General features: G+C 37.4%; 1 protein-coding gene across 8 annotated transcripts; it reads left to right on the top strand.

Annotated features, from left to right (window-relative positions):
• The first annotated feature begins 13,859 nt into the window (after positions 1–13,859).
• On the top strand, positions 13,860–67,278 carry LOC131035277 (uncharacterized). Of its 8 annotated transcripts, none has more exons than XR_009103940.2 (3): positions 13,860–16,410; positions 37,276–37,528; positions 66,318–67,278. XR_009103940.2 is itself a non-coding variant. In XM_057966951.2 (2 exons), exon 2 carries the CDS (start codon positions 14,669–14,671, stop codon positions 16,037–16,039), a length of 1,371 nt encoding a protein of 456 aa, XP_057822934.2. In that variant the 5' UTR covers positions 13,860–14,121; positions 14,589–14,668; the 3' UTR covers positions 16,040–16,666. The 8 variants fall into 8 exon arrangements, 2 of the variants coding, with proteins under 2 accessions (XP_057822934.2, XP_057822933.2); XR_009103943.2 differs by lacking the exon at positions 66,318–67,278 and having other exon boundaries at positions 37,279–37,346; positions 37,478–37,535; XR_009103941.2 differs by lacking the exon at positions 66,318–67,278 and having other exon boundaries at positions 37,276–37,346; positions 37,478–37,535.
• Positions 67,279–72,089: the final 4,811 nt, after the last annotated feature.

The raw sequence follows: 72,089 nt of genomic DNA, 5'->3' as shown, positions 1-72,089 counted from the left end.
TTCTGATCCATATTCCAATTATCATGCCACAGGTCTTGGTACCTACTGCATTTTTTACGAAGGTCAGGCTATCCAAAACTAGTTAAAGACCCCTTAACCCAAGAAGATTTGTCCTCTGCACTCTGGACCTTGCACTTTGATGGTGCAAGATGCAAAGTAGGCTCAGGCACTGGGATTTGCCTTACTTCACCTTCGAGTGAATAGATTCTGATGTCTTTTTGCTTGAAGTTTGCTTGTTCCAATAATGAAGCAAAATATGAAGGGTTGATTCAAGGCTTGAGCTTGGCAGAAAGGTTGGGTATAAAGCAGTTGGAAGTTTTGGGTGACTTTGAACTGATAGTACATCAAGTTTGAGGGATATCCAATGCCAAACATGTTTGTATGAGGTCCTACCACCATAAAATGTGGTATCTAATCGAAATATTTAATGCTTTCAACATCCAAAGGATTCCTCAAAAGACAAATGCATCCGTTGATCAGATGGCCACTATTGGATCATAATTCAACCCCGTTGTGGACTTGCTTGTCACTCCCCAAGCGATCAGTGCTATTGTTCAACCAACTATTCCTGATAATGATACCCACTGGCAAGTTTTTGAAAGCGATGAGCAAATCGCTTTGTTCATCCAAAATTTTGGAGAATTTGCTGACCAATTGTAGCCTAAAGTAAAGCAAGCATACGAGGATCAGATCATTCAACTGAAATCTAATAAGCTCCTGAATGGATTGATCACTCTAGAAAATTTATTCGATCATGATGATGCTAAGAATGACAAACGAAAGCTCACGACTGATAAGGGTGACTATGCTAAGATGTCATTAGGAAATGGGAGAATACTCAAGGTTAGGATGGAGGTTCCCCCAGAAGACAGAGGGAGATTAGCCCGATACTGTGATGAATATATGGGTGTGCTAGCATGGTCTTATGAAGATTTGAAAGGCTACAATTCTAGCATCATTCAACACACTATTGAGCTTGACAATGGTGCCAAGTCGATCCGACAAAAGCAGAGACCTATCAATCCCAAGATCGAGTCCCTCATGGCACAGGAATTGAGAAAGCTAATAGAATCCAAAATCGTCTATCCCATCAAGCACAATACCTAGGTGTCTAATTTGGTACCAGTCAGGAAGAAAAATGGAGATATCCGGCTTTGTGTAGACTTTCAAGATCTAAACCAAGCATCTCTAAAGGACCATTATTCGTTGCCACCAATGGAATAGTTGTTAAGCATAGTGGTAGGGTTAGAGATGTTCTCGATGTTGGATGGTTTCTCAGGCTACAACCAAGTGTTGGTAAAGCCGGAGTATCAACATAAGACAACCTTCACCACCAAATGGGGGACATTTGCTTACCGAAAGATGCCTTTTTGGTTGTCAAACGTCGGTGCCACCTTTTAGAGAGCAATGGATTTGGCTTTCAGGGAGCTCATTAATCAAATCATCCTCATATATTTGGATGACTTGATTGTGTTTTCAAAACACAAAGAGGATCACTTTGATCACCTTGAACTGGTTTTCTAGAAGTGCTTAGAATTCAACATCTCATTAAACCCGAAGAAATGCATCTTTAGGGTTCCACAAGGGAAATTGTTGGGGCATGTAGTGTCAAAAGACGGAGTCTCCATCGACCTTGATCGATTGAAAGCGATAAAGGAGCTTCCTCTTCCCATCAATAAAAAAGGCATTCAGTCTTTCCTGGGCAAGGTTAACTTTGTTAGCCTCTTTATCTCAGACTTTGTTGGGATGGTAAGGCCCATCACGTTAATGCTTAAAAAAGAAACACATTTTAAGTGGACTCCCAAAGCTAAAGAGGCTTTTGAGAAGATCAAAGATGCCATTTCTTCATCTCCCGTGCTCTCCAACCCAAATATGTCGAAAGACTTTATAATGTATGTTTTCTCTAGTGATTTCAACATTGTTGTGGTTCTCACCCAAAAGGATGTAGATAAAAAAGGTGAGCACCCCATAACTTTCCATTCAAAAACTCTAAAGGAATATGAGGCCAAGTACAATTTTGTAGAAAAGAAAGCCTTAGCCATTATCAAAGGACTTAAAAAGTTTAGACATTTTATTGCTTGTAATAAAACTACCGTGTATGTCGCTCACCCCTCAGTCAAGGAGTATATAATGGAAGGCAACATTACGGAGAAAAGGGCGAACTGGATTACCAAAATCATAGAGTATGACATTGATGTCAGGCCCACGAAGGTAATCCGCGGCAAAGGTTTGCGCAAGTATATAGCCCAGGAGTTTGAATCCCGAGAAGCTGAGGTTGATAAAGAGGAAGTTGTAATGTTTACCTCCAATTCATCTGAGGCATGTTGGCTGGAAGCTCGGAAGCATTTTATGAGGACTGGTGTTTTTCCAGAAGGTCTTCCTCCTGAAAAGAGGAGATTCTACAAGGTGCAGAACAGTGGTTTCTGTCTGGTCAAGGGGGTGCTGTTTAAAAGAAATTTTAATAGAGTTTTGCTCCACTGCGTGGACCAAGACCAAGCCACTAGGATTCTAAATGAGTTCCATCATGGTCTATCTAAAGGCCACTATTCAGCGTAGACCACCATCATTAAAATCACTCACGCTGGGTATTTTTGGCCCTCCATGTTTAAAAATGTGCACACTCTGGTAAGAGAGTGCAAAGAATGTTAGTACTACATCGGTAGGACTATAAAAGCGACCATGCCACTCAGGCCTATAATGGTAGAAGAGCCCTTCGCTCGGTGGGGCCTTGATTTCATCGAGATGATCAACCCCCCGAGTTCAGCCAGACACAAGTGGATCTTGATTGCGACTGACTACTTCACCCGATGGTCTGAGGCTGTCCCCCTAAGAAATTCATCATAAGTTGAAATATTAACGCTTCTAGAAGACTTGGTGTGCTGATATGGCCTACCTAAGACTATAATCTTGGATAATGTGCGAGCATTCATAGGCTCCCGGGTCACCCAGTTCGCTCTTGACAGAGGAATCTACCTGAAGACCTCCTCTAACTATTACCCTTAAGGGAATGGTCTAGTAACAAGAATCTCATAAGGATGATCAAGATGATGAGCTCTGAGCATAAAAGAGAGTGGCATCACCACTTAAAGAGTGCATTATGGGCAGACTGGATAACACCGAAACAAGTCCTTAAAAATTCCCCATATAAGTTGGTCTACAACAAAGACGCATTGTTCCATGTGTCTTTGGAGATCCCCGCCTTATAATTGCTCAAATCAATCAAGGTGGCCGAAAATGGTCCCATGGAAGTAAAACTGGCAGAAATTATGGAACTAGACGAATAAAGGGAAGCGATATTTTCATCCCTTCAAAACCATCAACAAACAGTCAAAAGGTGGTTTGATAAGAAGAAAAGTTCTGACCCAGGTTTCAAACAAGGTGACCTCATTTTGAAGTACAATGAGAGGGAAACCAAACTAGGTCATCATGCCAAACTTGATGGTTTTTGGGAGGGACCCTTTCACATTATAAATTGCAAAAGTTTCAATGCCTTTGACCTCAAAGATATGCAGGGAGTTTCCCTTGGGATCCTAGTTAACGGGTTCCATCTCAAGCCTTTTCATGAGTGGATTCTTCTTCCTTATGTGTACATAATGTAAATATATTTTCTTGTGTGCTTTATTTATTTATTTTTTCCTCATGCATTCCCGAAGCAAATTTAAAATCATAAGATACGCCATAATTAAGTGAAAAAAAAGAAAATCATTATATTATGAGCATTTTTACAATTCGTCAGTAGGCCTTTGGCCTAATTTTTGACAAAAAGAAGCAAGGTGAAGTTTTCAAAGACATGTTGCCATTTCCTCAAGGATCCTCTTCGTCTTCATCATCCTCCATTTGGAAATCAGAGTCTCCAGCATCATCTGCAGCATCCTCTCCCTCTGACCACTCATGGTTGGAGATGTCACCAAGCTCCTCAGCTATGGACACAACAACCAGGTTGGGTTGGATGTCTGGCGTCAGGACCCGTGGGAATATGTAATCCTTGAAGTCAATGTACCATTCGGTTGCCTCCAGAATAGGAAGTATTAGGTGAATCTCGAGGAGAAACTTTGCAATGAGCTCAACGCGAAAGCGATGAGAGGACAACGACATGGTTCTCAGACTGCCAACAAGCGGGTGCCAAGTTACCTCCTCACCATAAGTAATGAGATGCCTCAAATCCAACGCTAGAGGTAGGCCTCTGAAAGGGACGTGGTATGCCACGACATCTTCCAGACTCCCCAGATAATCCTGGGAGAAGAGTGCTTTGGTGAGCTCCAAGGTCAGAAGCCCAGTCATCCCATAATCTAGTAGTGAGGCCATGAAATGTGAATAGATATATGTGTTTAAACGGTAGTTGTCCACGTCGTCTATGAAGTCTTCACCGAGCACCCATTTGATGGTAGCGATGATCAAGGGATTTTTTCATCTTGTCGTCATTTTTCGAGGAAACCAATTTGAGCCTTACTATTGACGAGCCTAACGGGGGTATCTATTTCCTCAAGAAGCTCCATCGTTGAAGTTGATACTGTGTAAAGGAATGTTTGAAAAGACATATTTATAATGAATTCTCGCTCCAGGTGACAATTGATGAAAAAGGCCAGGGCTCCCGATTTCTGACGCATCTGTCATTCCTCATCAATTCGTACAAGTAGGTGAAGTCAAATTCAGTGTTGGCAAATGTCCTGCCTGGTTCCTCGAAGAAAGAGGCGATGTCCTCAGATGACACGCGTATGTAGTGGTACATCGCGTTTAAACCATAATCTCCGCATAACTGTTTTAACTTGTGCGAGCACTGTTGGCCATTGATATTCTTCATTAAGGGGGAGATCCATCCGGACAAGCAAATCGCCTCAAGTGGCTCTGATTAACGACAAACTAAGTAGGTTTCCTCTTGGGAAAGATGGATGACGACGCTCGTCCTCCTCAAAGATTAATTGCGACTGGAAAATGAATTGACATACGTACAAATGGGCACTCGTCATTAAATGCCTTCTTTTGCGGAGATCTAGGAATGTAGTGCATTAAAGGAGAAAGATCACCAAATATCCATTTTATCGCTCATTTGCAACCCAAAGCGCCCAGAAAACTTTTGAAGAGTTGAAGCAAAAAGGGTCTCTTGCAAAAAATGGAAGCGACAACAACTCCCTCTGGTTCTAACCAAGAAAGGTTATGGGTGGACGTCTTCGGTGAACTCTCTTATTCTTCTCACATCATTCCGCCCAATCCAGAATATCTGAGGACCAAGGCAAGGTCTAAGTTAGCCACCCATAACATATCTGCAGTAATAGACTCTCTTGAGAGTGTGGTTGAGCTTGAGCTACATAAATAGCCCAAGAACCTTAGGGAGGCTGCATGCAGCATAATGATTCATCACAGAGTGAACCCGCAATCTACGACAACAAATTTTTGGAATAGTGGTGCCCCTTAATTTATGGTTCCCATGGTTGCTCACTGTCCAGAGTTCATGGCTACATGTGCCAATCTGTTTGATCCCATATCTTGTTTAGTTAGCATCTCCTTCCTAAGAATGGTAATATTCCCAGAGGCTATAAGGGACATGATGTGTTATCCCGTTTTCAAAGGGACGGAGGTGTTCTTCAAAGCTGTCATGGAGGAATTTTGGAACAGTAGGAGAGATGTTGTCTCTTTCTGTCATGATGATCTCAATCGAAGTTCATCAACTGGACTCCCAAGACTCCCCTTGTCTTATAGTGACTTGAGACAAGACGACCTTAAGGATATCTCATCCACTCTTGCATGGTTGTGTGGTCATGACAATGACCGAGAGATCACTGCTGCAATGATGGGCTTCCTGTTTAAATGCTGGAAGCAGAAGGGATTGTTTCATTTTGACTTCTCTATCCTCATGGCCAGAGAAATGGTCAAGCAGCGAACTGAGTTTCATCAATTTCAGCATTTCAAATCCGTCTCACTCCTTGTCCACCTGTTTCTGTATCAAAATGAGTGTTTCTTTAGCCAATACATGCAATTGGCTATCTGTGATGAGTCAGGGAGCAAGATGTCAGTGTCAGACTAGACATCCATTCTATTGGCTTCCTATGACGCCTACCAATTTTTTGATTATTTCCTAGATCTCGTCCTTAGAGACCTTGATTCAATCCCCGATGAACCATGTGCCCGTTTCTCCCAAGTTCAAATGAATTGGATTTGCAGTGAGCGCCCTCCTTGCGACTGGTTCTTAGGTAGTGATTTTTCTTTTATTTGAGTGCATGGTTTCTTGGAGGATCCCTTCCGCCTACCTATCTATGTCATCGAAAGGACCCTCGCCCTTGAGATTGCATGATAGTTAGTGAGAATCGAAAGGGCAATAGGAGCAGGGAAGCATGACATTTCGATTTCAGAGGATCACACAACTATCGGCCCCATCACTCTGGTCCGGAGAAACATTGCAGAAAATGTCCTGACATCTAAGTTGGTGCAACTTGGCTTAGTAGTGATTGATGAGATATGGAGTTATGAACCATATGGGTGCCTTTCTAGAAGAAATAATGCAATAAAACACGAACCACGAAGCTCATGAGAAGGGCACACTAACCCATAGGTGGATGACTCAAATCTCTATGCAGGTCTCAATGATTTTCTCGTGCTAAAACAACCTCCGTGGTTGATCTTCTACTCTGTCATGCAAAAATACAACCCCGCAAAACCCATTCCCCGGACCATGCTGGAAGCCATGACATTAGATTCTTGGCCAAGGAAAAAGAGGGAGGATTTTTGGGTATATCGGCAAGAAGTGAGTCAGCCCAGGGCTAACATTAGGAATGCTCCTTTGGATGAGCATTTTGAGCTTGAATGGCGCCAATACAACAAATCTGATGAAGAGACTGGTGATAGCTCCCCACGTGGATACTCGTCCCCTGAGGTGGCCCAACGATAGGACATAGAGGTTATAAGTATTGAAGAGAAGGACAATGAGCCTCATATTATTCTTCCTCTTGTCGATTCTTCTCGAAGACCCCTTTCCCAAGCGGGTAAGAGACAAGCTGAGAAGCAAGCGCTAGACTCCCCTTCCAGAAAGAAGCAATATATGTGTTCTACTAAGAAGGGTTTGTCTTCCCAAGCACCCAAGGTTCCCTTAGTTCCTCAGTGGTCGATGAATTCCACGGTTCAGGTACACCCTTCTTTTCCGTTTCCCTTTACTCAAGTTGTTTCTTCTACTGCTACCCATTTTGTCTCTATGCATACCTAGATTCCCACTGCCCTCACCTTAGCGCCCGCCTGGGCACTGGTTGACACTCAAGAAGCATTTTTGCAGGTCTCTATTTCCTTCCCAGCCCCTGAGTTTATTCCTACAGCTTTAACCTCGCAGATGTCTGAAGCAACCATCGTCTCAAGTAGGCTTGGTTTTGGAGAGTCCACTTCTCCCCCAAATGTTGGAGCAACATCCGTTGATCCATTTTCTTTAGGAGCTTCTCCCTTTGTCCCATTGTTTTCCCCAACCATGCTTGCACGCCCTATTTAGACCTCATTTGGTGGCCCTATTTCTTAATTCCCCTTTGCAATCCCTCCTGGTGTAGCATTTGCAAGCCAAGCTATTGCCAACCCGGATGATTATCAGCACCAGGTTACCTATTCCAAGACTGCCTGTATCAACAAGATTGGTAAAAGAAAGGAAAAAGATGGTGCCAGGCCAGCCTATTCGCACTTGCAGACACATTTCAACGAGGAGAAGGATAGTCTTTTCTTTGCAACCATGTTCCCTAAGGTTGACAAGCCAGAAGTCTAAATGAGGCCCAACGATTACACCTCACATGCTATCGGGGTCAACCTCCTGAATGCTATGACATCTGACAAAATCAAAATGATGGAAGAAACTTCGAAGGTCGTGTTTGCAGATTTCATCAAGAAGAGTGGCATCTGGAGAAAATGCAAGCAGAAAATGCAAACCTCTGAGAGTCTCTAGCCCAATAGAGAAAAGAAGATAAAGCCTAGAATGTTGAAATCAACCGCTTGCAGGGATTGTTGACACAGGCTAACTCTAAAAAAGGGAAGTTGCAATCTACCCTTAACAATGTAAGTTCTCAGTTGAAAGGCCAAGAGGCAACAATAAACGTGGCTTTGAAATAATTGCAGGAGAGAGACCAAGAAATTCAACAACTAAAGGCATCTTCCATAGATTCCACTCAAATGCATGCACAACTACGTGAGGAGATCAGCCTAAAAGAAGAGTACGCTCGACAGCTGAGTGACACACAGGTCATGCTTTCAGAAGAGAAAGAAAATTTTGAAATAGAGTTGCATGGAAAAGAGAGTAGTCTGGAGCAAGCTGAGAGGAAATTCCTGGAAATGAAAAATTTGTTGTGTCAAGAGTGAGATCATATGTCGCATCTCCAACAAACTGTGCAATATGGAAGTGCCAAAATCCTCGCTCTAGAGAGCCAAGTGGTCATTGAGCAAGACAAGTGCAGGGAGCTGCAACATGAAGTAACGACAAAGGATGAGGAAGTCTCACGGTTGTTAAGTATTCCTCCCCCCTGTGGAGGTTTCTCAAGACTTTTCTCCGATTTTGGTGGAGTTATATGTTTCCCATTGGGAAAGAGTTAAGCAGTACAACCCTTCACTGCAACCTGTGCTGAGATTTCTCAGAGAAGCGCAATCCCTCTGTGCCAAGGTCGGTGCCCTCATTAACAACTCTATGCTTGTTATTGGTCCTAAGCTCCCCATAGCCCAGGACTTAATCCAGATGTTTTATGCGACTTGAGATGAAGAGTTGAGGGAAAAAAGGATTGCAGATCGCAGAAAATTGATCAGGAAGACTAATGTCTTCATCAACCAGCATAGAATGATTATGCAGGTATCGACAACGCTTGAGCCCTTACAAATTTTAGTTCCGGACATCAAGCAGCGCATAGAAAGGTTTGTTTCATTGGGCCTGCCTTCCCCTTTTCCTATGGATGGTACTGTGTTAGGAATTGAGCAAGTGTTAAGCCTGGTTGAGCAGTTGCAACAAGATAGGACCTTCCTACAATGCCTAAACAATCATATTTCAGCAGAGGAGGTCGAGCATATTTTGCATCCTCTGGCCCAACTCTATGCTCTCTTAAAACTAGTTCATGATGAACCAACGAGCTTGCCATTTTATGAGATAATTTGTTTGGATCAACACTACCAAAATTTGGAAGCGCAAGTGTTGCCCCTCGAGGATGATTGGTTTCCATTGCAGTAGGTCTTCGATCTGCTCTGCCCTGATCTGACATGAAGTCTAGTCTCCAAACCAACAATTTTGGGTTCTAGTATTCCGCAGACAGAATTCCCCATTTTAGTAACCAATAAATGTTAACATTATTTTGAAGTCGTCCATAGGCGACATTTTGATTGAGTGACGCCCTTCCTTTCTAATTTTCCTGCTATGCTCCTCATACAAAACATGTAAGCTAGGTGTCGTCTTGGCGTTGCGTCTAATCGCTCGCTTTTCTCATTCAAAGTTTGGAGGAACTTGAAGTTGTCGTGTGGCTCTGGTTTTTATGACATGACACTCCTCTCGACCCCACCGCCCATCATGTAAAGGTAAAGACACTCAGTGTCTCTGCGTTGTGCAATTAGATGGTCTCTCAACACCCATTTTTTGTTCTCCCCCGAGCTGCCGCATGTCATCCATGATAGTTCATGAATTAGAACGCAATTTGGATCACAATTTTCTTGTTGGGCAGGTGCAGGGGTGACCACGACATAGTGGAAATAACAACTTCAGGGGTGATTTTGCTGGGTATGACCTCGCGGTGTTTTTCCTCATTCGGAGGGTGCAGACTTTTGGAGAGTTTTTAAAAAACTTTGGCTCATTAAGAAGCCTTTATGTTAATGAAATTTGGTGAAGGATAATTGTGTCAAATTGTGCTTGTGGCCTTTGTGATGATTTTATTTGAAGCTTAATATATTATCTTCTGTGCTATTTTCTAATCTATTAACTTCTATGATGTTTACTATGAGACTCTGCAGATTAAACTATGTCATGAGACTTGTTATCTGTTAGATGAATGATTAAATTTCATTTTATGTTAAATGAGTTCTTGTTGAGTTACTCTCTCAAATGTTTTTGGGCATGTAGATTATTGAATGTGCTTTAAAATTGCATACCTCTAAGTTTTATATGCTATTAATACTATTCTGAAATGCTCTGGCGTATCGCCTAAGTAGCATAGATCATTTGCTTTAAAGTTTCCTCTTTCCCGTTTTCTCCCCCAACTATATGAAGAGCCGACTTCTCAAACTTGGAGGTCATTCAATGATTTTCGCGCAATCGTTCCCCCATCACTGAATTTCCCATAAGATTGTTCAAGTTTAAGGTAATTAAGAGTCAACAAGATGTTTAAAGGTAAGTTGTGAATTAGGGCAAAATAGGTCATAATTGAAGCAAAATATCATAAATAGTTGTCTACAGATATCTCACAGAGCTACCAAATTGGATTTGGGCAAAAGAAGATGCCTGGAACTTATTTTCAAAAGTTTGACTTGAATTTTCAAGATCGGGCAATATCAATTCACCATGGTCCTCTGAATTTCCCACCATTGAAAGCTAAACCTATTTGTCATTATCAATTCTATCGGATTTCCCAAGTACAACTCCACTCTTGTTTCTTACACATAGAAAGAAAGGAAAATATGTTGGGAATAACGGTTTTCCTTAGGTAAAACCTGGATTTTATTAACCATGAAATTGAATTAATAAATGTACTGGAAGATTGTAGTAAAGTACTTTCCTTTTGAGGCAAAGGATGGATATGAAATTTAAATGCTTGAAACCACAATGTTTACCTTGATGATTTTTTTTTTGCCTTCACACAAATCTTTTAGGTTTTCATGTAAAATGTCTTCATAAAATATTGATCATGGATGTCATCTTGAATGCTTGAACTTGACTTCAATTTTGCTCCAATGCTTGATTGCTTGCTCAATTGAATTTTCTAAAGTGTATTCGAGATCTTGAATGAGATTAGGTTTTAAATGAGAGGGGTAGACCTCCTTTTATACTTGTTAACCCAAAAATTAAATTGAATTTCTAGAGTAGGCCACACAAGATCTAGATTCCCACTCAAATGATATGACCATCGTGGGGCCCCAAAATGGGCAATCAAGGCTCAACTTTGGAGGGAAGATTATGAAGGTGGTGAAAACGCAAGTTTGATAGTTGGTGTGAGTAGAATCAATGCTTCAATTAGGCCTTGGAATCCAAAATACCAAAGTGAGGTCTAGGTGAGGACAAATTTGTAAGCGAGTACAATTTAGGACACTACAAATGTATTTAGATGGATGAAGATGCTAACATGCAACACCATTCCTTAACTTAGTTATATATGATCATTTCAACAAATTGTTTAATTAATTATATCAGGCGATGAGTTGAATTTCATTAGGATTACTCCTCCATTGTATCATTGGGAGGTCTATATAAAGAAGGTGATTATTATTATAAGAAAACATGGAGTATGATATTGTATTTGGGATCTCTTAGAGATATAATGTGGAGTGACTTCTTTCATAAGGAATATTATATTATTTTACCCTACCTCAATATATTTATTCTATTTTTGCCCATATTGGATATTAGAACATCTTGGCTCAAAAACATATCTTGTGTTATGTGATATCTCTATCAATATTAATATTGTTTCCATTATTATATATGTGGATCTTCTCAAGTGGTATCAAAGTTATAATTTAGACAAAGGTAGACAAAATCCTAATTTTTTATGATTTACCTATATTTAACTAAAGGCCACATTTTTTCTTTTACATTTCTTTTATTAATGTTGAAGGATCATATAAGGAAGCCACAATACAAAAATCATTCTTTTATAAGAAATATTGAAAGAGTTATGAAACTTTTATGTTTTTTCATAAATTTACTTTCTAGGCTACAAATCATTTTTATTTTTTTTTATTTTATATTTTTAGAAAGTTTGTCAAGATTCATGAGGTGACTATTAATTTTATTTTTTAATTTGAGGTTGACTATATCCAACAAGATTTGGTAGACTGCTAATCCAGGCAAAGGATTTTTTAAAGAAACTTTAATTTCAATGTAGGTTCCTTGTTTTGATGGAAGTGGCGATGTATTAGAATGGTGGTACAAATATAAAATATATTATGATAAAAGTATATAATGGAAAGTACATTTTTGGTTATCTTTAAGAAATGAAGCTAAACAATGGTTTGCACTATTATTTAAGGATATTTGTTCATTGGATGGATAAGAAAAAGAAATATAAGGAGAAGAAGAAGGACAAGGAGAAGGTGGTGGAGAAGAAGAATAAAGAGAAGAAGAAGAGGAGAAAGAAGGGCAATAATTAAAAATATCTTGTCATGCATTATTACTACTTGAAAAAATTCAAAAAGGGTTGTCTCCTTAAGCTGATTCTCATCAGGCAATTCAATTAAGCCTAGGCACAATCTACCACCCTCCAATTCTTCCTTGAAGACACACCAAAAGATTAGAGAAATGAAATCATACATTCATCACCAAGAGCTATCCTTTAGCCCCAAGGAGATTAAGGCAAAGGAGCAAAACACAATGAAGAGGCAAGTGGACCAACACAAAATTCTAACACAAATATAGAAGGAAGGCATGCACATGTTTGACCTAAAATTAATTTTCTCCACACACATGAAGAAGCTAAGAACAAGGACAATCCCAAAGTACCTCATTAAATGAAAGTATTTTATAATTGAAGTCAACTCATTAGAAGATGGAGATTTTTTTTCATTTGTATTAGAAGATGAAGATTTTATATAGAAGCATCCATAATTAATTAGTGTCGAGGACAATAATTTTGTAGAAAGGGGGAATGTTGTGTCCTTAATCCAATAACGTGTTTTAGGTTATGAGTAGTCAGACTGTGACTACCTTAACTCTTAAATAAGTTATACAATCATTATTATAATCATATATAGGTATTTAAGTCATCTCGGGGGTTATCCCTAGCTAGGAGCTAAATAAAAATCAGGTGTTATATGAGATTAGTGGCTAGTTATTATCATCATGTTGAGTATTATGTTCCTAGTAAAGACAATTGGAAGTATCCCCTTTGAAATGACTTATTATCAAGTATTTGCAACATATTTCCTATCATATTTTTCTATTGTGCAAGCTATTTTATTACAAGTGGTATCAAAGGAGTCAAGAATGAGAGACATGTTACAACAACCTTTAAGTTGTAATAGATTGTGAAAACCTCTTTTTTGGCTTTGGGTTAATCCCACAACTACAATTTTGATATTTGATAATGTGTGTTTTTTAATTTTTTGTGCAATTTTAAACTTGGAAGATGTAACCCCAAACCTATTTTTTTATTTCTTCAAAATTGCGTTTACTTGCAAGATGAAGTAGTGCTAAAGAACACCATAGAAAGAAAATTAGCTTCCCACCTTTAACTTGAGACAAACCTTTAGATTATTTGAGTTTTGTAGATACAGGATGCAATAGCTATATCTATTCTTATGAATGTAAATGCTAACGCTATTATGTTTGTCTTAGTGTTCTTGTGATGATTGTGTGGTTTGCATTATTCCTTCTTGCTAACAACTCTTAGATGATTAAATTACCTAGGGTCTTGTTCTTTTATACATGCCCTAACATATAATTTTGAATTTTTCATACCCAAATAAAAAAATAATGACTAATTTAAATGAGTAGATTTAAACCTAAAATTAAATTTGATTTTGAAAAATTGATAATCTAAACTACACATGATATTGAAAAAAGTTAAAAACTACACATACAAATTTAACTCAAAATAAGAAATAAAAAATGAAAATAAGATCTAAATACTTAATTGTATAAAATTAGATTGAAAAATGCCAACTCCTACACAAAACTACCTGAACCAGGGAAAATGCCAAAACTCCCATACACAAATACATAATTACACAGTAGACAAATTATCATACTGTATGACGACGAAGCAGTGTGAGACCAAAACTAAGAGCTAAAAGGTGCGAAGGATGCACTTTTTACCTCTAACCATTGGAAGGTAATGATAAATGCGGTATCTCGGATTGGGCTGGATTGGTCTGTTTTAGTATAGAAGATTTTCCAAGACAGCCGGCCTTGCACTTGAATATTAAAGGCACCTCAACGAGGCCCGGGACTGTGCCATTGAAGAGGGTCATATTCTTTCAGTGAGTACCAACTACTTAAAAGCTGACTTGAAGCTTGGGATTGAATTTGAGTTCTCATTGGTCTGTTGTGCATTCAATTCTGAACATTTGTAGGGCTTCCACCATAGTTATCTATTTGGGTTTTGCTCAATAGTGGGATTTTGACACCAGATTTGGATTGAAAAGTTGTAATTTGGTTTTTATTCAAATGTGCTTTCTTGGAACTAAATTCCGGTGGAAAAGATGTAATTTGGGTTTGATTTAAAAGTGGTTATTTGGCACTAAATTTAATCTAAAAAGATGTAATTTGAATGATAGTGGTTACTGCCTTTGGAATTGGAATTTGGATCGTCTGTGTTCATTGATTTGGCTAACTTTTCCATCTAGGGCTCAAGTTCTGTGAATTACTGTTTGATCTAGCGAGATTTGAGGCTGGACATTTGAATTGAGAATGAACATAGATGACAGAATACCTGTGATATTTACAGACCATGGAGAACCTTCAGAGCCCTCTCTGGTTTCAAGCCTAGCTGCAAAGCGCCACAGAAAGCTAATTTCTGCTGCCCATATGAAGAGGAAGAAGTGGACTGAAGAGGAGGAAGAGACACTTATTAATAAATACGGGGAGCTTCTTAGATCTGGTGTTTTGGGCAAGCTTAAAACTAGGGAGAGAAAATTTGAACCCATTGCAGAATATGTGAATGCCATGCACCATGCACAAGACCCTGTTGCCTTTCCTTGGGAGTGGACTTGGAGGGATGCGTCAACGAAAGTGCAGAATATGAGGCATCAATATCTGGGCGTTAAGCAGAAAATCAGAAAAAATAATGTTGACCATCTGGGAAATGGTGGAGATCAGGAGGAGTATGATTGGGAGGAAGGTGTTACCCACTGGCTTAATTTTCTCAAATACAAGGAAGTGTTTGGAGATGTTGAGCTAGACCTGAATGACATGGTTCCTAGAGGGAGTATTCATGCGGGTGGCAACATGAGAAATGGTGTTGGAAAGGGAAGGATTTGGTTTGGGGTAAGGAACAGAAGCCAGAACTTTCAAAGAGATGTTGGTATTGATGGTATGGTTGAAGGAGATACAGACTTACCATTTGGCATATGTTCTTATGGTGGAGGAAGAGTTGCGCAGGAAGGGGGCGAGAATGGGTCTGGCATGTTAGCTCTGGGCTTTGGGGGTCTCGAATATGATGGAGGAGAAGGGGAAGGAGACAGTGAAGGAGAAAGTGGCGAGGAGGATGGGGAGAAGGAAGAGGATGATAGCTTGATTCAGAGGAATAGGAAAAGGAGGAAGAAAGTAGACAAGGCATTCATCTATGATGCCAAAATTTTGGGCTTTTTGGGAGCTCAGTTTGCAGAATTGAAGGATATTGAGATGAGAAGAGATGAAAGGGAGAGGCGAAGGGAGATTGAGATGGAAGAGAGGACAGCAATGAAGGAGGAAGTAGAACGGGAGAGAGAACGAGAGAGAGAAGATCGCCAGAGGGAAAGGGAGGAAAGGGAAAAGATACGAGAAAAGGAGAGAGAAGAAATGGAAAGAGTGATTTCAGAGCAAGAGTGGGAAAGAAATTTGAGAGAGCAGGAACAGAGAGAGCAAGAAAGACATAGATGGAGATGTCTTGAAGAAAAGAGGGACAGGGCAGAAATGCAATGGATGGAGACTATGATGAACTTGCAAATGGAACACCAGACTCAAATTATGCAACTACAAGCACAGTTAGCTCAAGGTCAACAACAAATTTCAACTCTTTTCTTTGCCCTTTTTGGACAATTATCTGGTCAAGGGAGTGACATAACTGGTCAAGGGGTTTCTCTTAATCCTGCTGTATCCCAAATCTTACGAAGTGTGCAACAACCAGCAGTTGGTCTTGTTCCTAATAGTGACAGGAGAGAGGAAACTAATGGTAGCCAGTACATTGTGGATGGATAATATAAGGTTGCATATTCTTCCTGGGTAATTGGTTCTATTTGGTATGTCGAGCTAGACATACATACATGCATATTGCTATGCATACAGAGATAGCTTGTGCCAAAAATACAATTACCTTGCATGGGAGTTCATTCATTATCAACTTGGGCGGGGATGCTTTCTCTGTTAACTGTCACATAAAATCAAAAGATCATTTTTATGGGGGGATTCCTGTCCGCTTTATTGCAGTCCGGGTGGAATCAATTAGTTGATTTTACTCTCATCTCAAAAATGCTATTTGGCTGATCGCATTCTTTGGGAGCAGATACCCACTTCCACGCATCTTTATTGTTCACTGAAGGACATTTGTCATCAGTGGAGCTCCGATGAAGGTAGGTTGAGGAATGCCTTCTACCTCTTAAGTTTCTAAAGTAAATTTATCTTAATACATTTTCACACAGTTGTACAATTTGTGTTCATTCCATAAATGAACTTGAAGCAATCAAAGATATTGATTTTTTCAAATGTTTTAAAAAGCTTCATTCATTTCCAGATAAGTTATACATGTAATCCGTACCAGGAATGTTATGTTATGTTTTCTAATTTCTTACCACAAACATTGCAAATAAAGATGATATCTTCTCGAAATTGACTGGTAAAATGGCTGGTAACTGGTCAAATTTAAACTTTAGCTGAAGATTTGAAATGCCCTGCTGTAATGGTTGTGGTGCATACATGTTTCATATGCCATAAATATGATTTGGGTTGCTCTTTACTTTGCATGAAGTATAAGATAGGATCTGCAGTGTGTGATGTCAACTTTGAGTCCTTGAGCATGTTTTGAACCTGATAAGGGAACCTTCAGTTTTATAGGGAATTTGGATGAACTATGTTGTAACTCTGTAGGACAGATTTACAGTTTTACCATTAACAGCATACTTTTGATGCCTCTTTATCTCAGTTCATATTATTTTGTGTTTTGGCTATATTTTGCTATTAGGTATGGTCATCAATCTGACAAGGATGAATTATTTTGTAATTTTTTAGGTATTTCTGAAGTTCTTGTAACTATGTAGATCAGATTTACAGCTTTACCATTGATAACGTATATCTGATGTTTCTTTCTTGTGTTTTAGCTCTCTTTTACCATCATATAAGGCTATATCATTCTGAGGAGGATTAATTGTTTACTAATATTATAGATTACTTCTGAAGTTCTAGCATTTAGTCCATATTTTGGATCTTTTAACATATCATATTATATGGTTTTGAGTGGTGGCTATAGTGTAATGTCCCCTTTTGGGGATATACCTGATTTTTGCCCAAAATAACAATTCAAACAATACAATTTAATTACAAATAGTATTCTATAAATAATTTACATAATTGCAGTTAAACATAGAAATAATTGTAATTAATTAATACCAAGCATTATATTCATAAATAATCCCTGTTGAAAATAAAATATCCTGAATTCATATGGATCCATTTTATAGCTTATTTCCATCAGCCAACCATATTGAATGTGATGGGAAAGCATGATAGGGTGCCAGGAGACTGCCCTCCTCAACCAAGCCCAAGGGCATGGAATGAGCCTCCAAGTCATTTGGCCCCTTGGCCCACAAGCAATCCAACTTGGTTGGCGTAGTTGATGAGGGAACTGGGAGTGCTGCATCTCCCTACCAAACGTTTCACATTGATTCCAGATATGATTGCTTGATGGAAATTAGATAAATAATTACTAATCTTATAATTCTTGATGGATTGGCAAGTCAGTTAAATAAATAAATTATAGCATCGTAAGAGATTTGTAAACAAATAAATAGTAGATACAATCATGTGGGATACCAATCACTTTTTTAAATATTATAGGCGTCTATCTTTCCTCTGTATTCTATTCAGAATCAGACTTGATCAATTGATGCCTTTAACCGAATGTGATTCCCTTCTTTTATACCTTCATTGGTGGTTGGATCAATGACCCTTCAGTTTGGAGAGATATGACCCTACAAAGAAGTGCTGCCCTTTCCAAGCACTATGTAATTGTTAATTAATTATTTCCTGCCTGCTGACTAGGTTTAATCTAAGTGTGACTGACTAGTATTTAAGATAAGAATGGCCTACCAGCACTTAGGATCTCCAACCAGTATTTGTTAGGTGTTAGATTATTCACAAGGATCTGATCAGTATATAGGAGTCTTTTCTTCCCTTGAAGAGTGTGATTTAGTATTTTATAGTAATAATCTGCTGGTGTTGTGGCGGGGGCATGACATAAAGGGTCCCAACCATTCTTTTATGATATATAATCATCATTTGGCTTTGACAGTGCATTTATTGAGTTGTATATGTATTAAATCCTAAGTTGCCCATACGGGTATGGAAATGGGCTGGCATTTCTGATTTGGCTATGCTGGTATGACAATTGTTTTTTCCTTGGTTATGGATACAGCTGCATATATATTAAGATACAAAAAGAATGCAAAACAAAAATACAAAATTTGATACTTGATAGCAAAAATAAGTTAAAAATATAATTGAAAATACATTTCATAAATTCTTTAATCATTCATATATCTATATGTCAAATTATAATCATGAATCATAACATTTAATTTTGTAAATATCATATATCTAGGTTTCATTCTTTGAAATTTCGAATTGAAAAGATAATTAATTATTCTGAAATTCAATGTTATAACTTGATATTATCATACAATACATCGATATGCACAACTCAAAGAGTTAGATGATTACAAAACTTGAAAATAGTAAAACTAAAATCTATATACAAAATAAAAATTGTATCTCTCTACTCCTCTCCACTAAAAGCATTTAGATCAAAGCCATCAGTTCATTCAACTTCAAATTCATTTGAAGCACAAGAAACTGCACTGTCACTCCCACTAGCTGCATGAACATCATGTGTAGAAGCCTTATTGTCATCTATACTGACTTTGGCAAGCTCTAAAACAGATGCATCTATGTTGGCACTCTTAGGGGCTATATCCCAATTCTTTGTTGTCCTTTCTTTGTAGTCAACTTCCTTAAGTGATAGGAGGGGCAAGTTGGAATGAATGTAGACCAAATCTTTTGTTTTTTTGCAGTGAACTGGTTGCAGCCAACTAAGTGAATAAATGAGTATGAACTCCAATTTTGCTGAGCAGAAAATAACTTGCAACCTGTTGAAATTGGAGAGAAAGTTAATGCAACTTAAAAATGAGAAAGAATAGTAAGAAATAAGAACGTTTAAAATTAAAACTTAGAAATACTTACCTATGATAGAATATTGATTGTAAGTGGTTGGAGGAACATATAACTTTTCCATGGAGATATCACCATGTGATGCAGTCAAGATCCAGGGGTCTTATCAAACAGCCGGGCTCTTGCAGCCAACCTATACAACAAATATGAATGCAAAAAAGAGTCTACAGATTCATTTATTAAAGAACATTTCAAACCACAATATATGAAAAAAATAACATTTTTAATATTGTAATTAGGATTAAAATCCTACACAAATTTCACTTGTCAATTCTCTAAACTCCCTCAATGTTCCAATCTTATACTAAACTCAACAAGCAAAACATTCTTCTTTACACACACATTCCCATGATCAAATTCACTACAGCTATCTCATTACAAACAATAAATTACCCACAGTGAAACTTGCCATGGTTATCATGAAATAACTTACGAACCTTAATTTCTCCTTTCTTTTGTTTAATGTTACTGGTTTATTTCGCTCACCACATATTTTTCCAACTTTGGCGTCTCTCTCTGCTCAGCCATGCTTCCATCCTTATTTCATGCTGTCACTCACCAATTCTCCAAACAGTCCTCTGGTTTTCTGCACACTTCTTCTAACTGTCCAGCACTCATAAGTTTATTGTGATCGAGTCTTCCCTTCCTGCCCTAACATTCTATCAATCTGCAACGCATTTACTATTGTTTTCTTTGTTTTGTATTAGAAAATCGATGCTTGCACCAATTTTGTGTTGCTGCGCACTATCATTTGTATCCAGCACTCACTTACTTCTGTCTTCAGTGCTTTATCCTTTGCTTAAGGCACTTGTTCTACCTTCTCTCCCTCTTTCCATTCTCAACATTTTCCTTTATCTGAAATTTACAAAATTTGCTGTTCTTGCCCTCTGTCAATTTGGGTGTAGTTCTCCTCTAATACTCCCTATGCAGCAGCCCCTCTCTGTTCTATGCTATCTCTGTTCTATCTTTGTAATCTGCACTAGAAACTCTTCATCTTCTTACCTGGCACCTCTTTCTATTCATTTGCCACATATCATTTTCTGCATACCTCTTTTTTCTTCAATGCTGTTATCTTTTATTCATTGTTTTCTTTTCGATTGAAAGCAAAACTCTTCAAATCCCAATGCAATGTGTGGTAAATAGAAAGGCATATCCCTAAGTCTTCTCTGCTGCATTTTCTGCATTTCTAACACAACATTCTATTGTCTGAAGACTAGAAGTCGATTTGTTATTCCAGATCTTTGCATTTTAACTGAAATTTATGTTTCATCTTCTGCTGGCGGATGCTCCTGCATCACAATGTACGAGCATCCATCTCGTATTTGTTTCAAAGAGCACAAATACTACGATCTTGTCTTGATGAATCCACCAAATTCAGTCCTAACCTATGTTCCACGGAGTTTCAGGGACGGGGATGGCAGGGGATGCTGGGACATGTTTCCGATACAGGGGGTACTTTTGGGTCATTTTTGGGGGGACAGCAGGGGACGGCTGTTAAAAAAATAGGGGGGGTTTGACGAATATAGAGAAATTTCAAATATGCATATCATAACAATGGTAAAACATTCATCAGAGACATTAATACATTGCATTAGACATGAATTGAGATTTCACAAGAGAATTGGCAAACATTTTACCAAAATTGAAATGCTTTTATCAATCATTGCCAACAAACTTATGTCATAAACATCCATAATAGACATAGAATGATAAATATTAAATACTAAACATCCATAACTATGAGATGACATAAACTGTAAATAGAAAATATAAAACATATAAGTCCATAATCAGATGTCTATTATAATGTCAAGATAAACTAAGAAAATATATGGCTGTCCATAATCAGCACATGGTAGGTCTAAGACTAAGAGTCTAAATCAAGATCAGAGCTACAGTCTCTGTCTGAGTCAATATCAATATGAGGGGCTGCCTCCTCAATCAATGGAACCCCAAGCAATCCTGGAGGTTTCTTGTCCTCTTCAACCTCTAATGGAGCAGATTTGATGGCCTAAGCTCCTCTTTCACCTGTTGTTCACTCCTTAACCAGCTGCTTCTTCTCTTCTTGCTGCTCTTTTCCTATTTTGCAAATGTCAAAATGAGTGTCTTTTTCTTCCTTTTGTTTTTTTTATGCACTAGATTAGAGTTTGTTATATTTTAATGTTTATTTGGGGTCTTGGTGGGGCCAGCCGAACCTCTATTGTAAATAAAAAATGTGCTTTTTTATTTATTTTGGACTTAAAAAAATTCTGAGCCATAGGGGATGGTCAGCTGTCTCGGGGAATGGTTGGGGGACCTCTAGGGGTCCCCTGGCTGTCTTGGGGACAGCTAGCCATCCCCTGCCATCCCCTACTGCTCAACACCCGTCCCCAAAACGTCCCCTGTGTTTTTACCTAAAAAGGGACGCTTAGGAAACGGCAATTTCCCATCCTCCCATCCCTGTTTTGTCCCCATCAACAACTTCATTGTCTCTATATTGTGTCATGCTCCTAGGCAAAAGTATTTTTGTGTTGTAATTTTTGGGAGATAATACATATGCAAGGAGATGCAAGGGCATGGTCATCTTGTTCCAACAATCAAGAATCCATCAACAACTTCATTGTCTCTATATTGTGTCATGCTCCTAGGCAAAAGTATTTTTGTGTTGTAATTTTTGGGAGATAATACATATGCAAGGAGATGCAAGGGCATGGTCATCTTGTTCTAACAGTCGAGAATGATTTTTTTCACCCTTAAAAAATGTTTCTTTGAGGTCATCCTCCTCTGCTATTATGACCCTTATTTTTTCTATCATGGAGTCCATGCCATCATAGGTTTCTCCCAAACACAGTCAATCTGTATATGAACCTAATCATACTCACGAGGGGCCTAGTGAAACTCAAGACATAGTCCACACAAGCCCACCACTCATCATCTAGGATCAATAATTTGATCTTTTGGTCTCTTTTTGAATTCGATTGCCTCCACACACTCCATTGGTTGCTAATGACCATTTTGCTCAATGCCTTTTGCACATTCACAAGTAGTCTCAAAATGATTGTGTGCAATGTGAAATGAGTCTCAGCAACATGTAGTGTAAAAAATAAATTAATAAGTTAATGAGAAATTAAAGTTTAAATAAGGAAAAATGTTCTATAAATAAAGATAAAAATAAAATTTTTAATTTTATAAATTTATCTATAACTCTAAATTGGAGAAAGTCTTGTAGATGACTTGTGACATATCTATGATTTATTATGAACCTTTGATGTCCTCACCCTTGGTGTATACATTTTTCATCCACTCTTTTTTGAGTGCCAATCTTTTGCATCACCAAGTTGAGGGAGTGGATGGTACATGGTGTCCAAAAAACGTGTTCGTACCTTTCCTCAACCAAAGTGCTTGCCGCCCTACAATTTTTTGCATTGTCCATTATGACTTGGACAATGTTCATAGCACCAATCATCTCTATGGACTCAATGAGGATTTTGAAAACGAATTTTGCATCCTTCACTTGCCACTCACAAACAACCACCTTTAGAAATGTTGCTCTTCTAGGGGCCATTGTAATGACATTTGTTGAAGGTCAGTTCTTACAATATTTCCATCCATTAGAAGCATTGGACATTTTTGTTTCAACCCATGAATCCTTCATTGGTTTTAGTGACGTGTCTATAATTTTTTTTTTTGGCCAACCTTCTCATACCTAGGACTTGTGTAGTAAGAGGGTGTTTGACTGATTGCCATCACCATTTTGCACCAAAATGGTGATCTTACCAAGTTTAAAGGAAGAACCTTGGCATAAATGCAACATGCAATGTGCTAATCTGCAATATCCCTTGCCTCATTTTGAAATGCCATCTCCAGTGAGCTTGTCTTGCAAGAAGAAATAGAGGGAACTTCTTGGGTAGATAGTGTCTCTAATAAAGGATGTGAGGCAACCACTATTGAAGGAGATGCTACAAGTGGTTTCCCTAATCCTTTCATGGCTAAAGGATGGAATCTTGGTTTTGCTCTTTTATTCACAGCATCAATTTCTTCGTGTTCTCTAATATATGCCATAATTTGTTCTTTTGGCAACTCCTTGAGAAACTTTAGTGCCTTGGTTGAACATAGCACAAATGTGAGCTTTCACTTGACTACACGAGTTCATATGTTTGACTTCATTGTGACTGCAATGCCAAACACAAGCCCCACCTCTAGCAAGTTGTTTGATCACTGTAACATATTGACAAAGATGTGATCCTTGATCATGTTTGAAATGTTTACTTACCTGGGCCTCTAGGGCCACTAAACTTGAACTAGTAGTCATTTTGAATATGTTGCTGTCATAAGAAGAATTAAAAAAAATAAATGCAATGTAACCCTTACGATACATATAAACATAATAAAATGCAGTAAATCTGGGAGTAGCTGATGGAGAGGCACGAGCGGATGCTAGAGTTTCAACATTTCAGGCATGGTCGGGGGAATATGGGCTGTGGTTGAAGAAGGGTCCAACGGTAAAGCAATACAATGTGGTGACCTTGAGGTTGGGTTTGGGAGGATCCAATAATTGGTAGGAAGCCTTTTTTTCAAACCAAGGGATGAAATGATGGGGTATGAGCCCAAAACCAGCCAAATAGATTGGGCTACTCAGAGATCTCAGTGGGAGGTAGGGGTGGATGGAAAGCAGTTGAAGGCAAAGTCTGGAAGCCAAAGACCCAGGAGAACACAAAAGATAGGAAAAAAAATGTATAGAGACTTGTCAGAATTGTTTTATTCCCTTGCAAGTTGATAATATTGAATTGCAAGAGGTGGCGAGGATGTTTCGAGAGAGGTCCTTTTTCATGAAGTGGGCAGGTGAGTGGCAGGCTTTTTCAAGAGTCAGGAAGTGGTGTGGTGAGTAGTGGGGGAAGAATGTAATGTCCCCTATTTATAGGGTGTCAATTCCCAAAGGGAAACATACATTAGTACCTACCATGTTACAGTTTTTACAAATTAATGACTAGGGTTACTCATAGTACAGTTAGGCATTGTCCTTATTCAGGCCTAATCTTAATCCCCTTCTAATATCTAATCCTGGATGGGAGATTTGCTTGTCTAGGGCGCAATGATACCATCTCCCTAATACAGCCCAGATTATTGGAAACTCAGTCCATTCACCCTTGGGGCCCGCAGTCTAGATTTCAGGATCATGAGTTTGCTCACCCTTGGGGCTCATCTATCATGATATGGTATTACTCCGCCTCTCCCTAATAACACCGTGCCTCTCCTTAGGGAAAAGGAATTAGAACTTGTTAAGAGCTTGGGACTCTAAATATGTCAATATCTTGCTGTACTATGAATGTATATGAAATTAAGTATGACTGTCATACATATTGCAGTCTAAATTAATATTAGTACTAAATTCTGCATAGGAACATTATCAGGCTTCATATATTGAACATACATATTCAGCACATCCCCATGCATACCACCAGGAACCACGATGTTACTGCCTGTAACTTAATAACAGTTCTGATCTGATATGATCAATGGTGATATCCCTAGATGCTTTTGATTCCTTTCCTTTATATCTCTCAATGTGAGAGAGAGGTCACACCTCTTCATCATGTATGCCCTTTGGCAAGAGACACACCCTCTCACCATCAGCACCCTTTGAAAGAGTGCAACTCTTATTATTTCTGCCCTTTGAAAGGGACACAACCTTTCGTAATCAGATCTGCACTTCTAATTCTCAAATTATCCTCTCTCAAATGAGGTTCTCTTCTCCCTTTTATATCTCATGTTTAAGGGAGTCGCAACTTTTCATTCCATGTCTTTTGACCATTCATTAACTTAATTAAATTTTAATATTATATTTTTATATTTTAATTTTAATTTTATTTTTATTCTTTTGAATTTCAATTTTATTATTATTACTTACCATTAAATTCTATTTCAAAGTGGGGACATTACAATCCGCCCCACTCAAGGCCGCACTCAAGAGTGCTTGTCCTCAAGCAATGATTATGGGTTGTTGAAAATGATTCCCAATATGAAATGGCTTTGGAAACACACATGGAATAAACATGCATAAACCAAACATGGAGCATACACATAAAAACATGGAGCATATACATGGATATATGCAAACACAGAGCATAAACGCAAATACATTTATTATTAGATTCCTTCTTATTGACTAGAATGATTCATTGATTCATGTTTACCCTGCAGGATGGCAAGATCAAATCTCTGATACCATTTGTAATGTCCCCTATTTATAGGCTGTCAATTCCCATAGAGAAACATACATCACTGCCTACCATGTTACAGTAATTACGAATTAATGACTAGTGATGCTTATAGTACAGTTAGGCATTGTCCTTATTCAGGCCTAATCTTAATCCCCTTCTAATTTCTAATCCTGGATGGGAGACTTGCTTGTCTAGGGTGCGATAATACCATCTCCCTATTGCAGCCCAGATTACTGGAACCTCAGTCCATTCACCTTTGGGGCCCACAGCCCAGATTTCAGGATCATGAGTTCTTTCACCCTTGGGGCTCATCTTGCTGTACTATGAATGCATATGAAATTAAGTGACTATCATACATATTGCAGTCTAAATTAATATTAGTACTAAATTCTGCATAAGAACATTATCAGGCTTCATATATTAAACATACATATTCAGAACATCCCCATACATACCACCAAGAACAAAGATGTTACTGCCTGTATCTTAATAACAGTTCTGATCTGATATGATCGATGGTGATATCCCTAGATGCTTTTGATTCCTTTCCTTTATATCTCTCAATGTGAAGGAGAGGTCACACCTCTTCATCATGTATGCCCTTTGGCAAGAGACACACCCTTTCACCATTAGCACCCTTTGAAAGAGTGCAACTCTTCATTATTTCTGCCCTTTGAAAGGGACACAACCTTTCATAATCAGATCTGCACTTATTATTTAAATCAGATCTGCACTTCTGATTCTCAAATTATCCCCTATTAAATGAGGTTCTCTTCTCCCTTTATATCTCATGTTTGAGAGAATCACAACTTTTCATTCCATGTCTTTTGACCATTCATTAACTTAACTAAATTTTAATTGTATTTAATTATATTCTTTTATTTTTTAATTTTAATTTCATTATTTTATTCTTTCGAATTTTAATTATTATTATTTACCATTAAATTCTATTCAAAGTGGGGACATTACAAAGAATTTTGGATTGAAAACCTTTTTCAATGGTTCTATATGGTCACTTGCGAATCAGCTAGAGAAAAACAATGGATTCTCAACAATGGTCCTTTTTTAATGGGTGGTATGGGTTTCTATATTAAGGACTGGTGCTCAAACTTTGATCTAGTTTGGGCGACCATTGAAGAAATATTGCTTTTGGTTCGATTGTATAACCTACTGCATGAATATTGGAACTTGGAAACCCTAAAAACCATTGGGAATGGTATTGGCAAGTTCTTGAAGGCGGATGAGGTGGTGGAAAAGAAAGATTTTAGCATGTATGCTAGAATTTGCATCCAGTGGAAATCCCATCCACCACTCCCTAAAGCTATTGAGTTCAGTTTTGCTGAAGGGATGTGGTGGCAACAGATTGAGGTTGAAGAGATTGTGGAGAATTGTAAAATCTGTAAGGAAGCTGGCCATTCAGCAAAAGACTGTGTGAGCAATAAAAAAGATAAAGATACAGAACAAGACTATCTTATGAACAAACTTCATGATTTGGATAAAGTACTTGAGAAGCATCAGAATTTTGTGGGTTCAACAGTTGATGAGAAAGGGGAGTCCCCCTCAGATCTGCTGGGTATGGAACCAAACAATGCTAATAGGGTTTTGTTGGTGTATGTTTTATCATTCACTGAACATTAGAATAAAATGCCAAAGACACCCGACACCCTATCCTCTCTTGAACAAAATCACTACATGTGCCAAGATTGCAAAGAAAGACCACACAACGACTCCAAGGTTTATATGTGCGAACGAGCGACTTTATGTTGGATAGCTTCCTTGGTAATGTATGTTGAAATACAAGGGGGACTTACTCTCAACTAATATTGATCACAAATTAGGACTTTGATGAATATAACAATGAATGCTTTTTTTTTTTTGATTTTCCATTTTGGACTTAAAAAAAAATGGGATAAAAGGATAGGGATTTAGAAGTTCTATACGACTATACCACTCCTAAGAACTTGGGAGACGGTAAAGATTAGATGAAACCAATCAACGATACTTTGTTTCGCCACACTACGGACAACTAGACAAAGTAGGTGCAATCTTCTAAGGTTGTGCTTGAAATTTTCAGACTACGAATGATACCATCCAACGAACAATATTCACCCAAAGTAGAAGTTAAGCATCCACGGTATAAGCTCAAGCTAACTTTACACATTGAATAAAAATCATCTATTCAAAGAAAGTATGAGCAAAAGTTTCACCAATCCGCACTATCAAATCCTTCATTCATTTAACAACTTTGAAAGCAAATTTACTCTAAACAAAACTATTCTATGTTGAAGAAAGATATGCAACCATGCAACCACGTGATAACAATAAGATTTCAAAGCAAGCTGGGAATGAACTTATATTATCAAGATAGCTCTAAGCAACAATTTCATAAATCTCTCTACAACACTGAAATGAGAGAATGAGAGTTTATATTAGAGTTTCTGAAAACAAATGAAGGGTCGAGATCGATCTAAGATCAACAACTAAGATTAAGACAACACAACCCTAGATAGAGTTTCCCAAAATAAAACCAGAGACAAATGTATGCTAGACAAGTGGCGTGAAGAGCTATCTCCTAGGAAGGCATCCTGGACGGACAAGAAATTTGATGCCCTTGTCAAATTCTGCTTCAGGATTGGTCTAGTGATGGCAAAGAAATTTCTTGAGTTCCGAGTTTGAGATTCTTCGAGGAGATGGAGGTTCTTTGCCATCACTGGACCAGTCCTAAAGCAGAAGAGATGGAGGTTTTCCTGATGAAGAAATCCGATGCCTTGGTCAAATTCTGCTTCAAGACTGGTCTAATGATGGCAAAGAAAATTCCTGAGTTCCGAGTTTGAGATTCTTCAAGGAGATGGAGGTTCTTTGCCATCATTGGACCAGTCCTAAATTAGAAGAGATGGAGGTTTTTCCTGATGAAGAAATCCAATGCCTTGGTCAAATTTTGCTTCAAGACTGGTCTAATGATGGCAAAGAAAATTCCTGAGTTCCGAGTTTGAGATTCTTCGAGGAGATGGAGGTTCTTTGCCATCACTGGACCAGTTCTAAAGTAGAAGAGATGGAGGTTTTTCCTGATGAAGAAATCCAATGCCTTGGTCAAATTCTGCTTCAAGACTGGTCTAATGATGGCAAAGAAAATTCCTTCCTGATTACATTCAACCATAACTTCTGCACATTCCATAGCTGGTGGAAATCCAGCCACTTGGACGATGCCATTTCTCATCATCCGGCGAGCAATAGGTGTTGGCAAAAATCTATCTAGCCCATACTTTCTCTATTTGAAATCTTTGAAGTCTACATCCCCGAGGTTGGTGTCTGTGGCATTTTTCCATTTGGAATTGATTTTTGATTCCAGCTGCAACCCTTTACTGGCAAACTTCATCTAATAAGCTTTCCTCAAAGGTCCTCCTCTGGTTGTCATCAACCTGCAACAAACATGAAAAATTCAACATTACTTTTCGTGAAGTTTAAAGTTAACTCTGATTTTGGACGATTTACTTGAAAATTTCACTTTCAGCCTGCCAAAAATCAGACTGAAAAATGGATGAATTTGAGCTAAATACTCAGTAAATAAGTGAAAAAATGATCAAGACAAAAGAAGAATGAAAGGAATCAGTTAAAATTTTGGATTTTTGAACTTTTGGAATTTACTTTTGACCGATTTTGGCGAAAATATGCCTTCAACTCTGAAAATTCTGTCTTAAACTCAGAAAAAGCACTCTAGTCTTTGTCCTTCACTTAGAAAATTTATTCTTTCCTCAAGAATTCCTCTTCAAAACTCAATCTTTCATAACATTGAGAGAGAGAGAAAACCTCTTCACAATCGAACTCCAATCTTCAAACCTGATAATGATTTTGAAAGGGACAAGTTGAATAGATATAGAGTTGGAGGAGTCCAATTTTTAGGAATTTCATGTTTTATTATTTTTTTCATTTTTTTTTTGTATTTTCCTTGGGTTCATCGAATTGGGACTTGTTTTATTTCTTCCAAAATGGAAACTCAATCTTCTCGTTTAAGCGAGTTGGCATAGAACCTTCTAGATTCTTCTCTCGAATTCCAAAATTCTTCTGTGTTAGAATTATTTTTCTAAAATAATTCTAATTGTTGAGTTTTCAAATTTTTTTCCAAGTGTTGGACTTTCGAAAATTTCTCCAACTTTTCCAGAACTTTATCTATGGCGAATTTATCCATGTGCTTGAAATACTTTCCCATGTTTTGGTGGACTTGGCACATTATTTTGCCAATTTGTTCTAGGCGAACTTCTTATTTTCCAAGCCATTTGCCATTGGTGGCATGGCAAACTTCATTTGAACATTGTTTTTCTACTTCCCTTGGCGAACTTCACCTTGTCTTGCTATCTTCACATACTTCCTAGGCAGGCTTCATAACACCTTGGACATTTTCCATTTATACCTAGGTCGTACTTTGCTATGCCTTGGACATCCTTCCCTTGTACTAGGCGGACTTCATGTTTTGCTTGCCGCTTTGTGGTGGACTTCAACTTCTTCATGCCATCCTCTTCCAAGTGTTGGGCGGTGGTTAGCCATCTTCTCTTTGCCTTGGCGGACTTGACCTTGCCTTAGGCATGGCGGATTTTGTGTTCATCTTGGATGGGGCGGACTTCATACATGTCCAGCCATAAGGTGGGAGGACTTCATCTTGATAAGCCATTCTTCTATGATCACGCCCTTGGTGCAGACACTTGATAGACTTTTTGGAACATTTGGAACAAACTCTTGCTTGGAGATTCTTCCCTGCTTTTTACATTTGGAGACATAAATTTTTGATTTTAAGACATGAACACTGTCACCATGACCTGTGGGACCCAATCCTAGGTCTACTTTCAAAAAAGCAGAAAAAGCAAAAAAAGCAAAAAAGCCAAAAAGCCAAAAAGCAAAAAGCAAGCCAAAAAGCTGCTTCTCAAATTGGTCCCAAAGTGCCAAAAAACAAAAAAGCAAAAAACAAAAAACAAAAAAAAGCAAAAAGCAGAATTCCTAAAAAATAGAAAGGCATCAGAATTGACCCAAAGCAATTGCGATTTTCATCCTTTGGGCCTTCTAAGTGCTTTGGTGATGTTCAGACATTGATTGTGGCATGATTTCTCTATTTGGCTCGGATGACTCCTAGAAAACTCTAACTCAAACTCTCCAAAATAGAGACTTATGAAATTGCAATGCTAAGACAAAACCCTAAAAAAAGCAAACAACTGGGGGTCCCAATTTGCAATGGGGCGATGTGTGAAATAGGTCACAATAGGTACCAAACCAAAGTTTACAACAACCTTCTATGGTGGATAAAGGCAGGGAGTTGACTTCTTTCGATGTCGATCGTGTGGGGATTGACATCTCCAAAAAGGGGGGCCGAATGTCAAGATAATGGGTGTGCTTTGGATGAAGACACTGTTTGCTTGGGGTTGAGCCCAAATTGTTTTGAGGAGAGGGATGCTTTGGGCAATTTCCTTGGTGCGAACTCTGAAAAACATTTGCTGGAGGACAGGGTGCATGGGGCGAATCTGGGATCAGAGGATGTTATAGATTCCTAGGAAATGGGTGACATGGAAGGGGAGTTCTAGCTAGTGACCCCTCTCAAAAATAGTGTAGAGTATGGCTTTGATGACAATCAAAAAAAGGACTTAAGGAATGAAAATGGTGAGGAAGAAGCTACTTGTTTTGAGATGGATAATGACGACCATTTGTTTAAAGATATTCAGAAGGCCCCTATAAGAGAACAAATTTTCAATGGCTTGACGATAGAGGATGATGAAGGCTCTCCTATCAATGTGTGTGGAGCAAGGGAAACCCACCCAAATGTTGAAGATGAGGATCTGTTGGGACTTGATGCTTCTGAGGGTATATTGGAGAAATAATCTCTAGGTCAGAAGAAATCCTTTACTGCTGAAATTAAAAATGGTGAGAAGAAATCTAGGGGTCCCAAGACTATTAAGGCAAAGTTAGAACTTGCTGGTAGTGCCAAAGGACAATATGCTTAGATTGGGGAAAGGCTATGCCTTTCCTCGGCAGCCATGAAAATATTATCATGGAATGTTAGGGGCTGCAATGCCTCTGACAAGAGGCAACTGATTAAGCAGTGTTTTGATCAATTGTGACTAGATGTGGTGTTGCTTTAGAAAATCAAGTTGAACAAGGATGAAGGCTTAAATTTTATTAGAAGCTTAAAGGTCTGGGAAGGGGCTTTTGTGGATTCAGATGGTGCTTTTGGGGGTCTGGGTCTTATTTGGAAATCGAGTTTAGCCTCAGGTGAGATGGTGTAGCATGGTGGGTATTGGTAGATGGTTAGGCTTAATTCATTTGTTGTGTATGGGGAAATCTATCTTATTAATGTCTATGGTCCAATCAGCTAGAGTCTTAAAAGAGAGTTTGTGCAACAACTTCTATAGCATGCATAATCTCAATAACAAGGTGCTTATTCTTGGTGGTGACTTTAATGCAACCTTGGTGGTAGTAGACAAGAAAGGTGGAAGAAGTTTTTTTGGGACAGTGCAAGTGGATTTTTAAAGCTTTGTCACAAGGAATGGTTTATCAGAAGTTTAGTTCAAGAATGGTGAATTTACATGGATAAATCGGAGAGAGGGCTTCTTGAATATTGCGGAAAAGTTGGTTCGCTTCTTTTTGGCAAGGGATTGGATGGAGAAACCAGTTGTTTGTGAGGCTTGTATCCTAAATTTAGTTCAGATCATTACTCGGTATATTTGGTCTTGCAGCATGATTCTATCCTGTTGCGGTGCCTGTTGAAATTTGAAAAAATGTGGTTGAGAGCATAAGGGTATCGGGAGTTGATCGCTCAATGGTGGCAAAATGCACTGGTTAGATGTGGGAACAAGACTTTCATTTTTTCCAAAAACTTGTAGCATATCAAAGCGAATTTGAAAGAATGGAATAGGGTTCACTTTAAGGATATTTTTGTTGAAAAAATGCTTCTCGAGCAAAAGTTGGAAAAGCTTCATAACAAAGTTATACAAATGGTATTGTTGATGAGGATTTTCTAGAAGAGGAACTTTTGAATTCCCAATATTTGAAAATTCTCGTGTGTGAGGAAGTATTTTGGAAGCAGAAATCAAGAGAATGTTGGCTCAAAGAAGGTGACCACAACATGAGGTTCTTTCATAACTCAGTTAAAGCTAGAAGATTCCTAAACAAAATCTTTTCGATTAAAGATAGTGGGGGTCAATTGTTGAATGATCTTGAAGACATCGACAAGGAGGCAATATTTTCTATAAGAATTTTTTAGCAAGTGATGTTGTTGACAATGAGGAGGCTCACAGGGAGATTCTCAATGTTATCCCAAAACTGATCTCTAAAGATCAAGATTCAATGTTACAAGCACCTGTTCAATTGGAGGAGGTTAAAGTTGCTCTCTTTTCTTTAGGTGGGGAGAAAGCCCCAGGTGCCGATCGTTTTCTAGCATTATTTTCTCAAAAATTTTGGGATGTGCTCAAGCTTGATATTTGGGGGGTGGTTGAGGAATAAAAAAGAATATGTGCAATCTTTCGAGGATCTCAAACCCATTTCTCTTTGTAATACGATTTATAAAATCATTTCCAAAGTTATGGTTGATACATTGAAAAAGACTTTGAATGTTATTATCTTTGAAGAACATGGTGGTTTCACCCCTAATAGATCTATTGTTGAAGGTATCATTATAGCTCATGAAGCTATTCACTCAATAATGTTGGCGGGTAGTGATAGAATATTTGTGAAGCTTGACATTCATAAAGCGTATGATCAAGTGAACAAAAACTTCCTTTTGAAGGTTCTGGAGCGGTTTGGATTTTGCAATGGTTGGGGGCTTAGATCCGTAGCTGTATTGATTCTAAGAGTTTCGGTTTTGGTTAATGGGAGCTTGCAAGGTTTTTTCCAAACTTCCAAAGGGCTTAGGCAAGGTGACCCCCTCTCACCCTTTCTATTCATTGTTATGGCGGAGGCTTTGGGTAGACTTATTTCTAAGAAACAGAGGGAGGGGTTGTGGAAAGGAGTCAAGATTGATAGAGGGGTTGATTCAACCGCGCATCTCCAGTTTGTAGATGATACTCTTTTGATGGGTGAGGCCTCCTTTAGGGAGGTTAGATGTATGAAGGCCACCCTTGAACTTTACAGTGAAGCTTTAGCCAATGCTTTAACTGGAAGAAGTCTGTAATTTTCTTCTTCAACACTCAAATTGATAAACAAAAAGAAAATATCCAAGATATTGGGGATTAAATTGAATACTCTCTTGGGTATGTTCTTGAGAATGCCCTCGTTTGGAGGGGCATGCAGGTCTAATTTATGGCAAAATTTGGTTGATTGTTGTTTGGAGAGAATGGACGGATGGAAGAGCAAATGGTTAACTTTGGTTGATTATATGTCTATGCTGAAATTTATTATTTCGGCTATTTTTTCAATGATGTGTTGATGAATTCCAAGCAAAGTTATCATGGTGATTGAGCATAAGATGCGCAAGTTCTTTTGGAATGGGAGCCATGAATAGGACAAAATCCCACTACTTGCCTAGGATGGAATTTAAAAACCAAAGTTTGTGGGTGGGGCTGGGTTGAGAAATTGGCAACTTATGAATGAGGCCAGGGGAGCAAAGCTTATATGGAATATGTATTGTAACCTGGAGTAGACGTGGGTGCAAATTTTGGCTGCAAAATATTTGGATCATTGGGATAGAGGGAGAATACTTACCATATTGGACCCGCCTTGGGGCTCTGCAATATGGAACTTTATGATGTCCTACTGCCATGCTATTACTGATCATATTACTTGGCTGATTAGTGATGGGAAGAAAGCCAATTTTTGGGAACTCACGGGAAGGTTTTCTGGCTTTGGGGGGGGGGGGGATGAGTGGTATTAACAATATTAAACAAAAGACTAAGGACATGTGGGGGCAGAAGGTGGTGAATTATATGATTAAAAGACGGATTGATGGATGAGAGGAGTGGCAATGGAAGTCTACTAGGGAGTTAGGGCTGGATGCTGATGAGGATAGATTGCTGCTTCATATCTTCTCAGTTCGGAAAGTTATGCTTATAGGGGAAAATGATGAGGTGATTTGGTGTGGGGCAAAAGAAGGAAAATATTTAGTCAAAATTGGGTATAATTTGCTTGAAGCTGCGATAGTTGAGGACCACTGGCCATACAAACTGTGCTGGAATAATAAATGCCTACTAAAGGCTGGTTCATTTTCGTGGTTAGCTTTGCAAGGTAGAATACTTTAAGGGGAGAGACCTCAAAAAATTGGTTTTTGGGGGCCCTTTAAATGTATGTTATGCAATGAAAATGTTGAAACTTTAGATCATTTCTTATTGCCATGTGATTTTGCTAATAGCTGTTGGAGGTTTGTTATAGGGAAGCTTGGTTGGAACCTCCCCTTTCTTGCTACTATGAAGGAGCTCTTTCAAAGTTGGCCTTCGTTTGGTAAGAAATTTATTTTCTCTTGTATATGGTCAATATGTCCCTCAACAATGATCTAGGAGATATGGAAGGAAAGAAACAAGAGGACTTTTTAGGAGAAAGTGGAGCGTGTTTGTTGAGTATTTGGTAGGATCAAGTTTGCAAAATCTAAACTAGTTAGTGTTGCTGTGTCTTAGATTGATCCTTTTAGAGTCAACTTCAACAAGGAGGATAGCTTTATTCATTTGAATTGGCCTCTCATTAAATATTGGCCTGTTCATGGGCCTTCTCGGGTTGATCCGACTCTGAGTAGTATTGCGGAGGTGGTGTGGAACAAGCCTAATGAGGGATGGGTTAAAGTCAATTTTGATGGTGCTTTGAAGGGGAATCTTGGACCATTGGGAGTTGGGTTTATGGCAAGGGATTCAAATGGTGATATGGTGGCATTCGTGGCAAAAAGACTACCAAATGGGACTAATAATGAAGCAGAGGCCCATGCTGCATTTTTAGCAATCAAAAAGGCAAAACAATTAGAGGTTAATCGACTCCACCTTGAGAGAGATTCATTAATTATTATTGTTTATCATTAAAGGTGAAGCTCCATTGTGGAAATTGAACAAATATATCAAGATTATTAAATTTTTTTCTAAACTCCTTTCTAGAATTTAAAGTCTCAAATTTGAGACGAGAGGGCAATGACGTAGTTGACACGTTGTCAAAGTTGGCCTTGTTGATTAATGATGAGTAGGCTTGTGATATCTGGGAGGATCTCCAAAATGTGTGCCTGGGTTTGTGAGGTGGACCGTATACCGCCAAAGGTGGTTTGGTATGATGTTTCGAATAGGGAATTTATTATGGCAGGTTGGTAGCTTTTAAATCAGACAAAAGAGGTGGTTTCTTGACATAGTGTGCATTGAGGTGGAGATAGAAAGGAGTATTTGTGGAAGCGAATTTTCTCTCATGACTACTAAACAACAATTAGCCTTTATGGGGATTGTAATGGAGAAGAGGATGCTTGTCTTTTTTAATTTTGATGAGCCCATCTTCATGTAGATCATTGACATTCTGTTGGGTGAAGAATTCATCAATGCGGAACACAGATAGCGAACCAATTTCGATATTGTTTTCATGGTATTGGCGTGGGGTTGGAGTTTGGAGAGAAGGAAGAGATAGAGTGGGTGATGATGATGTGTGTCAAGGAAGAATGGCTGTTTGGGATACGGTCTCTGATGGCGATGGTGGAACTAGGGATAGGGTTTGTAACAAATGTTGGCGATTGGATTCAAGTTGGGGAATTACGACCCCTCTTCAACCTTTCATTCTCTGGATTGTGATGTCGAATAGGGAGGAGCAGAAGATGGAGGACAATATAGGGTAGGAAGCACTCAAGGATTTTCTTTGTGAGAAAGAAAGGGAACAGGCCGAGGTCTCTGGTGTGCAGTTGAAGGGCAAAAAATGGGTGAGGTTTGAGCTGAGTGACTACTAGGTGAACAGGTCTCTGAAAAGGGTGAAGAAAGAATGAGAACATGGCTCTTGGTTATTTTTTGGTTGCTAAAATTATATGTTTTTGTTTTTACTGCTTCATGGTGTCTCTACTATTCTTTAAAGCAGATGGGCTGTAGGGCTGCTTGTATGTTTAGAACAGCTATCGTATAGATTTTTGAAGCCCTAGGGCTATGTGGGAAGAATCCATCTGTAGGGTCAGGGTTATGCTGGGCGGGTGGAGATGGTTTTTTGTTATTGAATTATGCTACAAAAATCTGTTACGGTTAGTAGGGAGGACTGGTTAATGTTGCTTTTATTTTCAATTGATGATGTACTTTTTGTTAAATGTTAATAAAATATACTATTATTACCGATAAAAAAAACATATAAACATAATAAAAACAAAAAACAATTTAAATTAATATTAAAAATGTTCATAAAAAAATTCTTTAATTTTTTAATGTTTTTAGGGAAAAATTGAAATAATTCTTCGATAATCTTCAAAACATGAAAGAAGTTTGCAAAATACTTACCTTTGACTATTAGTTCTTCATACAAGCTAGCTCTCCCTGTAGTTCCCTACATATTGTGTTTGACACATTTGCAATCCTCCCCCTTTCAGAAAAAAAACAGCTAGCTTCAAATGACAAAATGAAATGATAGTTTTTGTGCTTTCAAACTATGAAAATTGATGTTATTTGTCTTTTTTGGGCATTGGAAGTGATTGGGTGCAGATGGGAATGCCTAGGCATGGCCTTATTGCCTTGGGTAGCCTATTTCTGTTTGAACTTGTACCAAGGGCAAAATGGGACATTTTCGGTAACATAGGTTAAATCTGAAAACTATGTAAATCTATGCATATGTGGAGTTCTTTCAGGTTATTTTACTTTGACTTGACTTTTTTGCTTGTCTTTGATTGCATAGAAGTAGACCATATGGCTTTAAAGGGTGCTTAAAGTTCTATCTTCGAGATGATTTGTAGACAAGGAAGCAAGGTAAATGCAATATGAAACTCTTGTTTTTCTGTTAGTTTGGATGATTACATTGGGGAGGGAAATGGATTTTGCAGTTCCAAGAAACAAAATTTTGCCTATATCCTCTGCTACTCCTTTCATTGGGAATGCAGAAAAAATTGCAAGATACAGATGGAGAAGATGCAAGAAAATTGATGTGCAAGGTTGGTATATTATGCTTTTACTCTATAGTACTGTGTGAAACAAATCTATGCTAGCTTTAGTATAATTTAGGATATTTCATAAAATTTAGATTTCACTTTTTTACTGTTTAGGTGCTTTCAGAACTATTCGTCCATTTTCTGCTCTTAACCTTTGAAAATTGGCCATTTTCTTAGTCACAGAAAAACTGAAAATAATGTTCAGTCAATAGGGCCACTTGTTTACTAGTATGATAAGAGGAGTTTCATACTGCCCATCATTCCATTTTAGTTGCAGGCAGATCCACTTGGAATTATGTCTAAATAAAAGGGGATGAGATGGGTGCTAGCAGGGTTGAAAAGCCCTGCGATTGCTCACCAAACTTGCGAGTAGTCGTGCGTTTGAATGGATGGTGAGTAACAATAAAAATCAGCACCGCATTTTAGTGAAAAAATTGTGCCGATTTGTGCTCAAAAAACTCCCCCAAAATTGTGGTTTTTTCCAAAAAAGTTGCAAAAAACTCACCTTAAATGAATATAAAGAGCAAAAAGTGCTGAATATTAAGATTTTTAATGCCATTTGACAATTTTTTCGCAATGTGAGTATGGTTTTTTGGTGACGTGACATATATTTTGGAAATGCAAGTAGGGTTTTGACGGGATGCAACAACAACTGCAAGAAATCGAAGTTTTTTCCCTTTAAAAATATTACAATTGATAGAGCATTTACAGAGGGAGAAGACAATTGATAGAGCATTTATAACCAATGCCCTAACATTCCTTTGTACAAGGTTTTAGTAATAAGTTCGCTGACATAACAAGTTTGCTGAAGACAATAAATGGTTCCAAACAAAACAACAGATTTGATATACACACATATCGGTCTGACTGTAAACATGTTCATAAGCATTGTTTCAATCTCCATGATACAAGAAGGCACAATCTGAAATCAAAACACATAATACACAGATTGACGTATTCCTGTCATCTGAAAATTCATTGATGCAAAGTATATTAAAGATTAAAGGTATGTTTTTGTCCTTTATCGCCAATTCAATTTGCATTTATCAGACTAGGGTTTCTGCAGATTTCATGCATCTAATTGACATTAATGACAAATTTGCGAACAGCTGAGTTTTGAGCTCCCTAATTATCATCTTGTTGTTAATGATAAACATGTCATCCACATACAAGACATGATTTTAATTTGATCATTATTAATTTTAACAAAAACACAATGATCCTTCTTCCTGTTTTTTCTGGATTTGATTGTGTTTGTATTTTTGCATCAATGATCCTCCTCACACTTGACAAAACTTAAACTCAATCTGAAGGCATCAAAATTTGGGTACTATAGCTTGAGTGACTATCTCAAACTATAGAATAATTGTTTCTATTTGCAAATCAAAAGTTCCTTCCCCTTTAGAACAAAACTGTCATGTCATTGCGTATAAATCTCCTCCACAAAATCCCCATGGAAGAAAGTAGTCTTAATATCCATTTGTTAAATCTCAAAATCATAAGCTATATTAATAGATGATAGGAATCTAATAGAAGTTTAAATTAGCAACATGATAGAGTTTTTATTGAAATTCACTCTCTTTGGAAGTAGCCCTTAGCTTCTTGTCTAGCCTTGTATAGCTTTTTGACCATTTGCACCCAGTTACGACCAATGGGGTTCCTTCTCTCAGACAAACTAACGAGATCCCATGTATCACAACTATCTAGGGTCATCATCTCCTCCTATATGGCCTACATCCAAGACTTACTATCTTCTAAGGATAGAGCCTCCCTAAAAGATCTAGGTTCATTGTTAGTATTCAATAAAGCAAATACACAATGAAAATTTGGTGGGCTATACTTGTCAAATGAATTCTATTGTTTCACGGACCTTCTCGAGGTAGGAGTAAAGGGCTTTTCCTGCTCTTTTGTATGCTCATCCTATACACCCTCATTTGAATTCTCATAAGAACCTTCTTCCTTGCCATCCTCTAATCCATCAATTTGTTTTTCCAAGCATGCATCTTCTTGTAAGTCAACTGTAGTCTCAAAATGCATTGTTTTCTTCCCATCTTTTTTCCTTAGATCATTGAGAACCGGAAAAAATTCTAAACTCTTTGATAATCACATCTCTAAAATAATATTTTTCTGGGGTTAGTGGATTCCAAATCTTATAACCATATAAATTCTTATTCTACAATGCATTTATGAGCTTTCGGATCCATTTTAGATTGCTTTCCCCGAAGCATGTGAACATAAGCCTCACAACTAAAAACCTCAAATGTGAAACATAAGGCTTCTTACTTGTCCACACTTCATAAGATGTTTTATCAGCAAGAGTTGAACAAGGAGATCTATTGATTGAGTAACAAGCAATATTTATAGCCTTTGCTTGAAAGAATTAATCCAACTATGTATCACTCAACATATTTCTGGCTATTTCCATTAGAGTTATATTTCATTCTTTCTACAATCTCATTTTGTTAAGGTTGTATTGTGTAGTCTTTTGCCAAACTACCTACATGTTTACAGAACTTGTCAGATTCCCTAGAACAATATTCTCCACTATTGTTAGATTTCAACACTCTTATTTTATAATTTGTTTGCTTCTCAATTAATGCCTTAAATTCTTCAAATTAAGTGAAAGCTTTAGATTTAACATGCATAAAATAAATCCAAGAGTATCTTGAGGCACGTAAATGAATGAAACATAATGTTAAATTTTTCCATAGAATCCATATCCATTAGACCAAACAGATCCGAATGAGTAATTTTCAATATCTCTTTGCTCTATTACTTCCAACAGGAAATAAAGATTAATTCTGTTTACCAAGCACATATTGCTCACAAAAATTAAACTTACTGTAATAAAAAACCATCAACCACATTTTTATAAATAATTGTCTTAAGACCTTTTTCACCTAAATGTTGGCGCTGCAACATACATACATTTTCAATCTTGCCAGTTACATTGGCAGAATTACAAAAAAATGGAGGCATTTATGTAATAACCCTGGGACTTAATGTACTAAAGAACATATTTTCAATTCACCAATTTGTTATTGAAAACAAAAAATTGTTTAGGCAAACAGTATTTCAGTCTCAAATAACAACCACAGAGAATACACAGTGCTCAACTTATCTAATCATAATTTGCATTTGCTGCTGTCATTATGAATTCTTAGATGAACAGATCCTTACAATTTATGCTGTTACAGAGTCCGTGAATGGGGAGAATTTGTGATGGCAATGCAAGGGATGATCTCGTGAGGGTTTGAGGTGTGCAACCACTCTTACCTCTGCAAAATAAATCTCAGATCTGTAGCCTGCTGCTGAGTGTTGGTGATTCTTCCTGCTGGTATTTTCTTTGTCAAACCCTAGATGTGGGCATGAGGATGTGTATTGCTGGATTTGCTTGCTAATAGGACACAATCTAGCCCTATGCCTGGGACTGAGTTGAAACTGGGCAATGGCTAGGGTTTTCTGTCTGCTGAACAGATCTGATTTTTTGTACTTCTCCAAGTCCAAACATGTCAATCTTTCCTTGAAAGTTAATCCCTGGATCTCCTGTGACCGAGTCTGCTTCCCGGGCTAGTGGTTGTATGCAAGAGGACTGTATTGAACACTGCTGCTCAGCCACAGTGGATTGTCTAGATCTGTGTGTCTAAACTTGCAAATCTGCCCGCCAATGCTGGGTATGGAACAACCTCCCAGCAGTTTGCCTAATTCATGGTTGCTGCTCACTTTTACTCCAGACCTGCGCAGGTGTATAAGGAAACAAGGGTGTTTGTTGATTGAAGGTGGAAATGGTGAAGGAGGGTTTGGATTTCGTCTAATCTTCTTATGCAAATCAGGGTTTTCGTCCTAAAAGTGTAGAGTATGGACAGCTGACAAGATTGCTAATATCATTTGATATGCTCCAAATGAGCCTTGAGTGCTCCTATTTATACCTATTTAAAATGAACCAATATAGGGCGACCCAGGTTGTTTTTTGGAATTTCCTTTGGGGCTGACCTGCTTGAAGTTTATTTATTTATTATTAATATTAATATTGTTATAATTAAAATATTATATTTTTATCTGTTAGTGTTGAAAAACACTATTTTAATATAAAAATTAAAGTTAATTTATTTGGATGGAGGAGGGGACATGACAATTTAGCCTAAACAATGCCCCTGTTTGAAATTCTTTATCTATCACCAAGTTTCCTTTTACTAACCTACAATTAAAGTTGTCAAATGTCACATGCATTGCAAAATTATTCATCTTGTATACAAAATGTAAGTATCTCGGAAGTCTTGGAATATACAAAACATTAATAAGTTTTTAACCCTCCCATCACTGCAACACAACTATAGCTTTCTCTTATAAACAATTTGCTTTGTATTGATGTTGCCAAGGAAAGCTTCTCCTCCATCGTTAGCATTGTATGATGAAAACCACTCCTTGTGGAGAGTCATATGGTAGGAGGAACTTGAATCAACTAAAAGTATTATCACTAATAGTGTTAACATAAATAAATAAAGCATCACTGTCATTTTTATCAAAATATTTCTTTGTGGAGGAATATGAAGATCTTTAACTCTGCACTGCAGCTACTGATGGCAACAATTAAATTCCCGAAGTATCATTTAGCAAGTAGAGTACAAGATACATTTATCTTCTTCCATTTTAACATCAACGAAAACTAGCTGACTCATAATCAAGTTAAATGCATTTGAACGATTTGCAATTGAATCACCATCTTTTATTTTCAAAGAATACAAATGTGAGATATTATTTGTCAGTTAGACTTTAGTTTAATAAATATACCCATTCTCTTTCATAATCTGTACAAGATACAACCAAATGGTTCTTTGTGCCTTCTTGTCCAACTTTAACTAATCTTCATTAGACATTCAAGATAGCTTTGTATCTTTTACAACAACTTTCCATTGATTTTTTTCTTAAAGAACATCTTCTATTTTTAGCTTACCTCACAAATCTGCAAAACAGTACAAAGTAAAAGCTCTTGCTGCAGCCAAAATAATATTCAATACTTTCCAGAAAGGTGTCCCCCTTTGTACAAAACTGGTAGCTTCAATAGCAAGTGTTGATAAATAAAGTGAAACCGCTACAATAAAATCTTTCTAAAGTGTATGAATATCTGAAATTTATTTATCAACATTAGATTACCTTAAAAAATTTATGTGTGGAAGCAGAAATTAGCAAATATAATAAAATTAACAAGTCATAATAACACATAATGCCAGAAATATGTGGAGAAATCCTTTTGGAAAGAAAATCCACTAGAAAGAGATGAAAAGTATATATAAATCATCAATGAATAAGATACAATATCAACACACTTCATGAACTCTACACTCTGAACACATTTTAGCAGCACTAGTGCATTGGTAAAATATGATTTCAAACTACTATATCATACTTCCAATATATAGGCAAAGAGAGGCAAAATCATAAATATTTTGACTAAAACAATAGATACAAAAACCACTGTATTATGCAAAAATCTCACTTCCATCTTGGAGAGCGTCTTCCAAGAATAATAAACACACTCAATGGCTTCACATGGACATTACATGGGCATAATCAATGTATCCTCAAATAGCATTTGTAACTGCAAAGACATCTTTGACTCATTACTCCCCAATGGCTCACATCCTGAAGTTTAGTACTCTATTTTAGAGATTATCACTGTTGAACACACCATAGGATTGAGAGAGGGAGGGGGGGTGAATCAGTTCGGACCTTCAAACACTTAAATACGGATCTTCAAACTTTAAATCACAAGCATCTAATGTCAGCAATAACAAATTATAAAAGTATGAAGCACAACAAACACATGAACACACCAAATTTATGTGGAAAACCCAATCAGGGGAAAATCATAGTGAGAATCAAACTCACAATATAAATATAATTTGTTACAATGTTGCCTCCGAAACTCCTTGCTCCTGAGAGGACTTGTTGAACTAAGGTGCACAACGTTAGGGCAAGATACAAATGACTTGCAAGACTGAAACTCACTGTTTCAGGGCAAGATATAGAAAGCTGCCAAGAGACTCATTGTCTTCCGACAGAGAAACAAATAGCTGAATTGGAATGAACAAGATTTCCTGATCATGAAATTGGTCTTGAACCACAATGTCAAGCGATCGATATCATAGCAAACTCTTCTACTTCCAAAACACAATCTCTGAACTCTGTCAAGCTGAGAATATCATCATCAAAGCTCTTCACAACACTCTTTCACACATCTCCATTACCAAATTGGCTTGTAGGTCTTTCACACCTTTGGCAACTCAATTCACTCCCATTCCACACACTCACTAATACATCCGCACTCCTTTATATACAAGATTTATCATCAAAACCCTTAACTAAGTCGGCCACAAATAGAACATACATTATTACATAAATTTGGCCACCCAAACGTAAAATATTAAATGTGGTCCACCCCAGGAGATAGAGAGAACCCATAAACATTACAATACAACATTTCCAAATGATTCCAACAAACCACACACTAGCACAACCTCCAAGGTTGGCATCAAATGAAACGTGTAGATGAACAATGAAGCACACTAACCAATCGGCCTAAAAGCATTCTCCAATGCATGAAACTTAATGCTGATCTACATACGCCATGGTGAGACCCAAAACATTAGCCATACACATCATCCGAAGCAAACCCAGACCAAAAGAATATGATCCAAGTAGGATACAATGTCACAGTTAGCTGGAAACTAGACTAGCTGACAACACAGAACATAGAGCATCGTAACTTCACATGCCAGTCAAACCATCATTTGAAAATTGAACTGGAACACTGCACAATCCATATGAACATGTCTTGCAGACCGCAACACTTGAATTTACCTATCCGGAAACCGTCAAACCTTTTTTGGTTTTGTTCTGACAAACAACCTTACTATTATAAACATCAGTAATCAGCTCAACCAACTGAGTCGTAGAGCATCTGCAAACCTGATAGTGCAATATACATAGAACATAAGCATTGTATTCAAAACCATAGCACATAGTCTTTACAATTTGGAGAAATGCAAGACATTTTTCCACACAGACATTAACAACTCTTTCTTGTATAAATTTTGTTTCCAGCATATCAAAACTTCCACTATACCAATCTTACGGAAACACCACAACATCTTCACCAGTATCAGAATGCTCAACACTGTACATAAATACTCTTTCCTATATATAGAAACATCTGCTATACTATTCTTACCTCCATATCAATAGAAGATAGGTTGACATTAATGACAACAAGACACAACAACTCAAGTTTACATTCTCCCCCTTTGTCATTGATGGCAACACGTGTACCATCGATAACAAAGACAATTGAATTGAACCTGTATATCTCTCCTTTGACATCAAGGACAAAGGGCACCATGCTGAATTTTCTCCCCCTTTTACATCAAGGACAACAAACGCATTTGAATAGTTCTACCTATGATTGAAACTCTTTTCTCCCAATGAGCACAACACATTTGAAATGTAGCAAGAGACAACATTATTCCCCCTGACAGAGATATAAAAAAAATCTCATCTTTATCTGCTCCCCTGAGAGTAGAAACAACACCGATCTAAAAAACAAAAGCAGAGTTAGATGACTCCCCTTGGATACATAGACCTTCCCTTTCTATCATCTGAATTCTTGAATCACTATCTTTAGTCATTTCTTCCTCTGGCATGTCTGCAACATTGGAATTAGCTTTTGGACCCGCTTCAACAGAGCAGCTTCCAGGAGCCCAAATATCAACAAGCTCTTCATCTATGTGTAGGATCCATCCTTTGCATACTTCCAGATCCTCAGTGGTGATGAGGTAGACACCAAAATCTTTGCATGCTGAAAACATTTTCAGTACCAATCCGTAAGGGGGGGCATCTTAAGATCTTCATTTCGTTCGCCCCCTCAGATAGTGCATGCTGTTTAATTACTGAAGAAGAGTCAACACCACCAAAGGGTGTTGGACTCATCCTCACATTTCTCTTCCACCTTTACATTTGATTCCTTCACCCACATATTTTTCATCTTTTCTTTTTCCATATTGATATCAATTTTATTTACCGGACCATTCTTCCCATTTCTTTTTGCAGAATTTTGCAATGTGTCCAAGTTTGTTACAGTTGTAACGTATTGGACTTTGCTGATAAGCACTTCTACTTGTTTTGACATTTCTATCTCTTTTGGTGCTTCCACTTTTCTAGATAACTCTTTTACACGTAATAGCTCTATGATCTAGATTGTTACAAGTATATCAACGTCCATTGAAAGTTTGAACATTTTTACTATATGAATTCCACATCATTCCACTTTTGCATTTTTTAGCCTTATGTCAAACTTTGTTACAAATGTAACATTGACCATTAAATAGTTGAGATCTGATTTGCTTTCTGCATTCGCTAGCTCTATGTCCAAACATATTGCATGAAAAACAATTACCATTGAAAGTTGATGAGTACCTGATTTGAGTACGAGACCTCTTGGACACATCTTTGTTTTGGATCTAAGGGGAAACATTTTGACTAGAGTTCCTTGCTTCATTCATTACCTTATCTCTACTAGCATCATTCTGTTTGAACTCTCGGTTGTCTTTTGCCAGATTCTTGTTAACAAGGTTAGGCATTTTTTCCGCTATCTTGCTTTCCTCCATTTGATTCAATTCTTCTTCTACCATCTTTGCCCAAATTTTATCTTTTGAGATACTCCTCTTTATTATAGTAGTAGGAGTAGCCACAGTCATAGCTACATCCTTGGTCCGATTACAAACTTGTGCTAGTGAACAATTACGTCTGTCGTCTTTTACATAGTAAACATTGCCATTAGTTCTTGCACCTTCTGCAACCAATCTTCCAAAGCTTCCCTTTCTAATATCACATCTAGTCCCATGAAGTATGATCTTATACCCTTTGCTACACATTTTATCAATAGGGATTCTTCCTTTTCCACAAATCGCTGCAGCTCCCTCTCCTACAAACTTGACTGATCCACCATCATATTTCCCAAGGTTAATAAACTTGTATCTATCATCAGTCATATGATTTGACCATTTGAAGTCGACGATCCATGTCTTTGGTTCCAATTCAGCATGTAGAGCAGATTTGTCTTATGAATTTTCGGACTGTCCATCATTCTTTTCTTTTGGAGTTAGGAACAAGTATTCTTCATTTGAGTCATCTTCTTCTTTAGATGAGTAGGCCTTCATTGAACAAAACCTCCTCTTCTTGTCTCTATCATCTCTTTAGATATCCCTGTTAATCCCTCTATAGTTTTTCTTTCCTTTGTTATCATCGTTAGGTCTAACAAATTTCAGAGCAGCACACAATAGATGATTGTTTTTATTCCACCCAGAAAACGATTTGAGATACTACAAATGTATAGGAGTTACATCTCCTTTAAAGGAGGAACTTCGTAAAACCAATTATCTATTTTGATGAGTTTTTTTAGCAACTCAACAAACAAACAAACCTCAACAAATAATCACAAATAGCTACGTGAGTTCTGTTAACAACTCACATTATGTGTACACTAACAATACATTTCCCAACAAGGTCTTCTACCATAATCTTCCTTGTACATACATCTAGAAGCATAATGTCCTATTCTTCCACAATTGAAATATTTTAGGGGTAACTTACCTTTGTCTTGTTAGTTCCTCTCCTCAATCTTCTTACAAAGTTTGCTTCGATCTCATCCAAGTCTTCATTCTCTTTTGGTTCTTCTTTAGGCTTTTTTGTGGCTTTGAATGTTGCTTCCTTTCCTTCTTGATGTCATCTAATTCCACAATTTCAAAGGCAACAAGTGACTCGAGAAGCTGATTCACAGTGTATTTATTCATGTCATGATTTTCCTCAATGGCACACTCCTTTGGTTTATAGCTTTTGGGTAATGTTGCCATTATCATCCTTACAACTTCACTGTCTTCTATCGATCCACCGATACTTCTAAGAGTATTTACTATTTCATTAACTCGATGAATTTAGCCTTCAATGTTCTCATCATTAGACATTCTCACATTCTCAAACTTGTGCTTTAGATTTGTAATCTTGTCTTGCCTTGTCTTCTCATCTCCTTCAAATACATTTTTCAGCTTGTCCCAAATTTCTTTAGCTGACTTAACTCCTGTAATTTTGCTGAACACTGCATCATTCAAGCAAGTAACAATTGCAATGGTAGCCTTTGCATTACTTTCATATGCTTTGATTTCATCTGGAATTGTCGGAGCATTCTGTGGAGTAGTAGAACATTTTTTAATGCTTTCCCAAATCTAAGCCGACATAGTAGCCAAATGATATTCCATCCTTTCTCTCCAATAAGCATAATTTTTACCATCAAACTTCGGAGCCTTGAGTGTATAGTCGTATGGCATCCTGTATCTTCCTCAAGCTCTTAAGCTTCGAAAGAGGAATCTTGCTCTAATACCATTTGTTGAACACACCATAGGACTAAGGGGGGGGGAGGTGAATCAGTTCGGACCTTCAAACATTTAAATACTGATCTTCAAACTTTAAATCACAAGCATCAAATCTCAGCAATAACAAATTATGAAAGCATGAAGCACAACAAACACATGAACCCACCAAAATTACGCGGAAAACCCAATCAAGGAAAGACCACTATGAAAATCAAACTCACAATATAAATATAATTTGTTACAATGTTGCCTCTGAAACACCTTGCTCCTGAGAGGACATGTTGAACTAAGGTGCACAACCTTAGGGCAAGATACAAATGACTTGCAAGATTGAAACTCACTGTTTCAGGTAAGATACAAATAGCTGAATTGGAATGAACAAGATATCCTAATCATGAAATTGATCTTGAACCACTGTGTCAAGCGATCAATATCATAGCAAACTCTTCTGCTTCCAAAACACAATCTCTGAACTCTATCACGTTGAGAATATTATCATCAAAGCTCTTCACAACAGTCTTTCGCACATCTCCAATACCTTTGGCAAATCATTTGCCTGTAAGTCTTTCACACCTTCGGCAAATCAATTCACTCTTATTTGACACACTCACTAATACATCCACACTCCTTTATATACAAGTTTAATCATCAAAACCCTTAACTAGGCTGGCCACAGATAGAATATACATTATTACATAAATTTGGCCGCTCGGACCTAAAATATCAAATGCGGTTCACTCCAAGAGATAGAGAGGACCCAAAAACATTACAATACAACATTTTCCAAACGATTCCAACAAACCGCACACACTAGCACATCCTCCAAGATCGGCATCAAATGAAACGTGTAGACAAACAATGAAGCATGCCAACTAGTTGGCCTAAAAACATTCTCCAATGCATGAAACTCAATGCAGATCTACACACCATAGTGAGACCCAAAACATTAACCATACACATCCTTTGAAGCAAATCCGGACCAAAAGAATATGATCCAAGTAGGATATTGTTGTGACCATTTCACACATCGCCCCATCACAAATGGGGACCCCTCTTTTGCTTTCAGTTTTAGGAGTTTCTCAGGTTAGATTGCTAGACCGATCCTTTTGACAACGAGTAAGCTTGAGTTGATCTCACAATCGACATTTGGAAGGTCAAGAATCCACATCATTCGTTGGTTTTGATTGAAATAAGGCATGAATTTGACTAAGATAAGTTACTTTTGGAGGGTAAGTATTCTAGGTTTGTGTTTTGGAGCTCGGTCATTGACCCCATAAAAGTGCGACATAAGCATTGAAGCTCAGTCATTGACACCTTGAAAGTGTGATTTAAGAACTTTAGGCATTTCCTTGCCCTAGTCTTGCATAGCATTGCCCTTGATCGAGATCGTCATTGTTTTGATAAAGCGTTGCTAGGATCAAGCAATATCAAGTGGGGAAGGAGATCGGCTACTTGATCAAATCGACTAACATAAGGTTTTGGGCGATTTCCTTTGCTTTCCCCAAGAAGCAACTTAAGGATTTTCATTGCCTTTGCTGATCAAGATCAATAGGTTGAGTGATTCCATCTCCAATCAAGCTTCCAATGGGCATCTTAGGCATTTCGGATTGCACTTCCTTTGACCATGCAAAAATGCGAACTAAGGATTGAGTCATTTTCATTGCTATGCCAAATTAGCGACTTAAGAGATCAAGTGACTTCATTTGCTGGGCTAATTATCCTGGACATATCTTCCCTTCCACTATAGGATCGCACCTTTAACAAAGAAGAATGATTGTCCAAAGACTCCAAACAGAACTATATCTCACCAGTTCTCATGAGAATAGGACAAAATAGGAATAAGACAGAAATACTTCACTTTTTGAATAAGACATTTTTCTTATTATGGGGAGTGTTGATTGTATAAAATAATCACTTCTTTATCAAATGATTATCTCCTTAAATAGAATTGTTGCTCATATAAATCACTGATAATCGCTGCTTACTCCTTTATTTTTTATTTGTTCACTGCACTTTAAACTTATCACTGTCATTTCAATATAGTTACTGCTCTCTATCGTCTTAATTTTGAACTTCTCATATAAATCACTTGCCTTATTTCCGTAATAGAGAAGCTCTTGATGATTGATCTCTTACTCAAAAGTTATCCTCTTGCTTTTGCAGTATCTGACTACAACATGCTGCCATCTTGTTTGTGATGTTTGACTTTATGATTGATGGTTTCTGTTGTCATTTTATGACACCCTTGGTCCATCAGTAACAACCAATTAGAGGTACGATCCATGGACCAGCGCTGCCCTAGTTGATCAAGGAGAAAGCAAAAGAATCATGAAGTGTGAAGTGTTGCCTTGTCCGGAGGAAGTTCCTCCCTTAGGCCTTTTCTTCCTTTCGCGGAACCTCGGAATGCCGAGGTTCCGAGGTTCTTTCCCTTTGCCTTCTCTCGCTTTTCCTTTTCCAGAACTCTAGAACCCTGAGGTTCCGAAGTTCCCTCTTCGTTTTCTTCTTTCCTGGAACTTTGGAACACCGAGGTTCCGAGGTTCCTTCCCTTTGCTGCCTCTCCTTTCTTTTCCCGAAACTCCGGAAACCCGAGTTTTCGAAGTTCCTCTTTTTCTTTCCCTTTCTCTTCCGTTCCCTGGAACTCCAGAACCTCAAGGTTCTGAAGTTCCTTTCTTTTCTTCTTCCCTTCCTTGGAACTCCGGAACCCCGAGGTTCCGAAGTTCCTTTGCTCAGTTCTGCCTTTTCCTTGCCTCCTCCTCTGTTCCCTGGAACTTCGGAACTCCGGAACCTCGAGGTTCCGAAGTTCCTTTCCCTTGCCTTCTTTGGAACCCCGAGGTTCCGAAGTTCCCTCCTAGCCTTCTTCCTTCCTTTCTTCGGAATTTCGGAACCCCTAGGTTCTGAAGTTCTCTTCCTTTGCTTCCCTTTTTCCTTCCTGGAACTCCGGAACCCCGAGGTTTCGAAGTAAGTTTCTTCCTTAGCCCTTTTTTCAGAACCTCGGAACCCCGAGGTTCCGAAGTTCCCTGCTGCTCTCTTTTCTCCTTCCTGGGACCCCAAAACCTTGGAACCCTGAGATTCCGAGGTTCTTTCCTTGTCTTCCCCACTTCGAGAACCTGAGTTTCCGAAGTCCCCAAACTTCCTTCCAACTGGCGACACTTCCGGATGGCGTGATCAACACTCAGCTTTAAATGCTCAAACAACTTTTGTGACTTATGCACCTTCTTTTGTGGAGCCACAAGGGTGCATTTAATGTTTTTGGTAGGATTTCCATCAAGGGAGGTACGGGGCCATACTTGTTGTGGTGACTTATGTCATGTCTGCATACTCTGACTTTGGAAGGTCAGTCAATCCACCCTTCTCAGGGTTGCCTTTTGTGGGTATGGCTAGGTTGCTTGCATGTACAGAAGCCAAGTGCATGCACTTCCCTGCACTCCCAGACTGACATACGGGGGTCATGATCATTCTTGTTACCATTTTTCTATATAAGGCTGTTAAGCCTCATTGTAAAGGGTTCTCTCCCTGCTGGCTCGAGCTTTCCTATGCTCTTTCTCTTCTCTTGAAGACTTGTAATTATTTTTGCATTTTTGCAACTGTAAGTTTGGCAATTGGCCTTCGAATGAATTGAAATTACATTCTTGCCTTCCTTCAACTTATGCATGCTGTGTATGTTTCTTTAACTTCATCATAGGTGTATGTTTTGTGGCTCTTCCTCCATATATGCTGTGTTAACTTGTTTTTCTGAGTGTGACTTGTGGGAATCCTTCTCCCCTCTTGACACTTAGCAAATTTTAACCTCCATACATGCGTTTGGGTCACACATGCAACTGAAGTTTGTGCATCTCTTGGGTATTTCAGTTGATTCCTTGTGCCATTTCGAGTGGGGAGAGGAACAATCTCTTATCTTGGTGCATCACCTCCTTTCATTTTAAGCATTTCTCTCTTCCCTTTTCATCTGTAAGCTGTTAGGGTAGTTTAGAAGTAAGATTTGAGGTGTTGAGTTGGTTCAATACCTGCACTTGGATTGAGAAGGAAGCCGGCCTTCTCCGGAGATTCAACCCCTTGCGCAAGGTCCCACACTTTGGCGTTGTTTTTATGTTTCACAAGGTTGCTGAGTTGATAGCTCAGTAAGGGTGCGAGCTTTTGTGATAACAGTTTCCAATTTAGACTTACAAAGTAGTTTTCTATTTTAGTCGTTTTAATGAAGTCGATCATAGAAACTGCTTCATATAATTAGCTACTGGTTCATATAATTATCATTTGTCTTTGTTTGCAAATACACGGTATTACCTTTGTCGTATATGCCCATCTTTATTATATGTGTAGATTGCTAGAATGGAAACATTGGCTGCTCATGATAAGAAGATCTTTGACCAGGTATCATGTGCAAGCTTTCATGTTGTGGACTCATTATTATTTAAGTTTGATCGTATCCTTTGCACTTGTTATTCATTTATTTTCTCATTAGTTTGTTTCTCTAATTGACTGAATATTTCTAACATCAATGACAATTATTTTAATAGTCTCCTGAGTGCCCTTGACATCAATGACAATATTTTCAACACCTCTTCCGTGCACGAGATAGAAACAAATCAAGCAACTACCTAGGAAGATCGCCCACCTAGAGAGAGCATTGATCATGTAGTGAATGAGTCCATGGAATCTACAATTCAAAACAAGTGCAAAAGGACAAACAAAGGAAAGTGACCATTGGGTCAAGGCAAGGCAATTTCACCTAAGCCAGTCAATGATAAGGAAGGTAGTGATGTGTATGTGAGCATTGAAGATGAAGATCAAGAAGTTACATCCCAACCTTGAGAAGATTGGCAATTGAATGAAGTTTAAGTTGGAGAAGAGAGATCAACTATTCTTGCATGGCTTAGGGAGAGGTTGACAAAGAAAGTGATAGTAGAAGACGAAGATCCTTCTGATTTGGGCAGCTATCTAGATAGAAATCAAGAGACTGAGAAGAAGAAAGTAGTAAAGATATCAAAGACGACAAGTGATGGTGAAGGATCTAGAATAATACAGATTGCCACTCCAAGAGTAGACAAGCCTAAGGATGAGATCACAACAGAGGAGTATGACTTGGAGACTATTGATTTAGGTCCTCCCACTACTGATCTGGCATTGGAAGACATGAATGACACGGCGAAGATAGTTCAGGACATGCTAAAGTTAAAAGTAGAGAAGAATAAGAAGTTGGAGGAGGAAAACAATGTATTGAGAAGTCATCTTCAGCAACTCAAGCAACCGCTAAGGCAACATGATCCTTTGGCTACGCCGTTGCCATTGCTTCCTCCCGACTCAGTTGATGATTTTGAAAATATGAAAGCTTTGACGCAATTGATGGATATTTGGATAAACAAGATTTTTAAGAGGGTGAATGCATTCATAAAGGAGTTAGTGAAGATATTTGATAGAGCTATGGCGATTCTTGAAAGAACTCAAGCACTCATGACAACATATGATACATTTGTCTACACCAGAGACTTCACCATGCCCATATTGCAAGTAATGAAGAGCACGGCAAGGCAGACTTTGGTGAGCGAAGGAATATTGAAAGATGGACAATTACCTGATTTCCAACAATGGTGTAAGTTGCTTCGCATGAGAAAGGTCATTTTTGAAGATATTAGTGGTGGATGCACCCAAGTTGATCAAGCAATAAATTCGATACATGACAAGATCTTGGAAGTATCCGAGATCATTCTCAAGAAGGAGAAGAATGAAGGAATTGATATTGACGTCGAGCAGCTAGCTAAGTGAATGAAGACCATCTTCTTTGGAACAAATGAATCACCTTTCGAGAAGCAATTGGATGATATACACGTAGTCACCGTACTTGCCAGCAAAACAAGAGGCTTCGGGCTAGGATGGGAGGCAACCTTTGCCTCAAGCTTAGATGAAGTCAGTTACTTGGAAGAACAATTGAAGAACCTGTCTGCAGCTCCAATAACTGAGATTGAATCAATGATGTCCAGCTTCGTTGAATTTGCCAAAAGAGAAAAGGATAAAGGAAACATGATTCTAGAAGATAGTTTGTTATGATCCTATGTGGCTTCAATTTTTTCTATTGGAGGATTTTTCCTCGTATTGTGTGCCAAATGGATGTCACATTCCCATTTGTTGATATTAAATAATTTGCTATAATTAGATATTTTTGTTGTAACAAATCCTAATTAGGCTTTAGGTGGCAAAATCTGGGCCCTCGATTTTGATTTAATCTTGGCCACACATTGTAATTGAGAGCTCTATATAAGCTCAACTCATTTCATTTGTAAAGGATTGATTAGAAGAGTTTTGAAGAATTGTTGCTCGATGCTGTAGAAATTAATAAAATCAGTGAAGTATTGGTGACTTATTGAGTTTTGAAGCATTCGCTTGTTTCTTTATTCTTTAATGAGAAGTTAATATTGAAAAGACAAAAAAATTAGAGTAGAATTTGCTTTAAGTGTTTTAGATGAGTGAAAGATGCATGTGCATGATTGAAAGTGAAGTTGGTTGTTCATACTACTAGTACTCCATCGATGGTGAAGTATCTTGTGTAGTCAACTAAACTCATTTTTGCCAAAGCTTAACTTCAATTACTATTCCATTATTGATATGCTTCATCTTGTAGTTATTTATGTTTGTGGTAGTGGTTTGAAATTCACCAAGCTATTCCTAGAAGATTTCATTAGCGTTGTGGAGATGTTTATAGCATGTCAAAGCAAAGCTTAGTTGAGCTTACTTGAAATTGTCCATTGTCTTGCATTCTTAGTGTTAGCCTAGCATTCCTAAACCTTACTCCTTTTTTCAGTTTTTTTTTTAATCCAATATTAGTAGTAGTAGAAAAGAGCGATATTGCAACATCATTCCATTGAGCTTGAATTGAATCTAGAAAACAACTATGTAAGTCCCCTTGCAGGTACAACAAACACATTACACCATTGAAGCTATCCAACACGTCAAGGCCTGACATTGAGAACCCTGGAGTTGTCTCAAGTGATCCTTTTTGCCAATATTCAGCATTTGAGAAGCCTTTGTTCAAGAGAGGATAGACTATTCAATACTTTATTCTGTGTTCGATTGTGCATAAAAACACCATCAACAAATACAATGTCACAGTCTGCTAGAAACTAGACTAGCTGACAACATAGAACACAAAGCATCATAACTTTACATGCTAGTCAAACCATCATCTGAAAACTAAACTACAACACTACACAATCCATATGAACATGTCCTCCAAACCATAACACTTGAATTTACCTATTTGGAAACCATCATACCTTTTTTGGACCTATTCTGATGGATAGCCTTACTATTAGAAACATCAGTAATCAGCTCAGCCAACTGAGCCATAGAGCATATGCAAACTTGATAGTGCAATATACATAGAACATAAGCATTGTATTTAGAACCATGGCACATAGTCTTCACAAATCGGAGACATTAAAAACTTTTTCCTGCTTAATATGGTTTCTTGCATATTGAAACTTCCACTATACCAATCTTTCGGAAACACCACAACATCTTCACCAATACTCGAACACTCAACACTGTACACAAATACTCTTTCCTGCATATAGAAACATCTGCTATACTATTCTTACTTCCATATCAATACAAGATAGGTTGACATCAATGCCAACACAAGATAGGTTGACATCAATGACAACAAGGCACAACACTCAAGTTTCCAACAATAACTCCTCTAAAGTCAAATGCAATCACCACCACCCTTATGAATACATATGACAACTGGTATCAAGATTTTAGTAGAATCTTAAATATAAATATTTTCTCCAATTACACCTTATGTGTCCATGTAGGCCTTTGAAGAGTGTTGGAGACACAATATACATAGGATTTATAAGGTTAATGGCATCTTAATCCTCACACCATAATCATCCCACCACAAATTTACAAATAAAACTTTAAAATAATTATAAATTTTAAGTAAAACTGTGTAGTGTTGAGTTAAAATTGTATTTATTAAAGAGGTGTGATTAAAATACTCAGTGTAATGTCCCTTTTCTGGATTACCTTGTAATTTGCCCTAAACTCAGAAATCCAAATGAAACAGGGAACATAATATAGTTAGAGATGTAATCCTTCATGAATAAGATGACATAAGTCTGCCTTGGAAACCTTCCACCAAGTTAGATAATAATGTAGATATAATTCATAGAATATTTCCATTTCTAGGGCTAAGGAATATACATACTTATAACACATAACAATTCTAAATGAAGAATGAGGGTAGAGTTGGGAGATATGGTAAGGTGCCCCAAATATCCCATACCCTAGGCCCAAGGGCAGAAACTCTGTCCCTCTTGGCCTCATGTGGTCCTTAACCATTCTCATGAGGTGGTGTACTTAGTGGGGTTTGTACACCGTTTCCCTCTATTGTGCCATCCTTCTCTTCTCTTATGATTGAGCATCCCTTTTAGCTTATGTCAATAATTGATCAATATGGGGTTCGCAGGGGAGACATGCAATAGGATGCCCCCTAAACTAACCCTCAACCTAGGCCTAAGGGTGGAAACTCTGCCCCCTTTGGCCTCACACAGTCCTTAACTGTTCTCATGAGGTGGCATGTGTAGTGAGGTATCCCTCGCTGTTGCCCCTCCTTGCATTCTCTTCCTTTCCCACAACATGATTGATTATTGCAAACAGAAATCCACATTATTGAATACATAGATATTCGTGTTAAATTCAGACATTCAGATCTGCATATATATATATATATATATATATATATATATAGTAATACAAATACATATGGATAGGTAATATAAATGTTTTCTGCATACCACAATCATTCAATATTATTATTCTGATCGACCTGCTGTGAATATGAGGGATTTTGCTCTTGTTTGGTGGCTTCCTTGGATGCTGGGCGATGTCTTATTTTATCCCTCCATCGGCTTTGGAAGGTTGTGGCTTTCCTTTTAGGTTGTGACCCTTGGAGTGGGGTATGTGCATTCACTGCCAGATTGAGACCTTTGTTGCCAACTGCACCATTTATTATTGCTAAGTCTAACTACTCTCTTGTTCGCGTTGGAGAGAATCACTGCTAGAGCAAGGAGAGAGGATCGATTCATAAGGCAATTGTTATCTTATTTCCCTGCGATCTGTTATGGTGATCATGGGCTGCTGTCACATTCATTATTGATGTTAGGAGCATAATTGTGAAGTCTTACTATCCTAAGACAATTTCTCTTTCAGGTTCGCTGTCAGATTGGTGGCATGACACTCAGCTTGTACCTTGCTGTTGGGTTTTCCAAGATAACGAAAAGAGCCTCCCCTTCACACCCATGTAACTTGCAACTCATCTAGAATTGGGTCTTTAAGGCCTTCATCATTTGTCATCCTCTTTATACATGCGGTCAAGCCTGCCATAACCTCCACATCAGCTTTGAAGGAGATGGAAGAAAAAATCAGGGTTTAAGTAGTATCCCATGGCATGTATTGGTTGGTGGAGTTGGTTTGTCCATTTGCAATCAATATGTAGCTAAAGGTTTTATGTTTTCTTTGTTTATACCATAATAATCTTTTGACATTTTATCCCCATCAACAAAATAGAGAACCTTGACCAAAGGCTTCATCATTAAAAAACTATGTTCCATATCACCTCTGGGACAGGGATGGTGGGATGTCAGGGGATGTTGAATTTTGGTGATCAGATTATATTTCAAAATTATTTGCCAATAATTTAGTTTCACCTCTTAGGATGTACCTATACAGTTCAAACTATGTATTCAATCTCCCTTAATGATGATTTACAGATACACAGATGAATCAACAGCACAAAAGAGGATTTCAATTTGATTGATGATTTAGAAGACAAAGATAGAGGACACGATCTGCTGTAGATGCTGAATAATTCGAATATGAAGAACGGTGAAACTAAAATGTTATCTTTCTATCTGCTATCCTTATCAATCTCAAAGTGGAGGGAGAGATTGAATAGATATACATAGCATGATATCTAATTCAACCAACACGACTTCCTCAGCCATCACGTCTCTCCCTAACCATCATGACTCTCCAAGATCGATTAGACAAAAACACGTCTAACAACAAGTTTAGATAAAACAATTTAACATCAAATCGGTTTATATATTAATCGATTCGTAAGCTAATCATAACATAGAATCGATTCTTAAATTAATCGATTCATAAACATATTAATCATAGTATAGATCGGATCATATATAAGTCGATATGTATATAATTATTATTTTGACATAAGGATATATAATTAATTGGTCAACTAAGTTGTCTAAGGCCGATTAGGCCGATTAGACAACTTAGACGACTCAGTCTGATCAGATTCTGACTGACGCTATTCTTCAACACTCCCTCTTAGCTAGGGAGGAATCCCACTCAAGATCTGAGTCACATAGTGATCTTCACCATGGCTATTCAGAGAGTGAATCTATCATGGCTACATCCATGAGAGAGAATGCAAAAGAACACAACTATCATGGTTACTCCCATGGACGGTGAACAATTGGTTATCACCTCAAACATAATGGCATATCCATGGACATTACCTCATGTGATGTCCACCATTATGGCTTATCCATGGATATCACCTCACGTGATATCCACCATAAATATCTCCTCAAGTAATATCCACCATTATGGCTTATCCATAGATATCACCTCACATGATATCCACCATTATGGCATATCGATAGATATCACCTCATGAGATATCAATCATTATGGCATATCCATAGATATCACTTCATGTGATATCCACCATTATGATTTGTCTATAGATATCACCCCATGTGATATCAACCATTATGTCATATCCATAGATATCACCTCATGTGACATCCACTAATATGGTTTATTCATAGATATCACCTCATGTGATATCAACCATTATGGCATATCCATAGATATCATCTCATGTGACATCCACCATTATGGTTTAATCATAGATGTCACCTCACGTGATGTCAACCATTATTGTGAGATGTACAAGTGTTCATCATTGTGAGATTGTCACCTCACAATGATATTCACCATGGCTCATCAAGAGGGTAAACACACAAGTACAAGAAAATCATCCACCATGAACCATATCAGGGGGTGGAGATAAGGGCTTTTACCTCAAGTCTCTCGCAAGGAGAAATGCATTAACAAGAGTTTATACATTAAACATCAATTCTCAATTAGAAGAATACATTAGTATAACATATAACTAAATCAATGATGCTGAGACTCAAGTTCAGCTATGGCTTCATTCTTCACCATACCAAGCTTACCTCGAAAGTACACAAACTTTATTATGAAGAGAGGCTTGGTGAGAATGTCTGCCGTTTGCTCATTAGTACTAATGTATCTTAATTGAATAGCATGCCTTTTCACCATGTCTCTAACTTGATCTCCACATGTTCTGACCTTTCATAAAACAAAACAAGGTTGGAGTCTGCATCACACTTGGTGTATTCCAAGCTCACCAAGTATTTATTTGTCGAGGAATATCATGACCTAAGAGTCAACATAAAGGCCTTCCACCTTTCATACATAGGTCTCCATCCCATGAATCATAGTCCTTAGACTGATCACTAGAGAAACCATCTTGACATGGTCCACTCCCTCTGAACCAATATGACCAAGATCCTCGGATATCAATCAAAGCACATCCTCTTAGCTGCTCCCTCTGTCACGGAAGCAACCCGTGCTCACATGGTCCCAATTATGGAAGATATCTTGTTTCAGGAGACTCTCATCATCTGGTATGATCCTCATACAACTGGAAGTGCTAGATCCAAAAGAACCATGGATCTACTATCATAAGATTGAGCCCTAGGCAGGAATATGATCATCTTGAGATTTAGAACAAAATCCCCTTTCAGTATGTTCCCTCTCACTGAGAGAGCTCTCTTGTCTCAATCTTGGCTTTGTAACCCTAGATGCTATCATTACCAACATAAGTGCCTCTATGGCTTTCACAAGTGAACTGTTGCACCTCTGCAGGTAGATATTTGTTTTATAAAAAATGGAAATGCAAAATCTCAGAATCTCCACTAAAGTCTTTTGCATATTCCTCTTGAATTTCAATCTCTTCATCACAATTAGAACTTCAAAACTCTATAGCCTGAAAAGCAACAGATTGTGATTCTAAAGATGTCCTAAATGTAAGGGACAAATTTCTCATAGTAAATTGAAGAAATTTAAAACACAAGATATCCAAATGCAGCTTGTCGTAAGCGAACGTCTACTGACAAAGTTGTTTCACAAATAGCACACATAATGTAATTGCATGAATTAACAAAAAATAAAATTACATATTTAATTTATGAACATTATTCAACCAAAAAGAAAACTTATCTCTTTCAAATCAGAATATGATTCCATCCGAATCCTTTTGTGGAATAGTCTCACCAACATCCACAATGGAAGCTTGAGGCATAGTCCTGGTTGGACATTTCATTGCGTAGTGACTATATCTGTCACATCTAAAGCATTGGATTTCTGAAATATCCTTCCTTCTTTTGAATGTAGGAGCACTATTGGATTCCTTATCTTTCTTCCTTTTGAAATGTCCTTCCTTCTTTGAGGAGTGCGAGGCGAGGACATGAATATCTTCATTTATGGAGCTTTGGTCGATGCCTCTTGTAGCCAATCTTGACTCTTCTTGAATGCAGTCTGTCTTCAATCGATCAAACTTAGGGAGTTTTGATCTTGCGCTTATCCCTTGAATAAATGACTCCCATGATGAAGGGAGACCATTAAGAGCCAACATGGTTAATTCTTTGCCATTGATAGCGTGTCCAATGGTAGAGAGTTGATCTCTCAATTCAGTAATCCTCACGAAGTAAGACATGATAGATTCTCCTTTTGTCATCTTGATGTGGTCAAGTTGTTGTTTCAGTGCGAGAGCTTGACTCGTGTTGTTGATCTCATACATCTCCTCTAATGTCTTGAACATGTCACATGCCTTCATCAACTTGGAGATGATTGGCACAATGCGATCTTTCACATAATCAACCAACATTTTCATTGCTTTGTTGTTCTTTCTCTTCCATTGAAGTTTCTCATCCTCTTCTTTTGGTTCCGGTACGATATCCTTCACGAATTCGTCTAATTCATTTTCCCCCAAGGCAAGCATAACTCTGAACTTCCAAGATACAAAGCTTAATGCTCTTTCAAGTCTGTCCTCAACTCTAATTCCATTCACCATCTTGACGTTGATAGAAATAGATGAACTTGAAGACAATAATAGAAGATAATCTTGCTTATATCAATCTGATCTGATCTTTGCTCAACTCTGCTCTGATACCATGTTGAATTTTGGTGATCAGATTATATTTCAAAATTATTTGCCAATAATTTAGTTTCACCTCTTAGGATGTAGTATACAGTTCAAACTATGTATTCAATCTGCCTTATTGATGATTTACAGATACACAGATGAATCACAGCACAAAAGAGGACTTTTATTTGATTGATGATTTAGAAGACAAAGATAGAAGACACGATCTGCTGTAGATGCTGAATAATTCGAATATGAAGAACGGTGAAACTGAAATGTTATCTTTCTATCTGCTATCCTTATCAATCTCAAAGTGGAGGGAGAAATTGAATAGATATACGTAGGATGATATCTAATTAAACCAACACGACTTCCTCAGCCATCACGTCTCTCCCTAACTATCACGACTCTCCAAGATTGATTAGACAAAAACATGTCTAACAGCAAGTTTAGATAATACGATTTAACATCAAATCGGTTTATATATTAATCGATTCATAAGCTAATCATAACATAGAATCGATTCTTAAATTAATCGATTCATAAACATATTAATCATAGTATAGATTGAATCATATATAAGTCGATATGTATATAATTATTATTTTGACATAAGGATATATAATTAATTGGTCAACTAAGCTGTCTAAGGCCGATTAGGCCAATTAGACAACTTAGACTACTCAGTCTGATCAGATTCTGACTGACGCTATTCTTCAAAAGGGGACACTTTTTAGGAATGGTAGTCAAAGGGCCATTTTTGGGTATTGGAGAGAAAAAGAGAGATACTCAATTTTTACATGTTAATGGAAAAAGGTATAATGGTAGCAAGATAACATTACACTGTTAAAATGATGCCCAATGATGTCTGCAAAATCCTGCATGCCAACCTAATTTCAAAAAGAAATTGTTTGTTTGTACTCATCTCACAGTACTTCATTATACCAGACCAGACAATAATGTATCTTTAATCTCTTTTGCAATGGACAATAATAACTGACTCCAATACCATATCAAATTATTTGAAGTTTGAGACTTATTTGAACATTATAATATATATACTATATATAAAGAGAGAGACTCAGATTTTTACAAGTTAATGGACAAAAAGTATAACAGTTGCAATATAACATGACACTGTTAAAATGATGCTAAATGATGTCTGTGAATTCCTGCACGGCAACCACATTCCAAAAAGAAATCGTTTGTCTTTATTTCTCTCACAATACCACATTATACCAGACCATGGCCAATGCACCTTTAATCTCTTCTGCAATTGATAATAATAACTGACTCTAATACCATATCAAAATATTTGTAAGTTTCTGACTTTTTTAAACGTTGAAATCAGAAATCCAAATTTTTGCTATTAGTGTTAACTGTTATATAACTTATAGCATAAGAAATGAAATTTGAATCATGATATATTTATTGCTATTATACCACTGTTGCTTCTGTCACTACTGTCATGATTAATTTATAGCTGTTATACTGCTATCACGATATATTTATTGCTGCCGTCATGATAAATTTAACCGTCTTGTTTTAATGTTATGAATGATTTTCATTTTTAAACATTATAAAAATTTGCCTTGCCATTGGGGATGCCTGGCTGTTTATCAGATTTCGACAGTCTCGGGGATGGCCAGACATCCCCCCAGCATTTCCTATTTCTGCAACATGTTTTGGGAACACTTTGAAGATTTGAAGATATTTTGGGATGGCTAGGGGACATCCTCTACCATTTCTCCGTACGTGAAATGCCATTGGGGATGGGGATGGGGGTTTGAGGGCCGGGGATGTGTCCCTGTGGAACATGGCTAAAAAATTGAAATGAAAAATTTGAATAATAGAAAATAAAAAATCAATAATAATTAACAAAAAAAAAAAAAAAATTCCTTCTAAAACTTAACTTTGTTACTTTCCTTGAGTATGTTTTCTGCACTCTTAGCGAGAATTCATCAAATTGTGACCTTAAGACCACATTTCTTTGTGCTGTTTTGGAATTTTGAGAGTCCAACCACACATTGTTTACAAACATTTGCTTGAGAAGCCCACCTTAGATGTCACTGCCACACTAGAAGCCAACAAAGGAAGACTGAGAGTCACAACTTAGCATTCAATATTAGTTCCTTCAGGCATTTGAACTAGGGCATCCACAATGAGAAATCAATGCCTCAACTGATTGAGCTCAACCCCATGGACTCAAGGATGTGTTTAAAGAAGTATCCTCTAAAAAGATGTTCATACCCAAGTTTATATACTTCATTTTTATTGGGTGCTTTCTGGGCTTATTCTGCCAGATTAGTGGTCCTACTCTTTTTTTATTACTTTATTATTTTAGATAGTTACTGGGTGTAGTGTTCTTCACAAAATAAGAATGGTCCATTTGTATTACCACAGACATTGCTATCTAGTCCGTGAATACACTGCCTTTCAAGACAGGATTTGTAAATGGCAAATAAAATGGATGGAAAATATCTTGAAGGGGTGTCAGACTCGGAAAAGAATAACGGCATAACTATCTATGTTCCCAGCAAGGGTTGTATTCTAATGTATATGATTATGGGGATATGAAATGAGAAGGAAAGGGAGATTGACAGCATTGTATTTTTTGCTTTGGCTGGAGGATGCTTCCAAAGAAATGTTGGATTGCCAATGCATCGACTACTGTTCAAATATCCACTGTTGCTATTATCATGCCCTTTTCATAATATCTTTTGGCTTTGGTTGCTATCCCTCTACTTCCTGTTTCATGCTCAAGGGAAAGAAACTTTCCATGTAAAATCCATAGGCACGCATGTATCTTCCATGAAACTTTAATTTTACAAGTTGTTTGTTGCAAACCCTGATGGTGTTGTTAGTCCTCGTCTTGCCAAATTCATAGTTTTTTGTTTGCTATAATTTGTTGAACATAAAAAAGAACTGTGTTGATTGTATATTTCACTTTCAAATACCTTTCAAATTTTAATAATTAAAGTTAATTTACAAATAAAAAATTATTGACAAGCTCTCTCAAATCATTATTGCAATCACCATAATTTTGTGTTATTTCCACTTACTGAAGTTCTCATAATATTGTTAAATATTTAGGGTTCTCCTTAATCACTTATTTCTGCTTGTTAATTTGTCTTCCCATGAGTGTCACTTTTATGTGTTCTGGTTCAGTTGAATACTTTTATTAGTCTCATCAGCACATTGTTTAACTGAGAATCCACCAGAAAAATGATGAGCCATATAGGATAAGAAGGAAATCAATACACTACAGTCAACCTAGAATTTAGCCAACTTCAAGCTTGAAGGAAGAATTGTCAGTACAGTGACAGGACCATCCCTGATGGCCCTGCACAACAAATTGTTGGCTATGGCATTGTCATGGTGGTGAATTCTATGTCACTACTGGCTGATCAAATATCATCGCCGGTCCTATCCTCAAACTGACTGTCTTTGCCAACTGCAACAACACACATCAGGGGTTCTAGGGTGAATTTATTTTGCTATGATGTGTTATAATTTAAATTATTTGTTTTCTGCAGGTGTTGTTTGTGCTAAATTTCATCAAAATCACCATAACAAAATAATTTCACCTCTAATATAAATTTTGGTTCACCGCCATTTGAAGTTCATATTCAGTGTTCACATACTAGCAGCAACCTATGTTTTAAATTTGCATTTATTTTGTAGAAAGTCCAGGGGAAATTAGGAATCAAATGGGTCATGGGGGACAATAGTGATGACTCCCTCTCAATAACATGCTTGTGGCTTCGAAATTTCTAACTAATAATTATTAGTCTTTTGAGATGGGTTAGATAAAGGCATTAATGATATTTTGAGAATCAGGCGCTGTGCCATTGGATTTTGGTATGGAATGTTCTATAGTTCTTCAGGTTTCTTCTGGATCTAAGGCTTTGTACCCTATAGTCCCTTGATCAATATAAGCCATTCAAAAGAAAAGTTTAAGGAATCGGGCTTGTGTCAGATGTTTCAGAAAGAAATGTTCTATCCATTATGTACTATGGTTTCCTTCATGTGCTAGATAGCTAACTGGTCTACTTGATTAAGTTAGGACAACCATCAGGCCTTAGTAAAGGAAGAAGAAAGCAAGAGTTGAAGCAGTTGTAAAGCATAGTTTAAGTTTCACCCAATAAACATTGGCCAAGTACAAGTTATGGTGTTAAGCAGAGTTGTAAATAGGCTGGGATAGAGTTGGGGCTATAAAACATTCACTTGACATATAAAGATTTATTTTACATGTTAAGATCTAAGTTGCCGGTTCGGGTTCAAGGATCTGGTTTGCCAGTTCGGCTAAATTTTTTTTAGGGTTTGGGTTCATTAATGCAAAAAACATATAACATCATATATATATATATATGCAACTAATATGTTTTATCTGCTCTAATAAACACTTCAATGTGAATTATAATTTTTTATACCAAGACCAGATATATGAACAAATCTAAAGTTCTAAACTAATAAAATCATTCATCTGCAGCCATAAATAGCTGTTATTTACTTTCATTAATGATGTCTATTGCTTGGTGTTCAATTTATTGTGAATTGTGTGTTATGATGTAATGTTCATATGTTACAAACTTAAAATCACAATCCTAAGCCTGGGCAGTATCCTGGGCGAACCCAGGGACGTACCAGGACCAGAACCAATACCCAGGCCGAACCAGGACCAGAACTCAGGTCTGCAGGGAAGAACTCGGTAACTTAGGTTAAGATGAATCAGAAAAATTAAACAGCAGACAGCACACAGAAAATGGAACAGTCAAAAGAGTCATTGCATTATTCATCAAAGAGATTACATATATATAGATACAACTGACTTCAACAAGATCCTATAATTATGCTAGCAAATATGACAGCTAACTGTAGGTTGTTGACAGCAAACTGGAACTTATAGACAGGTCTACAGTTAATTATTGACACCTATTCAAACTACTAACAGTTATGTTGGAGCACATATTACAACACCCACTTTTAATGCAACAACATTAAATTGACCAACAACATAAAACAATAGGAAATACATTATGCAGAAGTTGTTTTCTGAAAACATTTCTCGGACCAGTAAGATTTATTCATGTTGCTCCTTATATTACAGGTATAGTGGCATAGCTGTAATCCAAGTTGCCAACATCATTGGACACCATTTGCATATTAAGTGTCTCATCACCCTCGTAAAGGTATGATGCTAAACTTCCAAATTTCAGATCTCCCTTTTGAACTATTAGACATCAATCCTGACATGTATGTCTCATAACCTCAATGAGGCATAGTTTCTCTAATCCACATGCACCTCAGACTATTGAGGATCTAACTATCGTATGCTGCATCCCTCCCTATCTCCAAAGTATTGGCCTCTTCAAAATAGGACAAATTCTTCATCTTCAATGAAGTCATCATCACTATCAATATTTGGTGGTTCTTCAATGATCTCACTCTTACTTGACATTCTCTTTCTCATCCTTTTTTCAACTCTTCCTAAAATTCTTCTTGCTTTGATGCCAAATCAGAAAAATTAAACATCAGAAAGAACAGAGACTGACTTATTGAATTGATTAAAGAGATTACATATGTAGATACATTGACTTCAACAAGATCCTATAATTATGCTAACAAATATGATAGCTAACTGTAGATTGTTGACAGTGAATTGGAACTTAGAGACAGGTCTACAGTTCCTTATTGACATCTGTTCAAACTACTTACAGTTACGTTGGAGCATATTTTCTGACAAGATAGTCCAGGTGAACTCGAGGATACACAAGTTGAAACAAAGTGTCTTGGAAGAATTGTAGCAGCACTAAATATTGTACATGTACATATATGTATGTATCTTAGAGTGGGCAACCCCTATTTTCTAATCTACAATTCCTCCTCATTGTATTTTTTGTGTATAACTTGAGTATGAGACTAGTGCTTATGATTTCAATTTCCGTGGGATTTGACATTTGTGGAGACATGAGAGCCAGAGAAGTTATTGCAGTCTTTTTTCTTTATTGGCAAAGCTTTTGGAGCATGCAATGATTTATAAAGATCACTTTTCACTGTGTTTTACATTAGTTCTCATTGATATTGAACTACCTTAAAGTGACCCAATCATACATTTGTGTTTAAGTCTTGAAAGGCATTTTTAATTAGAATTTTAATTGAATTATTTAACACTTCCATTGCCCATAATAGTGAGACAATCATATCACAGTAAAAACTATGGTAATATTTCTGCACCTTAATGTTTCTATTAGAATAATATCTTTCTCTTTGTGTTATTAATGGTCATTTAAGTTGTTTCTAATTTCGCCTCTAGTTAACGATTTTTTCTTTCAGAAACATCGTCTTTGTAACTCTATTTAAAGAAGCTTTGTCTCCTTGATTAATTGAACAACATCTATTCTTTGAAATCCATTGCGTGTCTCGCACTGTTTTAGTTTCGAAGCATCCAGGGGATTTATCGTCAAGATGAAATGAATTAATTTTTCTGCTTCTTAGATAGAAAACGCTTGTTAGATACATGTTGACCATTACAACTAGTCAAAGTTTTATTAAAAGCTGCGACCAACTGATTTCTAGTAACAAATGCTCAATTTCCTTCTTGGTGTTGGAAATAAGCCACACCCGGACCGACAATGGACTGGTCCAAGAGGGGCTAGTAGCTCAGTGTTAGAGCACTCCAGCAGCGTATGGAAGGTCCTAGGTTTGAGTCCTAGCTGTTCCATGTCTCAACATGGTATCAGAGCCAGGTCCAAGCTAGGAGCCCCAAGCACACGAGAGGTGTGGCTTAAGGGGGGATGTTGGTGTTAGAAATAAGCCACACCCGGACCGACGATGGTCTGGTCCAAGAGGGGCCAGTAGCTGAGTGATAGAGCACTCCAGCAGCGTATGGAAGGTCCTAGGTTCGAGTCCTAGCTGGCCCATGTCTCAACATTCCTAACTAGAGAGGGGTAGATTCATTTCATTATTGACTATCCTTGATGACTTGAGCCCAATCATCATCTTTATTGGTATTCCATAAGTTTTGTTCCTTCGAAATTTTGGTTGTCTTTGTCAAATTTGATTTGGATTTGTTTATAGTCATCTCATGATGATTCCTGTCACATCCATGCATTGTAATGACACTAATAAGATGACCTGATTTGTCATTACACTAATGATACTTCTTATTCATATATCCTGTAAAATTATAGGGGAAACGGACCACTTAGCATAATATTTTTAAAGAATTTGGTAGGGGATGGAAAATATTGCAATCTACCTAAATGGAAATAACATAAATAAAAACATGTAAATAGTTCACTTGTGAACTATCAATTGTCATGGACTAACAATGTCTAATGTGCCTAGATCACTCCTATCTCATTTGATGATGGTTGAAAGTGAGTGCACTTCATTCAAAACTCTTCAATGGGGCATCCTTCCTTTGCATTAGAATTTGATTGGCCTCAACAACCTTGAAAACAAGTCAAAGGTATTCTTGACATTTTATTTGGTGTATTGCTCGATAATTGTGTGTACCATGAGCCGATTCTACTTCTAGGGCTTGATCCTAGTCAAAGTAATTTGGAGGTGAGTGACCATTCAAACAAGGAGTATGGTAATCTTTAAGCTAGTTGACATTGAATGTTCTTGGATATGAAGGATCTATTTTAAAATCTCTTGGGGACCATATTTAAGTGTGAGCAACATCTTTTAAAGCTTGAAGCAATTATTATTATTTTCAAGAAATTTAGGATAATCTTTTTATTCCACTTGAATTTTGTGAGAAATTCAAAGTTAATCATATCAATTCTTTGTTTTGGAAGTAGATTATTTTCAACATAGGTTATACTTGTTTGAATTGGCTAAGTATTTTGCATTATTGTTATTGGTAGATTAATGCCCTTGCTTTGTACTTCTTCTTGTTTTAATAAATTTTTACTCCTTTATGTTAAAAAAATTTAAAAAAAATAAAAAAATCTAGGAGTTTTTTTTTCTCTCATAAATTGAGTAGCTAGACTATATTATTGTAGGGTAGACTCATCTCAAGATTGATTATGTTTTTTTTTGGGGTGTATCTATAAGATTTGAATAATGACCAATGTTTTTTTTGGATACATGGAAAATGGCACATCCTCCAAGCATACAAGCATACACTACAACCTGAGGTTGGGCTAAGACTATATTATTGTGGGGGAGACTCTAAGGTTGGGCTAAGACTATATTATTGTGGGGGAGCCTCATCCAAAAAAAAAACATTAAAATAATAATAATAATAAAATACAAATATTACATGACAAAGAGGGATTTATTTTTATGCTTAATTGTTGCTTTTGTCTTTGTCTATCTTCTTTCTCACTAAATTCTCAATAGAGTTAACTTCTCAAAATTTGACATCCAAGGCATTGAGCTATGGGTTGAGGAGATGAAAGGAGTAGATTCAAGGGGTAACTTATAGAACTAAATATCGATGTCATTTTAATGGGTGTTTGCGTGCATAATTACTTCTCTAGAGATTAGCTTGGTCATGTAGCATTGATCTTGTCTTAAAATCAATGTTTGAAGATTTAACTTGAAATTGTGTATAGCCCAAGGCCTACTTAAAGACCAAGTTGAGGGGGTTATTACATGACAAAGATGGATTTATTGCCATGGTCGATTGATCGATTCTTGATGTTGTCGTTGCCTATCCTTTTTCTTTCGACATTCTCAATAGATTTCAACTCCCTTAAAGTTGACATTTAAGAGCTAACTTATAGTGAAAGGTCAAATTTGTTATAATGAGTGTTAGGGAGCTAAGTTACTCAACTCAAAATATTCTCTTCATCCCGTGGGGTTGGTCTTGCTTCAAAGACAACACTTAATTCAAAATACTCTCTTTATCTTTTGGAGTCAAAACCAACACTTGAAGATGTTTTAACTTGAAATAGGCTGTAGTCTAAGCCTACTTAAGGACTAAGTTGAGGACAAAATGGGAAAAAAGACGAAAAAAAGAAATAACGTGCTTAGAGTGGTCTAGGTCTCAAATTTCCACTCTAATTGAAAGAAAGTAAATGTAGAAATAAAGCTATACTAACTAATTGAGTGAAAATAATGGGCTTCTAATGATATTCTCACAATCGTAGATTTGTTCTTTGATCTACAAGATAAAGTGCGATCCAAAATAACATTCGTTAATGTAATTGATTTGAATGCCTGTCATGTCCCATTATTAATTCCTTATTAATTCCAATATTAAATTCCATTATTAAATTCTCAATCATCTTTATGTAATTACTTGCGTTTATTAAATCTTATATTTAATAGGAAATAAATATTTATTAATACCCGATTATGATTAACATAACAAGTTAAAGGCAAGTCTTATTCATCTATCGGGCAAGTGGGGGATTACGTCCCTTGCAGCAGAGAGTCATGGCGGCTAGGTATGTTTTGTCGAACTCTAAGAATAGAGGAATATTGACACAAGGATATAATGAGATTAAAATATCGTATCAAACAATAAGGATAATAAACAATCACGTATATTCTGGATAAATACAAATTTCACCAGATTATTAATCTGTCAATGAACTTCAGAAACTCATAATATAATTCAGATGGCACGTATCAGTAATAAGGAAATAAATCACATCATAATTCAGTATATAACTGTAATGAATTTACATTCTGTATATCTGGTACAACAAACATAACATTTCGTATAATTACGATGTAATCCAGGATTGATAATACTTCAATAAGTGGACAATGCTACATATCTTTAATACATTCTACAAATGGAATCAAATAATGTCATGAAAAATGGAATGAATAAATAAAGAAATGGCAATGTGATGCAATATAATATATTGTTAAAATATGGTTGAAAGGAGGGCTTAGATAGGTAAGAGGGTCAAGGTTTACCCACTAAGTAGACCACCTATTGATGACAAAGTCTGCAATAGGCTAGGAGGGCTTAGATCTGCTCCTGGGCTTAGTTTGGTAAAACTGAAGATTCTACCATGCTCCCCCAACCTTTCCTTCATTAATCATCCATAAGGGTAAGAGTGTAAGAGTGTGATCAAGGGAATAAGACCCACACCATGTTAGCAAGATCTGGAAGGCTTAGCATGGGTTGGCTGGGCTTAGTTCCGCTCCTAGGCTTAGTTTGGTAAAATTGAGGACTCTGCTATGCGTCCCCTACCTTTCCTTAATTAATAATCTACAAGGGTAAGAGTGTGATCAAGGGAATAAGACCCACACCATGTTAACAAGATCCGAAAGGTTTAGCATGGGTTGGCCGGGCAACCTAGTCATGACTCCTAAAACGTTAATCTACAACAAATTATTATTGTAACAACTCCAATTCTATATGCAAATAAATAAAGCAATCTTATTTGTTTTTGTTGGATATTTTATAGGGAATTCATAGAGGTTTTAAGTAGGTAATTCTCGTCGTAGTTTACCTACTATTTGTATTCTTTTCAGGGGAATTGAGTAGGGGACATTACAATGCAAGCTAAATATGTGCTTATAACTAGAATATACTTCCCGAGAAGAAAAGAAACTAGCCATATTAACAAGCAAGCAAAATAAAACATGTTTGCTATTTGAGAGCAAGAAGTTTGGATTTTGATCACTTAATGACATGAAAAAGCAGAAAATGAGAGTTGTGATATGTAATGGAAACATTTTGGAAGCACATGAAAACATGCAATAGTGACAACTATTACAATTAATTGTCTCAAGACATTGAGAAATAAAAATAAAGCATGTCAAAACTCTCTTGTAATGAGCACAAATAAGCAAACAATATGAGATGTAAGTTGAATTCAAATCCTATAATTGAAACACTCAAAATAATTCTACAAAACAAAAAGATAAAGATTGAAGAACTACAAATTTGAAAAGGACAAAC

Source organism: Cryptomeria japonica, chromosome 9, assembly GCF_030272615.1.
Source record: "Cryptomeria japonica chromosome 9, Sugi_1.0, whole genome shotgun sequence".
Lineage (NCBI taxonomy): Eukaryota > Viridiplantae > Streptophyta > Pinopsida > Cupressales > Cupressaceae > Cryptomeria > Cryptomeria japonica.
The sequence above is the reverse complement of the archived record's forward strand: the minus strand, read 5'-3'. Positions and strand labels throughout refer to the sequence as shown.

Coding starts and splice junctions, on each gene's coding strand:
- LOC131035277 (XM_057966950.2), top strand. CDS start 14,552: ATGAACATAGATGACAGAATACCTGTGATATTTACAGACCATGGAGAA.